This window comes from Vombatus ursinus, unplaced genomic scaffold (genome assembly GCF_900497805.2).
Source record: "Vombatus ursinus unplaced genomic scaffold, bare-nosed wombat genome assembly UNPS02014778.1, whole genome shotgun sequence".
Lineage (NCBI taxonomy): Eukaryota > Metazoa > Chordata > Mammalia > Diprotodontia > Vombatidae > Vombatus > Vombatus ursinus.
Genome location: NW_020954556.1, coordinates 28225211 through 28295292, shown reverse-complemented (window position 1 = coordinate 28295292; position 70082 = coordinate 28225211). Strand labels below are relative to the sequence as shown.

At 41.0% G+C, this 70082-nt stretch overlaps 1 protein-coding gene across 1 annotated transcript; it reads left to right on the top strand.

Annotated features, from left to right (window-relative positions):
* Window positions 1-25710: 25710 nt before the first annotated feature.
* Window positions 25711-48235, top strand: LOC114045380. The gene is made up of 10 exons (XM_027865350.1): window positions 25711-25774; window positions 26522-26558; window positions 29321-32074; window positions 33011-34714; window positions 40525-40590; window positions 41584-41684; window positions 43198-43262; window positions 43825-44012; window positions 44908-45060; window positions 47017-48235. The coding sequence occupies exons 3-10, from the start codon at window positions 29356-29358 to the stop codon at window positions 47127-47129; spliced, it is 5109 nt and encodes a 1702-aa protein (XP_027721151.1). The 5' UTR covers window positions 25711-25774; window positions 26522-26558; window positions 29321-29355; the 3' UTR covers window positions 47130-48235.
* Window positions 48236-70082: the final 21847 nt, after the last annotated feature.

Here is a 70082-nt window from a genome sequence, read left to right as displayed (position 1 = left end):
AGAAGAAGAAGAAGAAGAAGAAGAAGAAGAAATAAGACAAAGTAATTTTGTTGAGGAGGGAACATTTACAACTAGGGGAGAATGGGAAAAGGCTCATATAGGAGGCTGCACCTAAGCTGAATTTTGAGGGAAACTAGGGGGTCTTCCAAACCTTTCATTCTCACCTGCTTGCACTACTCTGGGACTCCTCTCACTTCTCCATTGTAGGAAAACCTCATCAGATCCCATTAGCCTTGGTACTCCACCTCCACTAATTACCTCAGCCTCTTTGATTATAGGGTAGAATCATAACTCCAAAACTCTCTTTAAGGAGGGAGCTTAGATCAGACACCTCATTTTTCATATGACTTCACTACTCCAGAACTTCTGAGACTTCTCTACTATATCCCTGGTATATAATCTGGTACTTTCTCCTACCCCTTCCCTAATTTTCAGCTTCCTTGTCTTCCTTCATTAAATTGTAAGTTTTCTTTTTTCCTTTCTCCCTTTCTCCTTCCCTCCCTCCCTCCTTCCTTCTTTCCTTCCTTCCTCCCTCCCTCCTTCCCTCTCTTTCTTTTATTCTTCCTTCCTTTCTTTCCATATTTGTAACCCTGGTGCCTGGCATAATTGATGGATTGATTAGCCATTCGGAACTGGTAGTACCAGTGATCAGTGGGTGTATATTTATATGTGTACATGTTCTCTCTCCTGTCCCTATAGAATGTAGGTAGGTGACTCAGTGGATAGAACACTGGGCCTGGAGTCAGAAAGACCAGAGTTTAAATATGACTTTAGACATTTACAAGCTGTGTGACCCTAGGCAAGTCACTTAACCCCTGCCTAAAACTGGAGAAGAAAATGGCAAACCACTCCAGAATCTTTGCCAAGAAAACTCCATGGACTGTTGGTCTACGGGGGGTTATAGAGTCAGACATGACTCAACAGCAATAACAAATAGAGTGTAAGCTCCTTCAGGGCAGGAACTGTTTCATTTTTGTCTTTTGTCTTTTTAGCCTTGGTACCTAACAAAGTACCTTGCACATAAGAGGAATTTAATAATTTTTTAAAATTGAATTGTGGCCTCTGGAAACTGACCAGTAGCCTGCTATCATGGTAATTTGCTAAGCCTAGGGCCACCTTCCTACAGCTCTTCCTTCATATTTTGATTTATAATTCCTTGAAAAATTAGTAGAGCTCATCTTTGGGAACATTTTAATCTTTGTGAAGAGAATCCCACCCTAAGATCATAGATATAGAGTTGAAAGGGACTTTATTGGCCAGCAAGTTCAATGCCCTCTTTTATAGGTAAGGAAACTGAGGCCCACATAAATTAAGTGACTTGTTCAGGGTCACACAGGAGGTAAGTGACTGAGCTGGGATTTCAAATCCAGGTCTTTTGACTTCAGATCTACTGTTCTATCCACAGTACCTCTAATAAAGTTTTTGTTTCCACTTGTAATTTGAGGTCAAAACGACACTTTTTCTTGAGATATCAGCTGACCATTCCCCCTAAATCTTTTTCTTCTACCAGCTAGGGCTGGTAGACACCGGGAAACAGGTTACATTTGCTGCATTGCCAGACCCACACTATAGTGAAAAAAGGGACCAAGGCAAGATTAGTGGACATTAATGCTGCCCCCTTGTGTCCTCTATTTTCTAGGCTTTCCATTGGTGGGTAGGGGAGCAACAAGAACCTCAGAAGTTCCCTTTGGGTCAGCCAGTGGCCTTCCAACTCTGCTCTCCACTTTTCTCATTTGTTAAATTGGAGAGTTGAGCCAGAAGATGTTGAAGGCTTTATCATAGGTCCCCTGAAAGCTAACCCAAGTTTAAGGTAGACCTAGCTCAGCGTCCACGCATAATCATTGGGAAGGGAGAGAGAGAATAAGCATTTATGAAGCACCTACTATATGCCAGGCATTGTGCTGAGTGATTCACTCATTTAATCCTCCAAACAACCTTGTCAGGTAATTGTTATTATGATTCTCATTTTATATTTGAGGAAACTGAGGCAGACAGAGGTTAAGGTACTTGCCCAGGGTCACACTGCTAATAAGTATTCGACACCAGATTTGAACTCCCACCTTCCTGACCCTAGTGCCAGCTCTAGTCACTATTCCACCTAGTTACACATTCCCACACCAAACCAATCAAAGGACATTAATTTAAAGCAGGAGATGTTCAACTAAACAGTATAGTAAAATACATGAAAAGGAAAAATACCCCCAAGCACATAGGTTTACTCTATCACATATGGGAGAAGGAATACTAATAGGGAAATACACATGACTAAGAAATACATAGTGGGGAACTCTTATGGAAACCTACATGGAAAGAATTTATCTGGAGAACAGATATGAGAAGATATGAATAGCAAAGGAATATCCATAGCCAGGCCAATTAAGACTCCTAGGACAATGTTTCTGCTGGAACAACTGTCTAACGCTACTCCTTACTTCCCATCAGAGCTAAAGATGTCATCTGCTAGTCTGATTATGTCATTGAGTTGGCTATTAACCAGTTTTAGCCATTGCTTAGCTACTATACCGGCTGCTGCCGTCTACTGGTTCTGAAGCGCTGTCCTCTGTGGATGCTTCCACTGGGCTGCTCTCTGCTGCCACCTGATGGTCTTCTGATGAAATGTAGCTGCTACATGGCTTCTTCTCTAAATGGGGAAGGGTCTGTCCGTCAATTCTTTTAGATCACAGACCGGGGAACTATTTTAGTTCTTTTGTGACTCAGATCTAGTCAGCCAACGAATTCTTTAGGCACTGGGTTTGTATTTTGAACTCCTTCGTTTCTGCTTGAGCTGCCATCCGCTGAACTCAGTCTACCATTTGGCTTAAGGTGTGTCAAGATATTATTAGGAGACACCCTGTTTTCCAGAGCTAAGGCCCAGCCAGCAAGCCTTGCCCTGAGCTTGGCGTAATGACAATCCTTCACGCTCACCCTCGGGATGAACACTGCTGCAGAATGGGTTGGGTAGATCTAGCGATCTTTGTTCTATTTTCCTGCCTGTAATAAAATTGCTGCCCTCCTTACGTAAGATTCTCTGAATTTCTTAATCAGTACAGGTGAACTAATGATTCATTGGTGACTAAGAGATCCCATTTGGGAGCTTGAGGGTAAATAATTTATTTCATTTCTTTCCCCATACTTTCTTTGCCCCACCTCAAATGCCCTGATCTTACTTTTTGCTTATATAAATTATTTTTTTTGGTTGGGGGCGGGGGAGTGTAGTAGGTGGGGGTGGCGGTGGAGTCTAGATCTGTAATTTCGTTGATGTTAGAAACTCCCAGTAAGGAAACTTCTTCAACCAGTGCAGATGAGCATATGTTTTGCTACTTGATTATCTCAGAGAGTTTTCTGGAAACACTCAGAAGTTAAGTGACTTGCCCAGGATCACACAGCCAATATGACTTGAACTCAAGTCTTCCTGATTCTAAGGCCAGCTCTCCATCCACCATACAGTATTGACTTTCATATAAATCCTACCTAATTCTTTAAGGCCCATTCTTCCATGAAGCCTTTACTTACCATCCTCAACCAATCCCAGTGTTCATTTTTCCTTCCTTCCTTTTGCAAAATGTATTCTATGACTTGTAGATAGACAAATATACACATTAAGATCATATATTCAAAGCTGGAAGAGACCTTAGAAGTCATCTACTCCAACTCATTCATTTTACAGATAAGAAAACTAAGGCCCAGAGAAATGAAATTATTTTCCTCTTCATTCTGGGTCCCTGGGTTCCAGATTCAATACCTTTTCTATTCCACCATGGAAAACAATCAAGTACCTAACTGCCTGTATCTCATTGGTTCAATAAACATTGAATGAGAACCTACTAAGTGTGAGTCACTGTCCTGGGCCCTTAATCCCTACACATCTTCCCTGTTCCACTTTATGCTTAGTCTTTGTTGTTGTTCAGTCATGTCTGACTCTTCGTAACCTGATTTGGGGCTTTCTTGGCAGAGATTTTCTTCTCCAGCTCATTTTACAGATGAGGAAACTGGGGCAAACAGGCATAAGTGACTTGCCCGGGGTCACACAGCTGGAAAGTGTCTGAGGCTAGATTTGAACTCAGGTCTTCCTGACTCTACGCCTGGCACTCTATCCAGTATTAAGAAGTATTATTTTCACTTGTGTGTGCCTACTCTTCCCAATACAATTATAAGCTTAAGCTTTATTAGGTATAATAATAATAATAATAATAATAATAATAGCCAGCATTCACATAGCGCTGACTATGTATCAGGCACTGTGCTAAGTACCTTACGATCATTATTTCATTTGATCCTTACAACAACTACTGTGAGAGGTAGGTATGATTATTATAATGAGGAAACTTAGGCAAACAGAGGTTAAGTGACTTGCCCAGGATTATATAGCTAGTGAGTATCTGAGGTCATATTTGAACTTGGGTCTTCCTGACTCCAGGCCCATCACTCTGTGCACTATTTATTGAAAAACCCTCGCTACGTCACCCACGGTGGCCACCTATGTTGATATTCTTTCCCATGGCCATGTTGATGCCCTTTGACAATCCTCTCTGACTGTCCTTTCATTTTATGAGTATTCCCTCACATCAACCCTCCCCCCCCAAAAAAAGCTTGCTTCCCTTTCTTTTTGTCTGTTCCTGTCTCATGCTACATTTTGTCACCTGGTGTTCTACTTCCTAGAACTTAGAGCAGTACCTGGCACATAGTAGGTATTCAATAAATGCTAATTGACTGACTCCTAGTCAGTTATTTCCTTAGAAGCATGAGCTACTAACCAAAGCTGTGACTGTCTCAGAAGCCACATTTCCATCCTGTCTTTGACTTAGGAAACATAGAACACAAGGAATGGATCCAGAATCATATCCTTAAGAGGCAGAGACCCCCTCCTTCTCTCCAACACTAGAGGCTCCTTCCCTGAACAGCATGCCCCTTGGGTTTTCTCCCTGGCAATATAAGTGATGGACAAGGGACAGTGTTTCCTTCCTCTGCCTTGGACTTTGGTATTCTGAACCTTCCTAAATCTACATTAAGACACTGACCCTGGGGCAGCTAGGTGATGCAGTGGATAGAGCACCAGCCCTGAAGTCAGAAGGAACTGAGTTCAAAGCTGGTCTCAGACCAAACACTTGATACTTACTAGCTGTGTGACCCTAGGCAAGTCACTTAACCCCAATTGCCTAAAAATAAATAAATAAAAAAAAAGACATTGACCATGATTTGCCAGAGGCCCACAGGAGCAATGGGGGCTGGCCTTGGGGTGCAACCAGGAATTCATTTTTCCATTTGTAAAATGGTACAGCTTGTTTGTCTTCAGCTGATTCAGCTGATGAAGATTAAGTTGAAACCTGGGTTAAACTATCATTTGGTTATTATTTTATGAAATTAATAGAGGTATAGCTTATAAAAAGCTGGTCTTAGAGACAAGAAGCCTTGGGTTCAAGTTCCATCTCAGATGCATACTAGCTGTGCAGCTCTGGGTCAATCGTTTAATCGCCCGGGGCTTGTCTAGTCAGCAATTCTTAAAGATTAAAGATTTCAGAGAAGGTGTCAATCAGAAGGCATATAGGGAGTTTCCTCTCCTGGGAGTTCCTTATACTAGGGAGACCACAAGTGCAGCCCTTATCCCTATCCTTTGGGATTAGAATGCTTCTCATTGGCTAGGGGCTGCTGGGGTTGGGTGTTTTAGTCAGACCTACAAAGGATCCAACATGGTGGCCACAGAGCTTATGTGAGAGGAAGAGGAGGAGCAAAGCCACATCTTTACTTGAGAAGTAACACTGGTTAATCATCTGGTTGATCTAAATTGAATTTACCAACCCCGCTTCCCTCTCTGGTCAGCTTCTGCTCCAATTCCTCTCCAAGACTGGGCCTGCAGGCCTATGGGGAGAACAACATATGTGACCAAGTCCCTGTATTTTAACCCTGGTGTGTTGACAAAGCCCTACATTCACCTCAAATAATCCAGGTCTGAAACCTGAGTCTTTTCTGCCCTTTCACAATATCTTTGTCCTCACCAGTTTGGGGAGGTGTTGTGGGTTCCAGTAAGCACCCTTTCAAATATGGAAACCTAACACCTCTTTGAGGAGTTAATCTTCTCTTAACTGTCACAGAATACTGCTGGTTGGCTGTGTACTCTAAACAAGCCTGAAAAGGTATATAAACTGAGTCTGTACACTGGGAAAGGGATACTGCTATTAGCTGCCAGTCTGTGATAATACTCTGTGATAATACACTTCTTTCCCTTTCAGTTCAGCTTTATTTTATCTCCCATCTAGGGGACCTGCTAATGTGTGAGATTCTCCCTGGGCTCTCTAGGAAATTTCCTAAGGTTGAGGAAATTTTCTAAGAGTCATCCTCACCCCCAGACCTACTGCTTTAATGCAATCTTTGTAGACCATCCCCTCATTAGAGTGGAACCCAGTAGGCTCCCTGTATCACTGAGTCCACCTGAGAAAATAGCATCACCTCAGCCTCTGTAACCACAAAGGACCACGTGTGAAGACAAGCCCACTCCCTGTACCCACCATTATTATATGAGAAAAAAACGCAATGCTCTTGTCCAACCTGACCATTTTTCCAGGTAGGTAGGGGCCATTGCTGACATTTTGGTCCGTGACTCAGTACCTCCTCATCCTCAACCACAACTGGGCCCAGAAAGGATTTTATTTATGGGAATATTCTGGGTGTGCATCCTACCTACCTTAAGGAGATTGTTCAGTCTATCAACAAGTATTTGTTTTAAGCTTACTGCGTGCCAGGCATTGGCTAGGAGGTAGGGATACAAGTAAAGAAAATGAAATGATCCTTATTCACCAGGCACATTCTACTAGAGTTGTTGTGAGAATGAGATGAGATAATATATGTAAAATATGTATAATAAATGCTAGCGTAGCAGCCTATGAGTGCTGGTGACTAATGCCTGACCCTAGTAAGTAGTAAGGAGCCACCTCATATATGCACCCACAGAGAACAGTCTGGGGGAATGACAAACTTATCCAGCTTCTCAGAGAGCTGCCTACCTCTCTACCCTTAACTCTGTCCCACTCTTGTTGATTTGCAATTTAGATGTATGGGTTTCCCAATCTGACCTTATTGTTCCACACCCCACCCTACCATCTTACTAGGAAAATTCCTCCCTTCATCTCATTCCTCACTGTTTCTGAATTATTCAAGTTCCATGTCATGGTTGGAATAAATAATTGACATAATAAAAACAAGACAGCAAACTTCAGAATCAATGAAAGTCAGCACCAACCCACCTTGCCTGTTCATTCATGCACAAGCTTTAACTTTCCAACTCCAAACCGCCTCATTCCACCTCCAAGCAGGGATGGGAAGTGAGGATCCTATTAGGGCTTAGAAGACCTATTTCTCTCTCACTGAAAAATACATGGCATGTGCCCCGTCTAGTAGGGGAGTCTAAAAAGAATAAAAAGACTACCCCTCAAAAGTAAGGAACCTGAATTCAGTTTCAAATCAAACTCTGACTGCTCCTCTGCCAACAAACAGAGAAGAATTCTTCCAGGTAGGTTCCCTTAGTGAGTTTGCATGTGATTGTATTGATGTGAATATTCCCCCAGAGAAGAGAAAGGTTGAGGAAACAGATCATTGGTTCATAGATTTCATGCTGGAGCTACTTTAAAGTCATCTAGGCCATTTAACACATGAAGAAACAAACAGAGAGATTAAGTGACTTGCCCAAGGTGACATAGGTAGGGTGCAACAGAATCCAGGATTTGACTCCAACTCCACATTGCCTCCAGCATCATCCCCTTAATATTTACTCTTTTTAAAAGAGTGTTGTTTTTTTTTTAAAAGAGTAATTTAAAATTTTCATTTTTGCAATAGCTCTCATCAAAAATCTTAGAGAGAGTGGAGCAACTGATATACTGCTCTGCTCTGCGATTTCTGCCTGGGTTTCTCCAAATACATAAATCTAAGAAAACCATTGTAAGCCCAAATATATAACAAAGAGCTATGTGATAGTCCAACTAGGAGGTTACCCTTTTGGCTTTATTGCTGCTATGAGATCCATTACTAGGGTCTCTAGAAAAGGAATACAGGAGAAAGGAGATCGGTATTAAGCCTTCTTAAAATGGTGTCAGCTTGGGAACCAAGCATAGGGGATATGAGAAATGCAAAAAGGTTACCCCCAAAAGCATTTGTCTTACTCGAAAAAGCATGATGGTTACCACTAATAGAGAGCTGGTTTTGTGCAACTTAAATTGGGGGCATTATCTATCTGGGATCTCAGAATAGTCCTTCCTATGACTATTCCTATGGACATTTACAGTTTAGCAGATCACCAATACACCATCAGGGAAGTAGGGGGATGGTGGGGAGGAATCACCAGCCATCTAGGAAAAAACTCTGATTTTTAGAAACACAATCTATGACCAATGGCGACATCTTGTGCCCTGGAATGGAAATTACACTAAGGACAAGTAGCCTTTCCTCCAGCATGGTTTCAGTGGTTTATTATTCATTATTATTATCATTGTTGCATTTTTGAAATTCCTGAAGGTCAATGGTAATGATGAATTTGGTATTTATTACATCACATATCAGAACAAGTTGTCCAGGAGATAAGGAAAGGAACCCCTTCCCTCCCCAGGTTTTAAGAATAGTCAATAATAGTTAATGAACATTTATTGAGTGCTTTCTCTATGTTGGGGCAGCTAGGTGTTGAAGTGGATCAAGTGCTGGGCCTGGAATCAGGAAGGCTCATCTTCCTGAGTTCAAATCTGCCCTCAGACAATTCCTAGCTGTGTGACCCTGGCAAGTCACTTAACCCTTTTGCCTTCAGTTTCCTCATCTGTAAAATGAGCTGGAGAAGGAAATGGCAAACCAGCAAACCACTGTAGGATCTGTGCTAAGAAAACCTCAAATGGGGTCATGAAGAGTAGGACATGACTAAAACAACTGAACAACAACTATGTATGTGCTGGGGATACAAATATCCAAAAATGACAGTTCCTAGTCTCAAGGAGCTTATAATCCAATGAGGGAAGACAAAACACAAAATGCTGAAAAGGGGAGAAGGAGAAGATACCCAAAGCAGGGACATGGTGGAGAAGCCATTCAGAGAAGTCCAAAAATACCCCTCCACATCTCAACTTTTCCCATTGCAGTTTTGATATATCGTGGTTTGGCATAAGAAATTAAATGGCAATTTCTTGGAAGTTTTAAGGAAGCCTCAGATAACATGCAAGCCAGCAGATGAAACAGAAAAAGTTTAGAGACTCAGAAATGCAAAAATAAATGTATATTATTGTATAATATTAATATATTTTATCTTTTAATACCGTAATAATTCAGACTTCTTCTTTGGTACAAAGGGAAGGCCAAAAAATTTTACACAGATTTTTCAGATTTTGGGGACACCATTCCCCTAACCTCCATGATGTGGAAGTGATAGCTGTATTTACACCCATAGTAGGAGTGAGTGTATCTTCTTATATCTCTTCTTTGGAGCCATCCTTGTTCTTTGTAATTTTGCTAATTTATTTTTAATTGTTTTGTGATTGTCGTTCTTTCCATTTACAGTGTTGTAATAATTGTGTATGCTGTTTTGTTGGCTGTGCTTGCTTCACTTTGTATTTGTTCACATAAGTCTTTCCATGCTGCTCTGTATTCGTTGTATTTATTGCTTCTTATACCACGGTAGTATTCCTTTAAATTCATGTGCTACCATTTGTCTAGCCATCGCTCGGTTGATGGGCAGCTACTTTGCTTCCAGTTCTTTGCTACCACAAATAATGCTGCTATAAGCAATTTGATATATATGGACTTTTTCTTTTTATCAATAATCCCTTAGGGGTATATGCCTAGCAGTGGAATCTCTGGTGAAAGTGTATGGACATTTTAGCCACTTTATTTGCTTATTGCATATTGCTTTCCAGAATGATTGTTCTAATTCACAGCTCAACTAAAAACGTATTAGATTGTGGCTTTAGTTCTGACAACCGTGAGTCCATCCCATGAGTTCCATAACCCATGAGTTACCAAGCAAAATCTAAGAGGCAATAATAGGAAGGAAAATGCCATTCAGAATAACTACAAAATGCACAAAATACTTGGAGATTAATCTACCAAAGCATACAAAATACCTACATAGTTTCAGTTATTAAGTACTCCTTGAAGAAATAAAGAACAACTTAAATAGCTGGAGAAGTATTCAGTGCTCATGCCTGGGTTTTGCTAATATAATAAAAATAACAAAACTATAAAAATTAATTTGTAGTCTTAATGCTGTATCAACCAAACTATCAGAGGGTTTCTTTAAGAAATAAATCAAATAATAAATTCATTTGGAAAAACAAAAGATCTCGATTAGTATTAAGGAAAATCATGAAAGATGATAGAGATAAAAAGGGAATTGCTTTTCTAGATCTCAAATCATATTATAAAACAGTAGTGAACAGAACCATTTGATATTGGTAAAATAGAGAGAGATAGAGATAGAGATAGAGAGAGAGAGAGAGAGAGGAGTAGGTTAATGAAACAAACTAGACAAGATAGAATCAGAATCAATGAAACCCAGTGCTCAATAAACCAAAAACCATAAATTACTTAGGAAAGTACTTCCTATTTGATAAGAACTACTGGGAAAACTGGAAAGCAGTCTGGCAGAAATTAAGCTTAAACTAAAATAGCTTCTGCACAAACAAAATAAATATACCTAGGATAAGAAGGTAAGTGGTCAAATGGGAAATTTCTCAGATAAGGTTTTGGTATCCAAGGTATAGATATATAGATATCAGGCCACCAAAAGCATTTCCCAATAGATAAGTGGTCTCAGAAGATATGAATAAATAGTTCAAAAGAAGTACAAACTACTAACAATCATACAAAAGAATGCTCTAAATTACTAATAAGAGAAATGCAAATCAACACAATCCTGAAGAGACATTCTATACCTAGCAGATTGGTAAAAATGACAAAAGATGTTGGAATTTCAATGTTGGAAGGGCTATGGGAAAATTAGCTCACTAGTATATTGTTGGTAGAGCTATGAATTGATAAAACAATTTAGAATTATGCAAATAAAGTGACAAAAACATCGTATCCATTGACCCAGAGTTTCCACTACTAGGCTTATCCTCCAAAGAGATGACTGATAAAAAGCAGGTCCCACATATATACCATAACATCATAAGCAGCATTTTTGTGGTAACACATAACTAGAAACAATTGATTGGGAAATGGCTAAACAACTTGTGGTGCATGAATGTAGTGGAATATTACTGCATTGCAATAAATGACCAATATGATGAATACAGAAAAACATAGGAAGTTTGCACAGTCCGATGCAGAGTGAAAAAAACAGAGCCAAGAAAACAATATATATAATGATTAAATAATGTAAATGGAAAGAATAACCACAGAACAATCAAAAAAGAATATTGCAAAATTATAAAAAGCAAGCCTAGCCCTAAAGAAAAGAAAAAGGAAAATACCCCTACTCCTTTGTAGACGTGAGGGGTCCATGAGTGTGGCACATTGCATATGTTTTCAGGATTTTAAAAAATGTGTTGATTGGTTTTCATGATTTTTTTCTCTTCTTTCTCTTTTTATTTTTCTTTAAAATATTATCTTTTATATGGAGTGGCTTTGTGAGATGGGTAGGGGAGAGATACCAGGAGAAATTCTAGTGATATTAAAAGCAAAATTTATCAATAAAAATGTATTTTTAAAAAATACTAAACACAGGCACACATCAATAGATTTCTTTTTTAATTAGTTTCCAGTTGTAATCACACAGATTGTGTCCTGGAATCTGTCTGGGGTCAGACTGTCCCATGGGGCATGCAAACATTTGTCTAGAGGTAAACATTTGTCTAGAGGTGCGTGGAAGAGCTTCACTGCACTTTACAGAATTTCAGAGTTGGAGAGAGTTTTACCAGCCACTTGTGGTGGTTGTTACAGGTTGTTTCAGGTACTAACTAGTGAGTCTCGATGGCCACTTAAATGCCTTCAGACTCTGAAATTCTATGATTCTGTAAAGTTCAGTCAGGCTCTTCATCTCACCATTGTCATTATCAACAAGTATTTATCAAGTACCTGCAATGTGCCAGGCATGTAAAGACAGCCAGATGGTGCAGTGGATAGAATGCTGAGCCTGGAGTCAGAAAGATCTGAGTTCAAATGTGAACTCATACTTACTAGCTGTGTTACCCTGGGCAAGTCACTTAACCTCTGTCTGTCACAGTTTCCTCAACTGCAAAATGGGAATAATAATAACACCTACTTGGAAAGGCTGTTGTGGGGATCAAATGAGAAAATATTTATAAATAATTTAGCACAGTGCCTGCCATGTAGTAGCATTAATAAATCATTTCATTAATATATTATTGATATGTAATTATTAATATAATTAATATAATATCACTTAATTTTAAATAAATGCTTGTTGATAATGATGATGGTCTTTTCTCAGTCATCATCATTCTCAACCTATCTTCTGCTTGACACTCTAGCCCACCCCTCCTCCTTGATACTCCTCTCAGTGTTAGGGCTAGTGACAGGACTCTCTCCTGCTTCTCCTACTCCTCTGAGTTCTCTTTCTCCATCTCTTTTGCTGGTTCATCATCATATCACACCCAATCATGGCAGGTATCCCAAGATTCTGTCTTTGGCTCGCTTCTCTTCTCCCTCCGTACTCTCTCTTGATGACTTCATCAGCTCCCATGGGTTTAATTTTTCTCTCATAGATCTACATATCCAGCCCCAGCCGCTCCCACTGAGCCTCAGCCCTGAATCACCAATTACCTTTAGGACATTTCAAAATGGATGTCCTGGAGTCATTTCAAACTGAATATGTCCAGAACAGAGCTCATTATCATTTCTTCAAAACTCTCCCCCCTTCCAAACTTGTCTCTCTCTGTCAAAGGCACAATCATTCTTCTATTCTTCCAGGCTCATAACCTGAGCATAATCCTCAACTCCTCAATTTCTCTCAGCCCATATATCCAATCAATTGTCAAATCTTGCTGTTTCTACCTGCATGCTATCTCTCACATTCAACTATACCATTTGGAAATTAAGAAATCATTAGTAACTTCAGAGGGATGAGTTTCTATTATGTGATGAGACTGAAAGCCACATTGCAAGAGGTTGAGGAATAAGTGACAGCTTTTTCATAGGGTTTGGCTGAGAAAGGGAGGAAAGATACAGAATAAAAACTTGAGAGGATAATAATGTCTAGTGAAGATTTTTTAAAGATGGGGGAGTAGGGAGAGGTTGAACATTCAAGGGAGTAGGATGGCTGGAGTCGTAATCTGCTAGAAAAGATGAATGGGGATGGGATTAAAGTGCACCTGTAGAGGGGTTGGCATTGGCAAGAAAAAGGGTCACCTCTTTGTCAGAAACTAGGGGACATGAAAAGAAAGTGAATGATGATGTCAAGGGCTTTTGAGATGAAAAGAATAGAAGGGAAAGAAAAGGGAGGGGAAGAGAATAAGCATTAATATAGCACCTACTATGTGTCACGCACTGTGCTAAGTGCTTTACAAATATTATTTCATTTGATCCTAACAAAATTCCTGCAAGGTAGGTGCTATTATGATCCTCATTTTACAGTTGCAGACACTGGGGCAAACAGAGGTTAAGTAACTTGCCCAGAGTCACACAACCAGTGGGTAACTGAGTCCCAGATTTTATCCTGGGTCTTCTCATTCCAGGCCCAGAGCTATATTTACTGAAGTACTTATACTTAGTTGCCTCGCAAAGGAACTCATATTGAATAGCTTCAATTTTCATAGTAAAGTAAAAGGTCAAGTTTTCAGGCAAAAGAGGGATTAGGAAAGTGTAGGAGAATTGAAGAGGGAAAAGATTTCCCATCTCACTCCCCATAGCTTCTGTGGGAAGTAAGATGGGAGAACATTAAGGAAGGAATCAGAGGCTAGCCTTGCTGCAGTGAAGACCCCATTAAAGTAGAATAACCTATATTTGGGTCAGCTGGGTGGTGCAGTGGATAATACCAGATCTGGAATCAAGAAGACCTGAGTTCAAATCCAGCCTCAGACACTTACTAGCTGTGACCTGCACAAGTCACTTAACCCAGTTTTCTTATCTGTAAAATGAGCTGGAGAAGGAAATGGCAAACCACTCCAGTATCTTTGCCAAGAAAACCTCACAAGGGGTCACAAAGAGTCAGACATGTTTGAAAGACAACTAAACAATAACCACAACAGACATACATTCATAGTGTACTCAGTCAACGCAGTTATGTGGCTTATTCCAGATTGCTTCAGCAGCCCAATATTAGGACTGGAGGTGGCATTGAGACTGTGATTTTGTGCAGTACAATCAGGTTCTTCCACCAGGTAAATGCTCATGTGCCCTGTGGGAGAATTGGACCCTGCGTAAACTCCAGGAGACCATCTCTGCTGGGACGTTTGTTTTTGTTGTTGTTTTTTAATCTGCACTGTAATATTTGCCTGTCAATGATCCCAGAGGAACTTACCTACTGTAATAGATGATAAGCATCATGGAATTAGCTACAGCCTAAGGATAGAGCTGACATTTAGCTCTTCACAACCTGGCTTTGTTCTTGGCATCAAACTTTACCTTTTGTAGAAAAGTGCCTGCTAGAGATTCTCCAGTTACCCAGAACTCTGGGAACACCTTAGAGGAAAGACTATTAGGTATGCTAGAATCAGGACTATGACTCCATTCCTTTTAACCAGAAAAGCCAACTTCCCATCCAAGTTCCCTTTACAGAAGGTGGCAGCTATTGCTTTTCCATGACCAGTTTTTCCTTTCTCCAAAACCCTTAAGAAGGTCCCTTCTACTTTAGTACCATCAGTAAGGGTAATCCCACCACAAGCCCTTTGCTCATATCAAATAATTGTTTGTCTTCCCCAGACCTTGTGTACCACTTGATCAAAGCTGAAAGAGACATCATTTCAGGTTCAAGAGAATTGATGACAAACTAGTTACCTCTCCAAACTAACCTGGGCTGCCCTCCGCCACCCCTTTCATTTGCCAGGTTAACAGAGTTGGCATGATCCTTCCAAGCTCAGTTTGAATTACAAATCCTCCATGAAGCCTTCCCTGATATCTCACCCCTGCCTGATGCACTATGCGAATGACCAGCTTTTTCCTTGTATTACACTTAGTTGTATTACACATCTTATATTCCCTATGGAACAGTAAGTGTCTTTGGGACAGCAACCTGTATTACTCATTTGTCTGGCTCACGATGCCCAGCATAGATATAGGTAGATCATAGATAATAGACATGCTGTTGCAGAGATATGAAATATGGGAGAGAACAAGAGAATAAGTACTTATTAAGCCCCTACTGTGTTCTAGGCACTGTGCTGAGCACTTTACAAATATAGTCTCATTTGATCCTCTCAGTAGCCCTTTGTTTGTTTGTTTGTTTGTTTTTTTATTTATTTATAGCCCCACTCCCCAACATTACCTGTTGCCATTTGTCATTTTTGCCAATTTGCAGGGTGTGAGGTGAAACCTATGGGTTGTTTTGATTTGTGTTTCTCTTATTATTAGTGATTTGGAGCATTTCTTCCTGTGGTTGTGAATTCTTTGCAGTTTTGAGAATTGTTTGTTCATATCCTTTGACCATTTATCTGTTAGGGAATGGCTATTAGTTATATATATAATTGTCCCAAACCCTTATTATATACCTATAGCTATATATAAAATTGTTACTAACCTGATCAGAGAAATTTGATACTAAGATTTATTTTTTGTTTGACCACTTCCCTTCTCATCCTAGATGCATTCATATTTTCTGTGCAGAAACTTTCCAGTTTCAAATTATCAAAGTTTTCTATTTCATCTTTTGTAATTATCTCTATCTCTTGTTTGTTGAAGAATACAACTCCTAGTCATAGAAAGACATACAGTCTGTTTCTCTTCTAATTTTTTGAGTATGATCTTTAACATTAAGGTCACATATCCATTTAGAATGCATTATGGAGTGTGGTATAAATATCAGTCTAAGTCTAATTTCTGCCAGACTGCTTTCCAGTTTTCTCAGTAGTTTTTCCTTAATCAAATAGGGAGTTTTTCCCTAGGAAGTTCATGTTTTCTACTTTATCAAACACTGGGTTACATTAGGAGCTCTATTGTTTCTGAATCTCCCTTGTCTATTCTGTTCCATTGATCTCTCCCTATTCTTTATGGTTTTGATGACTTCTACTTCATAATAGAGTTTGAGGTCTGGCAGTTCTATTCCCCTTGTCTCAGGGCAGTTTTATGCTATTAAAAGAGCCCCTATTGATGGTGCTCACAGCTTGAATGCCTCTTGCTCAGCCTCTGTGGTTGTCTACAATAGATAGGACTTAGGTTGTAGAAACCTTTCAGAGACTCATAGTAATGTATAGGCAGCTCTGCCAGGACAGCCTGTCCAAGGGCCTGTAGGATGGTCATGGAGGATTCCAGGGCAGTCCCATAAATAAAAGCAACCCATAAATATGATAGTTACAGAAATACATGAAGGCAGAGAGAAGTTTGAATAGGGTTAAACTGGGAGATCCTTCTAGAAGAAGTGAGTCAAACTGTGATTTCTGTGAAAGAGACCTTGAACGCCTAGTCCACCACTCCTTCCTCCATTTAATTAAGGAAACTGAGGTCTGGAGAGATTCAGGACTTTCCCAAGGTCACGTGGCTAGTTAGGACAACATCTTTAGCTCAATGTGTCATCCACTACATCACAGTACTTTGAAAGTGTTCAGGTGGCTTCTGTAATCTTCCTAATTGTATGCTCAGTGGTAGAAAATTTCTTTGAATCCATTCACTCAAAGGACACTTTATTTTATTTGCTTCTCTTTCAACTACGGGACAGCCCATGTCTTTCAACAGCTACTGCCATTTATAGAATTGTCTATAAACCTGAAGCCTTGTATCCCTTTGTTCTGTCCAAGCTTTTCATTGTTGTCAATCCCTCCCTTACCTCACGTTGTCTCCTGACGGGCTCCATTGATCTTCTCCTCCTGTAGCAAGCCCAGATACGTTACCCTCCAATGTCTAAATTGTCCTAAAAACTCTCTTCTTAAACCTCTTCATTATCCCCTCAGTGCCTTGTTTAATGTCACCTCAGACATAGAGGAAAGAGATCATGGAGATCATAAAGGGTAGGAAAGTGAAAAGAAAGCCAGTGTAAGTGAGAATCTGGCTTACCTGCTTTTGTATAGCAATAAAGGAGTACCCACATGAGGTTGGATATGTTCCATCCAAACCAGGGTTCCATAACCAAGAGAGGCCATAAGGAACAATGCGGGCAAGGGTATGGCTATCATCTCTGATGTCAAAACTAAAGATTAATTATATTCAACTTTGTAATCATGCATGGCTTGATTATTCATAAATTTATCCAAATCCTTTTGAATGCAATTAGAGTTCCTGCCTATTTAGTTTCTTAGGATAATACATTATATGCATTTATTACCTTCTACTGATGTTAAAAAAAGATGGATTTTTGTTTTAGCAAAAAACTTGGAATCATTAAAAGAACTGCAGTTTCCCAAAGGCAATTCAACCCATTCTACTCCTCCTGTCTACTGTTAGGCCCAGCTCATTGTCCACTGTCTGTCCAAGATATGAGTATTGATGGAACAGCGCAACGGACCATTTATTTACCTGCATATGATGGTTTGAACAATAAGGATTTTATATTTTTTTCCCCTTAATTTCTATATGGATACTTAGGTTTAATTCTCTTAAGTGGTTATAGATGTCATTTACGGGGCTCTGCAATCAGTAATATTAATAATATCTAGCATTTATATAGCACTTTAAGGTTTGCAAAGTACTTTATAAATATCTCATTTTATTCTCACAATATTCTTGGTAGATAGGTGCTATTACCCATTTTACAGATAGGAAAACTGAGGCAGGCAGGTTCAGCGACTTGTGCAGAGACACACAGTTAATGAATCCAGATTTGAGCTCAGGTCTCCAAGTCCAGTATTCTGCCCGCTCACTGTACCACCTGGCTGCCTCTGGTACAAAGTCATCCGCAAACAGTAGCATAAGGAAGACCACCACCAAATGGTCATAGTATGTGACTCAGTCATGGAACTGAGTCTGAGTCCTTGAAAAAGTACCTTTGTGAGTTGTGCACAGAAAAGGAGGCCCGTGGTAGGGGCAAGTAAGCAGTGATGCATTACTAACGAAGAATTGCATAAGAGAAGAAGAAAAAGGACACGATCAGACAATTGCATGGCCAGAAGAAGATGTAGGCTAGTCAGATAGCAAGAGACAGGGGTAATAGATGCTTCCTCGGGTTTCGCTGGTATTCATACAACATCAGGCGGTCAAGAGGGAGACCCCCAGCTTGTGGAGGAGAGGATAGGAAGGTGTGGATGAGTTGCAGTCATTTCTGTTGGAAGTAGTACCCACACTGATAAAGTTCCTCATAGATCCATCTGTGCGTTAGGCATCGCCTTCTTCTTGTTATTGTTGTTTGAGTTGTTTTTGAGTTATGTCCAACTCTTCATGATCTCAGGCGGAGTTTTTTTTGGGGCAAAGATACTGGAGTGGTTTGCCATTTCCTTCTCCAGCTCATTTTACAGATGAGGAAATTGAGGCAGACAGAGTTAAGTGACTTGCCCAGGGTCACATAGTTAGTAAGTGACTGAGGCCAGATTTGAACTTAGGAAGATGAGTCTTCTGACTCTATCCCCTGTGCCACCTAGCTGCCCATTTCCTTCTATATGAATAACAAAAAAAAACCTTATTTTTTTTTTAACTAAATTTACCTAATGAAGTTTCAAAAGGGTCCCCTTACCCTAATATTATTTCAGGAATTGGTAATCAAGTCTGTGTCCACTTTATCCAGGCATGTAGGTGGCACATAGCAGATAGAGCACTGGGTCTGTAGTTCAAATATAGCCTGAGACATTTACTAACTATATGACCCTGAAAAAGTCACTTAAAACTCTTCTCCGCCTCAGTTTCCCCATCTGCAAAATGGAGATAATAATTGTACTTACCTCTAAGAGTTGTTGACAGGATTAAAAAAAGAGAGACAGCTAGGTGGAACAGTGAGTAAGAGTACCAGACGTGGAATCAGGAAGATCTAAGTTCAAATCCTGCCTCTAACACTAACTATGTGACCCTGAGCAAATCACTTAACCTCTCAGTGACTTGAGCAACTTTCTAAGATTATAGGTTGCAGAGAAGGTACTGACCTGCATTGGTAGAGGATGTTTCCTCTCCCAAGAGTGCCCTATATTAATAAATTCATAGGTCCAGTCCTACTCAGCAGAGGTGGATAGAATAGTAGAGGCAGGTGGCACAGTGGATAGAATGTTGGACCTGGAGTCAGGAATCCTCGAGTTCAGATTTGACCTCAGACACTTACTAGCTTCATCACCCCTGGGCAAGTCATTTAACATACCTCAGACTCAGTTTACTCATCTGTAAAATAGGGATAATAATAGCATCTAGGGTTGTTTTGAGAATCAAATCAGAAAACATTTGCAAAATGTTTTGCAAACTTACAAGCCTATGTAGATGCTAGATGTTATTATTACCTCTGTGACTCTCTTAAGGAAGCCCAAGATTGAATTAGCTTTTTTTTTTTTGGCTGCCATATCATATCATTCTGTTGATGCATATTGTAAGCAATTCACTAAAACCTCCAGATCTTTTTCAAACAAAAATCTTTCTAACCATGTCTTCGCTATCTTGTACTTGTAAAGTCAATTTTTTGGACTCAAGTGTAAGAGTTCCTATTCATTCCTATTAAATTTCATCTTGTTCGGTTTGACCCAGTGTTCCTCCAACACTGTCAAAAATCTTTTCAGGGGGCAGCTAGGTGGCACAATGGATAGAGCACCAGCCTTGGATTCAGGAGGACCTGATTTCAAATCTGGCCTCAGACATATAACACTTACTAGCTGGGCAAGTCACTTAACCCCATTGCCTAGCCAAAACAAAACAAAAAAACCCCAAAAAACAAACAAAAAAATCTTTTCAGATCCTAGCTCTGTCCCCCAGTGCATTAGCTAACTCTTGCATCTTTGTATCATCCCTCTTGACATTTTACTTGGCAGGTCCTTCTTTAATTCTATTATATCTTTAATGAGATATTGGCAAACAGAACTACAAACTATTCCAACCTCGGAATATAAATGCATAGTATCATATAAGGATGAAGATGCTTTTATTTTTTTTTTTAAGCTGGAGCTCCCCCTCCCCCACCAGTATTTTCCTTCCCTTTATTCGCTGATAAGGGCCAGATGTTGTTGACTATTTTCTACCCATTGAGCAGAACTAGTGTCAGACAACCCAGTCAGGAGAAGCAATGTGGTGTTGAGTGAGAGGATCTGAGTTCAAATCCTAGCTTGACTACTTATCACCCAAGCAACCACAGGCTCATCCTCATTTCTCAAGTGAAGGAGTTGAATTATATGATCCTTAAACTTCCTTCCATGTCCAGATGAGAAAGTCACTTCTCTTGGTTATACTTTAATTGCGGACTCCTTCCCTGACCTTCTAAGCTTTGGACCGGGATAGAATTAACTATTTTTTAAAAATAATTTAAATTTTATTTCCAGGTCTGAATTCTATGTCTCTCATGCGATCATCCCCCCTTTGAGAAAACAAAACCCATTACAAACAAAACCAATTCCTTCCTTGTCCATGTAGGATTAACTCTTAATCGAGATTTGGAAGGCTTGGCAAGAAAAACTACCTTTAAGGAGAAGAAAAGGATGCCTGAGAATCAGGGCTCTGGAACTCACCCCCTCCAATTTTCAGTACTTTCTGCTTAATGTAAAGCCCTAAAGTTAGATCTGACATAGTTTTCCTTGTGTAGGATGAAAGTTTTAAAACTGCTGTGTAGACCATATTACCAATGGTAGATGCTTACCATCTATTGAATTTGGATTGAATTTGTACCTTATGCTAATACAAAAAGAAGATAACTTTGATTTCCATCAACTCTTTGTGTTTGGGAACATCCTCTATCAACTCGGATCACAAATATCTATGATCTAGAAAAGTTCTGTGTTAGATATAAGTAGAGGTAAAGAAACCATTTGGGCCCAGTTTAAATTCAATTTCCTCATACTTCCTAGCCATATAACTATCTAAATCACTTTATAAAATGTTGTTGAGTCATTTTCAGTCATGTCCAACTCTTTGTGACCCCATTTGGGGTTTTCTTGGCAAAGATTCTAGAGTGGTTTGCCATTTCCTTCTCTAGCTCATTTTACAGTTGAGGAAACTGAGGCAAACAGGGTTAAGTGACTTGCCAGGGTCACACAGCTAGGAATTGTCTGAGGGCAGATTTGAACTCAAGAAAACAAGTCTTCCTGACTCCAGGCCCATCTCCCTATATGCTTCACCACCTAGCTAGCTGCCTTTGTAAGACTTAAAGTATCATAAATCTTCAGGTGGTACATTTGTTGTTACTGTTCTTGTTGTTATTATTGGTTTTTAGGCAGTGGTATGCTGGTAAATGTTTAACAACCAGCTCTTTGAAGTCACTCAACACACTTTTAAGCATAATCTGCATTATTAACATTTTCACTTTTATGATAAGTCTAGACAGTCCAAGAAACAAGCCCTAATTGGAGCATTTGCTATTCGTTGAGGTATGAATGTGCACACTGAAAATTTAACTACCAACTACAGCACATCCCTGAATTTTTAGAGGAAATAGAGAATCCTGGATGGAATGTTGGACTTGGAGTTATAAACACCTAGGTCCAGTTCCTGCATCTGAAATTTACTAGTATTATGTGTCTGGGCCAACCTCTGCCTGTAGGTAAGAAACATCTGGAAGGGGTATAAAGAGAAAGCTCTGTCAAACTTGACCCCTTCTTGTGGAATTATTGCTACCCAGTCCCAGGTCTTGCCTCTCCAGCCAGTTTGTAACTCTTGGTTCTTGTATCCTAGAATTTAACATGGTGTCTGGCAAGTCAGAAGCCCTCAATTACTGCTTGCTGACCAAGTGAAGCTGCTAACTCCCTCTGGCTCTTCAGCTAAACAACCCACAGTCCTGGTTATCTTTCTTAGCTTCTTTTCAGGTAGATTCTGCTTCCTTAGCTGTGTAGCCTCCTGGCTGTTCCGCACACAAGACACTCCATCTCTTGATTCCAGGCATTTACCTGCCTGGAGGGCTGTTCCTCCTCAACTCTGCCAACTGACTTCCCTGGCTTCCTTTAAGTCCCAACTAAAATGCCATCTTTCATAGGACACCTTCCCCAACCCCTCTAAACTTCAGTTCCTTCCTTCTGTTAGTCATTTCTTACTTATGCTATACAGAGCTTGCTTATGTATTTTTGTTTGCATGTTTTCTCTCCCCCCCCCACCTTTAAATTGTGAGCTCCTTAAGGGCAGGGACTGTGTTTTGCCTTTTTTATATTTCCAGCACTTAGCACAAGGCATGGCACATAGTAGGCACTTAATAAATGTATATTGATTCATTGCAAAAACTCCCCTAATGTCTCCTTCTCTACCTGCCCCACCCCCAGCTGTCCCAACTGGGAAGGCTTTGGTCAACTGACTTGACCCTTCTCAGCCTGTGGGTCCCAGGTCAAGGTCGGTGGAATGGAATAGCAGTAGCCACTACAGTACAGAGTACGGAAGCCGAGCTTCTCCCAAAACATGAGCAGACAGGTTGAAGTTTGTGTCTTTGGCTGCTACTTAGCATTTCAGAGCTCTCAAACCCGCAGTGCTCAGCTCCTAGGCAATGGGTCTGGGGAGAAGTAATTAATTCTGGTCGTGTCTGCCAGGATGGAGTGATTATGAGAACATGTCTGGAATTCCCCAGTTGTATAAAAATCCTGGCAGTACTTGGGCCATCAATCATAGCTGTCATAGACTGAAAGAAGCTATCTGGGTGGTTCTGGAATGGGGGAGGGGGATGTTTCTTTTCTTACAGGTGAGAGGGATTCCCTGGCAAAGACATTGAGTGTTACGGAGGGAGTAAGTATGCAGGCATTGTCCTAGGTCCTCATGGCTACCCTTTGATAAGGACTGAAATCAGCACTGATGCTTCCTCCCTATACAAAGTGTAAAAGTTTCCCTGGATACCCACCGGATGTTTGTTCAAGGATTGATGATGTCTCTCTAGCAGGTGTTTAGACATTCCTATTAGCATCACATCTGAGGACTATTGATTGAGTCCTTGCTAGTCATGCCCCTGAGCTAAGGCCCTGAACTGGACTTTTAAAATGGAAAGCAAGACAGCACGAGTACCAGAGCTCAGATGGCCAGAGAAGAACTGGTCAGACACAGACAGACTCCTGAAGCTTGCACAGCCCTTCAAGGAGCCACATCCACCGGAAGGATGACAAGGTTGCCTCATCTCCTGGGGCCATTCAGTTCCTAAGGAGACTACAAAAGGGTTGCACAAACTTCTCTCCAGGAAACTGGAGTCTGTCTGTGTCTGACCTGTTGTTGTTGTTGTTTTAGTAATCTGGCCTATGCCAGCTCTAGTTCTCTCCATTTATTTTTACGTGTCTTTTCTCATCTTTTGAAAATTCTAATCCAAGGACATAACTCAAATCATAACTCCATCAGTCATCCTCAAATGGATAGGAAGAAATTGTCTATGCTAGAACCAAGTCCTCATCTGTGGGTGGCAATGAGGACCCAGGACAATGCCTGGACACCCTGTCATACTTACACTCTCAGGGTGAAAAGAGAAGTAAAAGCAATGAAGGACAGCATAGCACAGTGGAATGAACACTAGATTCATAGTCATAGGGTTCAAATCCCAGCTCTATCAGATGTGACCTTAGGCAAGCCACTACCTCTCAGCCTTGGCTCCCTCCTCATCCATAAAATGAGAGATTTAGATTTAGAGCTATAGGGGATCTCAGAGGTCATCCAGACTAACCCCCTCATTTTACAGAAGGAAGAACTGGAACTTGAACCCAGAACCAGGGTGCCACACTCTTTTTGCTGCATCACAATCTAAGGTCTCTACCAGCTCCAAATCTATGGCCCTATAAATGATCTCTGAGGTCCCTTCTAGATTAAAGACTATGTGTCTTTGGCAATGGCTTTTTAGCTCCTCCTGGACATCTCTTTGCCATGCCACCTACTCTCTGGCCATTGTCCTCAATCCTGTCCTCCTCCCCCATTTTGGACTATGTCCCTATGTCTCCCAGCTCTGACAGGTGAACTTTTGTCTTATGTGGTCTGGAACCAGGCCCTCACACCACTTCCTTGGCCATATTCATGCCATCCCCCCATCCCCTTCCCTTCCAGCTTCCTTTTATATGCTGTATTTATATCCCCAGCAATTACCACAGTGCCTGGCACATAGTTAGGTGCTGAATACATCTTTATGTATCTAGTTGTCTAACTAGATTGCTCTTGTATTGGGATTATGAAAGATTCAGAAAGAGTGCTCATCCTTGGGAAATACTCTAGAGATTACTCCACTAGCATCCAAATGTCAGCTTCAGAGAAGAAATATATGGAGAGATCTTTCTATCCTCTCAGGCTCTAAGTGTCCCCTGGCTAGAGAAGCTAGTGATAGGCTAAATGGAAATGAGTGTAGCAACCAAAAGTGATTTTTAAATGGGTAACAGATCCACGAGAGCTCTGGATGGGACTGGAGCAGAGTGGACAGGTGGGGATGGGAGTGGATTTCTCACTCCAGTAAGCAATAGTCATTAGGAAAGTGAGTTGCCACTTATCTCTGAGTGTAGAGGTGAGTGTATTAGAGACTTACATTAGTCTCTAAGTATACAAGAGACTTAGACTATGTACTAGTCTCTCACATAGGCAGTGGTCATTAGGGAAACTGAGTTATTTGAGGTTAATTGCTTAAGTTTGGTTAAAGTATCCACTCGGGGCTTTCTCTATTCCAGATGAAAGAAGACAAGAATAGGAATAATGAAGATCGTATATGATAGATATAGATATGTGTGTGTGTGATAAATAATGGAACATTACATTTAACATATTTGGGTGGGCATATGTAGGTGATATATGTTTGTGTGTATGTGAACATGTGTACCTGTCTATGTATGTATAAATATAGAAGTTTTCTATGGGCTAGAAAGTGTGATTTCAAGGGCACAGGAAGTTCCCTTTATCTAAAAAAAAATCTTTCACTTTACTTACATTCCTTTTGACCGGAGATAAAGTCTTTATTCCTCAAATGAGAAGTGAAATTTAAAACACAAATAGACGTAGAAGAAGAACCTGTTGACTTGATTGATAAACCAATCAGTCCGAGAGAACTCTAACTCACTCTTGTTGGTTTCTCTCTCCCTCCCTTCTTTCCCCTTCCCACTTCACTCAAGGAAGAAATAATCAGGAATGGATAAAAAAAAAATCCAGAAAAGGGGATGGAGATAGGCAGCACTGGGGAGTCACTGGTTCTACTCCAGAGAAGTTTCAAGGCTTTCCTAGCACTTATTTTGTCCACAGCTCGGGATATAGGAAAATCTCTGAGAAGAATTATAACAGCCCCATTCCCCATCCCCTTTTGTCTACAAGGCCCCGTGCTAGGTTGTGTTGTTGTGGTTAATTAGCCCAAGAGGTAACAGGTGAAGGGATAAGCTTATCAATTAATTACCCTCCCCCTTCACCTCCCTACCCAGTGTTAAGGCAAATCCAAAACCTGCTTGGTAGAGAGAGGGTGGTTATTGGTAAAGGGAAGTGTGACTGGTTGAGATCTGGGCTCCCAGGGGAAGTAATGCATGGAATTGTCAGGATGCTGCCTTTCCTCCTCAGGGCCCATCTTTTCTTCCTCTGCCTTTCTCACTTGCTGAGTGGAGGGTTATCTCCTAGAGGAGCTGGCCCAGGCTCGTGCTCTGGGCTGTCTCATGGTTCCCCTACAGATGATAAGGTGAGTCTTCAAGGGGGTGGTTGCAAAGCTATTTGGTGGAGATCTAGTTATGAAGGGGAAGTCGGGGACTGGGAGAGTCCCATCTGTATTGAGTGTAGGGATAAACACAAAGGGTTGAAGGAACTGGGGTGGTTTATTCTGGAAAAGAAAAGACTGGGGTGGGGATGAGGGGAGAAATGTGACAGTTGTGTTCAAGTATTTGAAGAACTGTCTTGTGGAAGAATGATTAGACTTTTTCTGCTTGGCCTCAGAGGGTAGAACTGGGAGCAATGAGTGGGAATTACAAAGTGTGGACATATAAAAAAAACTCCTCAACAATTAGAACTATCCTCAAGTGGAATGGGCTGCTTTGGGAAACAGTGGGCTCCCTCAGTAAAGTACTTGAGCAAAAGTTAGATGATTGATTACCTGTCAGATGGGTGACAGTGGGAGGGGTGGGGGTCCCCTTTTAAGCAAGGGTTGAACTAGATGGGCACTGAGGTCGATTCCAACTTTAAAACTTGGTAGCTGTGTTAACCTCCATCCTCTTAGAATGGTAGCAAAGATCTAGTCTTAAAGCCTTAACTGAAAACACTTTTAAATGGTCCCCAAAATGTCAAGGCAAGGAGCAGAGGGGAAGAATGAAGGCAGGAAGGCTGCAGATTGAGAGGTGTCCCAGATTAGTGTTTTCATCATGGGTTTGGGAATAGCCCGTGGTATAACTACTTCTTCCACTGATAGCTCCCCCTCCCCCTTTCTTTCCTGCAGGCAAGAGAGCTTCAGGATCTCCAGCATGCTGGGCCTAGTAAGTATGGTTCTCTTAGACTGGGGTTTCTTAAACTGGGATCTATGGATCAATTTTAGGGGGAATCTGTGAATCTGGGTGGGAAAAATACATCTTTATTTCAATATATTTGGTTTTCTTTGTAATCCTGCCTATTTTCTTTTGGCTCTGATAGTGAGCACTTGTAATCCTACCTATTTTCTTTTGGCTCTGATAGTGAGCACTTCACTTATCTTGCCTGATCTCAGGACCACCATGTCATTTCTAGACCTCCCCCTGCCATGGTGCCATGGTTCCCCTCCTCTTCCAACTCTTGCTCTAAGAACAGCCATCAGCTCAGCAGTCCCACTCCTGCTAAGTATATGGCAATCAATTGCCCCAATACAACTACAGTTGCCATTCCCACCTTTCTGCATTAAAGTGTAATCAGCAGAAGCTGTCTTGCTTGTTTCTACTTGTATCCCCAGCATTTAGCACAGATCCTGGAATATAGTAAGTGCTTAATAAATATATTTTTATTCATAAATGCTAAAAAAAAAAGTTCTGGTAAGGGTCCATGACACACAAAAAGGATAAAGAATCCCTGCCTTAGATTTCTTCTCCAGTTGAGCAACCCCTGGGGAGCAGGTGATTTTTAGGGGATTGATTTGTTGTTAAAGAACCATATTTGTAACTTCTAAGAACTTTGAAACAAAGGCTTCCTTCTGGAAAACATATGTCCAGTAGGGGAGAAGCTACTTGCCAACCCTGACTACATTTCATTTCAGTCAAATGTTTAAGTGCATGGGAAGATCTGAAGGTGAAGGACATGGGTTAGAATTCTGGCTCTGCTACACATTACCTGCATGACCTTAGGCAAGTCATTTCTGGGCCTCAGTTACCTCATCTGTAAAATGAAGAGGCTCAAGTAGATTCCCACTCTAAAACCAAGATCCTGATGTGCTCTGTCTTCTAGAGGAGACAGAAGAATAGAGGATCGGATCCTTACCCCTCTGCCCCATATCAAGAGGGCGAAAGGCCAATCCATAGACTTGGTTCAGGGCTGGCTCCTGTCCAAAAGTTCATTCATCGTTACTGTAAAGGTGGGCTGTTCCCTGTGAAAGATGGAAGGGTCCATTGTCATCATTGGCTGACATCTACAGAAGTCAGTTACCCAGGAGACATTGTATAGCCATGTGTATACACACACACACACACACACACACACACACACACACACACGATACTTTTGAAGTCATAGCTGGTTTTCTATGTGTTTTTGTTGGACGTGTGAGAATAACCAGTGTGGAAACTCTCTCTGCAATTAAAGATTGGCATCTGCTCTGCAATCTAGTCAGATTTGTCTAATCAGACAAATGTGCCTGAGGCTCTGAAAGGTTGATTGACTTGTCCAAGGTCACACAGAACCCAATTTTCTTAACTCTTCTGCAGCTCTTCTCTAATACTGCCTCCCTTTTCACATAGGGAATGGGTATAAGCAATGCAAGGTAGAATTATGAATGGCTAAGTTTGAAACTCATACTAAGCTGTCTTCCTTTTGTATTAGCATATGGTAGCTTACAAATTCAATCTAAATTCAACAAACTGATGATAAACCTCTAACATAGGTAATATGATCTACACAGCTGTCTTAAAACTTTTGTCCTACACAAGGAAAATGAACACAAATCTGTATCAAATCTAACTTTGGGGCTTCACAATGAACAGAAAGGACTGAAAATTGGAGGTGGCGAGTTTCAAAGTCCTGATTTTCCTGCTTGTTATCCATACATCAGTCATTCGTAGACATATGAGATCATGGGATTTTATCGCCTGCTCCTTCCATGGATTTTGTCTTTCTTGAGATTTAGACAGTAAAAAGATATCAGTCTACATTGCATTTGGGAAATGGTACAGTGATTTTAATTGACCTAATGCTTTTCTCTGAAATAAAGGCTCATTTGGAAATATTCTTTCAGTGATATATAGCAATAAATAATTGAATACGACAATCTCCAAAAGATTAAAATTGAGTATTGCCCAAACGATGAGAGGCCTCCCACAAAGGGCAACTGCTGCTTTGCTTTACTTCAGGAAACCATGTTTTAGGAAGGACATTTATAAACTGGAGAAGAGAAAACTTGGCTCACGAGGAGGGGAGGACATGATGACAATCTTTCTTCTAGTATTCAAAGGGTCTTCATGGGGAAAAGATTGGACTTGTTCTGTTTGGCCCCAAAAGACGAGACCAGGAGCAATGAATGAGTCACAGAGAGATAGGTTTAGGTTTGATATAAGGAAAACGTCTAACAATGGACTACATTGAGAGGCAATAAATCCCTGGCCATGGTAGGTTATCAAGCAAGGTTTGATGACTACTTATTAAGGATGTTGCAGAGTCTTGTTTATGTATGGGTTTAGAGATGCTCTTTTGGTCATTTGGTAAGGGTTTCATTCAATGTTCACTTATTCTGTTACCTCTTTGTCTTCTTGATTTCTTATTTCTCTGCTGGGCCACACATGAAATGATCATAGGCTTGTAGATTTAGAGCTTAAAGGGCCCTTCAAAGTCATCTAGTCCAGCCAGCACCCTTATTTTATAGATGAAGAAACTGAGGCTGAGAGAAATGGTGACAGGTGATAAGTGCCAGAAGTGGAATTTTTTTACCCAGATGCTTTAACTGTAATTTCAGGGCTCTTTACAATGTACCAAACTGCCTTCCAATGTAAGAGCTTGTTCATTTGGAACATTAACATCTAAATGTTTCTTCTCATTAATTTTATCCTACCTCTTTCCCTTGCAGAGAGGAGATTATCTTGGACTGAAATTTATGTCCCTATGAGATGCTGTCATGCCATCTTGAAGAACAAAATGGGGGAATTTTCCATCCCAGTCATTCGGAACCGCCGTTTTAAGAACATCTGGTGTAACTGGACCATCTGGGCAGGCCCCAGAAACCACGTTATCATCTATGTCCAAGGGTTTAGGGGAAGCAAGGACTGTGAAGAAAACCCAGATAAAATTATATTTCAAGGGGTCGCCTCTGTTATAGAAAGCGCCGTAGCCTATGCTTGTCGGAACAAGAGAGTGCATGTCTATGCAACTCAGGCCTTGGCTGTGAATGTGGCATTGCTGTTGAAGAACTATGCCTGGAGTCATCGATACAAACACTTTAGAGGGAAATATTATATCTTCAGAGATCCCAGGGCAAAAGATTCAGAGACAGAGGACCCAACCTGTCAAGTGCCTTTTCAAAAGCCTTCCCACAAGCTTCCCTACAGTAGTACTGGACCAAAGGTTGAACCACCTGTTGTGATGTCTCAAGGGGGTGTAGAGATGACCTCTCCTGAACTAATGCCATCAAAAACTCTTCAACCAGAGAGATTTTCCACACAGGGAAGAGAGAAGGTTGAGTTTTCTGAGACCTCTTTGTCCTACTCTGAGAGGCTATCTGATAAATCCCATGCTCTTGGCATCATGGTTACAAAAACACTAAGTGTAGGTGACATAAGCCTTGGGGATGGATTGTTTTCCAAAACTCTAGGGGAAACTGCAGCCCTTGATACTAGATGGTTGGAAATTATAGAGGAAAAGAGCATTCTTTCCCCTGGATCTACTATGGATGGCTCAGCAGTTGACATAGAAATCCTTTATGGAAATACCCCTTACTTTGTGGGTCCTGAGCAATCAACTATAATGGAAGATTGGTCCATAAATATCAAACCAGTAAGAGCAGATAATCAAACCAACTACTTAATTCCTACTTCAGAGGAAGTGCCAATAAACATTAAGCCAACCCCCATAAGCCATTCAGTTTTTATTATTCTCTCAGGTTCAGAATTCCTCGAAAAGACTGACTGCTCTAAAAATGAGAAGATCCAGATAAGCCCTTCCCAGGTATGGAGCAGTCTGCCTGGAAGTGAACGGCAACCTTTTCTGCAGACTGAAGTCCTGGCTCATGAAGCAGTGCCTTTATCCACTGATTCTATGGGGAATCACATGTCTGGTATCTTCTTGGCCAGTGAAACTCAGTTGCCCCTCGAAGGTTCCCTGCACTTGATCCCTGTGGTTCCAACGGTTCATACAGCTGTGGATTTTTCTCTTCAGTCTTTTAAAGTTGGTGACTTACTGGCTGACCCACATTCAGGAGCTGTCATTTCCCTTGAAACCATACAAACTCCTAGTGGTGGTGGAATGATTTGGTTGAACTCTCAAGAAATCCTCAGTGAAGCAGGGTTCACCCTGATAGTGGCATCTCCTGATGGAATAGGATTAGTCCCTGAACCGTCTTCAACCATCTCCATTAGATCCACAGTGGTCAGAGCTGAGTTGCTTCTCCAGACAGCCAGATCACTTCCAGGGCCAGTAGAGACAGAAAGCTTGGCCAGCAGTGTGACCTCTGAAGAGGGCCCCAGTAGGCATGAAGTGAGTCTTTCTGAAACAGATTTTAAGTTTGTACTTGGTCAAGAGAGGTCTCCCCCCTTTACCACTTACCAAGAAAGTCTATTTGATGCTGAGGTGACCCCAACTTCTCCTCAAGTGGCTATGTCTGAAATTGTTCCTGAGTGGGCTCTCCAAAATATTCCAGCACCCATTCCCTCAGCCTACCACAATGAACAAGTGGCAACTGAGCAGTCTTTGGAGATCACTTTGGCCTTAACCTCAGAAGCCATGCTAAAAACCAAGTGGCCTTCTGTGACCCCAGTTAAGACTAGAGCTGAGATAGACTCCGTGCTTATTGTTCAAAGTATAACCACACCTTTTGCTTCAGTGAATCATGAAGAGAGCATGGTGGGTACTATGTTCTTTGTTGAGATCCCCTCGAGCCACCATTCAGACTTCTCTAAGAGCAACATGGAGGATCATGTCTTCAATCCAGCAGCAGTATCTCTTGCCTTCCTGCCCACTCCTACTCTGAGCATAAATGAAGGTGAGCTTACTATTAGCAGTCCCTTAAGTCACTGCTGGGGTGATATAGGGGAAGTGTTTACAAGCATGGGAAAAACTGAACCTCTTGCCTTTTTCACTTCGAGGAATGTGGATCTTACTACCTCTGTGTCAAGTCCTAGAAGTCTTACAATTGGCTTAGAGAATCTCTTAGACCTGTTACAAGGTGAACACTTTATTGAAAAAGAAACACAGAGTGTCTCTCAACTAGTTCCTAAGGGCAAGCTTTCACAAGGTAGGGATGCTTCTTCAGAAAGTGAAATTCCCATAGTAACTAAGACTTATTATAAAATGACTCCCCTGTCAACTCTGCAATGGGCCCTTAGCAGGACCATGACTCTATCTTGGGAGCTTGATGAAATGCAGAATATTCAGCCCTCAAAGAAGGATGCTACGCTGAATGAAAGCAACTCTTGGAAATTCTCCAACTCCCTTGGAAGGGACCAGAAAGTCACCAAATTCGACGGTACATCTTTGCTCCCTAGTGTTCCAACAGTGTCCTTGGGTAGGCAGGATCAAACTGGGGACCTTTTTGCAGTCTCTTCATCCCTGCCTCTCTGGTATGAGGATGTAAACCCTTTGGAGGCCAAAAGGCTTCAAGACTCCTCTGGTAAGCCTTTGATTTTGTTTTTGTCTTGTGTCCAGTTAAACTTGGTCATTCTTCTAACCCTACAGAAAGGAGTTTCAACAAGCAACCCTTTTTAAGATAGCTAAGCCCTTGTAGTGTTCAAACTGAGCACCTTGTATAAGACTCTAGATAGTAAAGAGAAAAGATACCAACCAGGTTTCCATATTCCTTAGCATTTCTGCTTTAACCTTCCAGCTGAATCAGGGGTTCTTCACCTAGATTTCGTGGACCTTTTGGCTCACAGATAGATTTCAGAGAGTTTGTAAACTTGTATAGGAAAAAAGTTACATCTTTGTTTTTACTGACCTCTGATTAAAATTTAGCATTTCTTCAATTAGCTAAAAATGTTATTCTGAGGTGTACCTATGCTATAATGTGTTAACAAATGGAACACACACACAGATTTAAAAAACTCAAATCTCAGTGGTCTTTGGTATCAGATGGCACTTATGTTTGGTATAGATTTTGAACTGAGCCCAATGGTGCTTTACAGACTTCCAATTTTCCTCAAGACTAATCATGTGGGAAGACAGTGAGGTTGATCTTTAAAAATGTGGAGCCCAGGTTGTGAGTCCTAGAAACAAATGGAATGAGATGTGAGTGGTTGAGAGAAATAGAGAATTTGTATTTACTGGAAGAGACAGAGATAAGGAGGACAGAAAATGATGCTGAGTCAGGGGAGGAATTTTTTTTAGGAGAATCTCATTGTCCCAATTTGACTCCAAGGCTCCCAATTGGAGTACTATGCTATGATGCTCCAAAGGTTGACCAAGAGCTGTCTGCTGTAAGAAGTCATGTAGATCCCCTCATTTCAAGTCAATGGACCCAAATGTAACTTTGAGAGTCTTATTATATTAAGATATCTTCACTGACTTAACTTTTTGGTTTTCACCTTACTCCCTCCCCCAACCCCCACAGAGGTGCTCACCTCAACCAGTATGGTGGTCTGTATCCCCATAAGAAGGTGCCATGTGGTTTTGAAAGATACCTTTGGAACTTTTTCATTGCCAAAGAACCTAAACAGTCATTGGCCAAACAGCTGTTGTAACTGGACTATCTGGGCAGGGTCCAAGAAACACATTGTTGTTTACATCAAAGGATTTGAGGGGCCTGAGAACTGTGACCAAAACCAGGACAAAATCATTTTTCAAGGGGTCTCATCAAGTGTGGAAAGGAAAACCTTCTATGCATGTAGAAGGCAAGGTACTTTGATTTTTGCTACTCAAGCCGTGGCTGTCCATATAGTGTTTCTCTTTGTGAGGTCTTATCCTAGACACATCCCATCTTTTGAAGGCCAGTATTTTATCTTCACAGACCCGGAGAGACAAGTCCCTCCTAAACCTGCCATTGATTCTTCCTTAGCAACTTCCCAGAGACTCAGAAAGAGGATTCTAAGTAGCATGGGTTCTCATCCTGAGCTAGTAACAAAGCTGAAGCCTGGGAGCTTTCCAAACCTGAACACTATCTATGTGGGTCTGGGGAACAAAAGCCAAATGGTGACTGAGACATTGATGCCAAAGAACGAGGGGCTAAAGGAGGGAGAAGGAAAGGCTCTTGAATGGACGTATCTACATAGCCTCCTTCCTCTGATTCCTGCTAAAGGGCCATCGATAAGGAACAAAAACTCACCACCCAACTTGCTTAGGCAGGAGCTCAGCAGGCCAACAGAGACTATAAAAAATTCAGCTGGAAGGGACTCTGTGGTGTCATTCAGGATGTCATCAATCCCAGTTACTTCCTATGGGAACAAACCAGGAAATAAAGCTTCTCAAGATAGCTTGCCTGTGGACTCATTGATCATTCACCCTCATTGGCTTTCCAAGACTTTCCCCTTGACAGAGCGGCTTCCGAAACCCGTAGGCATTTCTGACTGGCTTCTTCCCTCTGCCAGTGTTCCAGAACAGAGACTTCCTTGGATTGCAGCTAAAAAAGAAAAGCTCGCATGGCAAGAGCACCTTGTTATTACTAAACCTTCCCACCTTTATTCATCCTTGACTGCTCAGAGTATAAGGAAATTCCAGGATGCTGTGCGTAATCATGATCATCTCCACCAGAGTTTCAGCCATGTGATGCTGGTTAAAGGAAAGAATTTTCTAGAAATAAGGCCTGGAGTTGATAAGTCTGTCACCAGTCCTTCAAATATCCCTAAAAAAGAACTATTCTCAAATCTCCTGTTCAATGAAGAACAGGTAGCACCAGAATGCAAAGAGAGAGGTGGAGAAACCTTCCCAACAAGGAATGAGGCGAGCAGGGGAGACAGCTTGGATCCAGCTCTGTCTAGCACTTTGGGAAATATCAGACCTCTCAATGAGGAGCATCTAGATCTGGAAAGCCCTAGGGGAGTGACAACCTCCAATGGATTTGTGTGGGATTCTCTATCTCCCGGCAGCCTGACTGAGCTCTCCCCTTCCTTGAAGACCCCTGGCACTGCCCAGAGCTTCCTCAGAGAAGTCACAGGTGCTGTCCATCCGAGCACTGGTGCTGCCCACTCGAGTGCTCCAACGTCTAACTTCAAAGCCAAGGATGATTTGCAGGCCAAAGCCATGGTGTCTTTAATCTCTGGTCAAGTGTGGAAGAACATGACTGCTGATGGAGTCTTGGTTTTAACCCCAGGATATGCTGGTAGGGTGAATATACTATGTGTCAACTTACTTTTATTTGGGGGACAGAGAGGTGGGACAATTGATTATTGAGAACACAAGTTCTTGGAGGTATAGGTAAGTGTCTATAGAACTTTTAAACCTAGTAGTTTGTTCGCATCATCCTTCCGTCTGCAGAATGTTCAGGCCCAACCACAGGCAGAACTCACTCTACAATGTGTCTTGGGGGTTGTTCTTTCTTTTAGAAATCTCCTCATCTGTTCTACATACAGAGATCCTATAATACATCAAGTCATGCTTTTTGCCTCCTGGTCCTTCCTTCATCAACATTTATCTATTTTCTGCCCCCTTTCCCTTAGGGCACCTTCTCTGCTTTCCAGATAAACTGATAAAGTAAAACAAAGTGGTTTTGGCACTCTGTTACTTTGCTCCCCCTTACCACCCTCAGGGAAAACTTATGTGTTAACACGCACCTTCTGGATAGAAGCCATAGCCCAATGGAGCCCAGCCATATCTGGACAACTTTGCCCTGATCAATGTTGTTTTTACAACTTTTATGACATTAAGACATTTATAACCAAACTCCACCACAGAGCTCGATCCCCTACTATCACGCTGGTAGCCTGAGATCAGCCCAACTCCACTTAGCCTGCTTTCATCTTCCATCTAACTCCTGAGACATGCTTGCCTCCAGCTTACTTCTTTTCCCATGGGACTAGTTTCTCCCCGAATCAGTTTCACCTGATATTGTGCTTTTGGAGAACCAAGATGTTCAGAGTATCCCCAGGGGTGTTCTGGAATTAGCTCATACTGGGCTTGTCATTCTTATTGTTGTCCAGTCACGTCCAACTCTATGTGACCCTGTGGACTTCTGTTTTCTTGGAAAAGATACTGGAGTGGTTTGCCATTTCCTCTTCTAGTGTGTCCCCATTTTACAGATGGGGAACTGAGGCAAATAGAGGTTAAGTGACTTGCCCAAGGTCACACAGCTGGTAAGTGTCTGAGACTGGATTTGAGCTCAGGTCTTCCTGACTCCAGGCCAATGTTCTATCCATTGTACCACCTAGCTGCTACTGGCTGGTGTTGTTGGGTCATTTTCAGTCATGTCTGACTTTTTATGATCTCATTTGGGGTTTTATTGGCAAAGATATTAGAGTGATTTGCAATTTCCTTTTCCAGCTCATTTGACAGATGAGGAAACTGAGGCAAACAGGGTGAAGTGACTTGCCCAGGGTCACACAGCCAGATTTGAACTTAGGGAGATGTCTTCCAGACTCCAGGTCCAGTGCTCTATCCATTGGGCTACCTAGCTAGAGAGCCAATCATTAAATTTTCATTGTGAGCATTTATGCCTCTGACATCAGCAAATGCTGCATTCAAGGCTTGAGTTAATGTTTTATTAATTGTCTTGACTTAGGAAAGTGATGGAGAAATTTTCAGTAATTCAGATTAAACTGAAAAGTGTGTTCTGAGTACTTTTTTTTTGTTTTTTGGCAGAGAGTCAGATGTTAAACATTTCCCAACACACCCCTGATATCTATAACTGTATTTTAGCTATTGTAGAAAGCTAGTGGGAGAGAGTTTTAAAGGAATAGTTTCTCAGATTGTACCATAGACATAGGACCTGATCTCATGCTTTTGTATTTATCTTCTAAGCCCTTTAAAAAAGTACCGGATTTAACATCCTGCCTGTCTAAAATTGGACACTTGTCCCACAAACCCATACTTTGTAGGGAATGGATTAAGAACAGGAAGAGAATGGTGGGACAGCAGATAACTTACTTTGGAAGCTTCATTTTTAAATTGAACCTTATGAATGTGGAGGAGAAGGACCTTGCCTTTCTCTGATTAACAAATGAGAAAGAGAACTCGGTAAGCCTCCTTGATTACTCCTAGAAGCAACATGGTTATCCTATACCAGTTGGGCTTGCTGTGTGGGTGTTATTTTCCCACACCTCACATGGCAGGAGAACTGAATTACAGGAACTTGGTAACTTTTTAAATAAGTAATGACTATTCATGGCCTGGCTGGCCTGGGAACCATGACTAACTTTGGCTAAAGAGCAGCTGTTCTGATGAGAAACTGTTTATGGGATTTTGTATATGCACAACCCTACTATATAGCTCAGCAGGCTGGGACCAGTTATACCAAATTAATAAAGGTTTCTCCTCACTTCTGATGTGATTAATAGTAGGGCTGTGCCGAAAACTTCTACCACCACCACCACCCTTCCCACACTCCCACATTCTTCCTGGGCAGGGTTAATGACTAGCAGTTGTGGTAATGTTAGCAGCCTATTGCTCCCCTCCCTCCTACCCACTCCAGGTTTAATTGTATTTATTACTTTTTCATACTCCCCCTCCGATAGTGGTAGTTTTTAGCAGAGATCAAGTGCTGGGATTGCACCATACCTTTGGCAGAGTGGGAATGTAATAGGTCTCTCTCTAGAAATTGTCATGTTCTTGGGGTCCCATTGGGCAGTGGCTCTGAGCTGGAGCCTATATAGCTCTGAAAGCTTTCATTTTTTTTCTACAATAAATTAAGGAAATAGGTCAAGGGCCTGTGATTTCATTGGCCCTGGAGCTTGCTTCCTCTTACAGCTGCAAATCCAAGCACATAAATAAATTAGATCAGCTTTAGGAAGGTTCAGAGAGGTTAATTGACTTAACCTTGATTACACAGCTATTTAGGGTCAGAGGCAGAATTTGAACCTAGCTCTTCTAGTCTCCAAGTTGAGCACGTCATCCGCCTAGCCATGCTGCCTTTTCTCTTACAATAAACCTAATTAAAATCCAATTGGATATTTGAGTGGCAGGGAAAGAAATTGGTGATTACATTAGGTGGGTCACGGAGTGTGCTGGAGCCAGTTGGAAGATGCCATTATTAAATATTCAGGTTGAGTATTTGCACCTTTAAAAATCAGAAAACATTACAAATCATGGCTTGATTTATTGCTCATTGTCTAGATATTTGAAAGCAATGGAGAAGATGTTTATAATACAGATTTAACCTTGTGCTGTGCTTCTTTCTTTCTTTCTTTATTTTGTGGAGAACTGGTTCTTAAACATTTACCAGCATGCTGCTGGTCTAGAGGCAGGGGTCTATGAAACTATTTTAATTAGAAAGTAATTTCTATTAGAAATTAGAACTCTAATTTCAATTAGAAAGTTATTGGTTTGCTTTGTAATTTAATGTATTGTATGCATTTAAAAGCATTATTCTGAGAAGAGGTGCTTGATACAAGAGAAGTTAAGACTCCCTGGTCTAGGAAGAAAAGGGGGGAAAAAAAAGGTTAGAAGGGATTTTAAGTACAAGGTAGGAGATACGACTAGACAGAAGTCTATCTGAAATAGACCTGGGATCTCAGTGAGCTGAAAGCTCAGTACAAGAATAATGAGGTAAGGCATCCATCTCCCTCCATTCTCCTTCCTCTCCCCAAGAACCTTTAGTAGATTTCAGACTGTGTTGAGGGCCGTGATATCCAAAACTAGGGAAGCAATAGTCCCCCTCTCCTCTGTACTATTCAGACTGCATTTGAGGTATCTGGCTCCATTTTGGACAACACTGTCTAGGGAAGGATATTGACAAGTCAAATATTACTTAGAGAATGATGACCAGGCTAGGGAAGATCCTTGAAATCATTCCATAATGAGAAGAATCAGTTGAAGGAACTGGTACATTTAGCCAAAAGAGAAAACTTGGAGGAAACATGATTGTTGTCTTCAGTTATTTGAAGGGCTGTTTCATGGAAAAGGAATTAGTCTTGTTCTACTTGGCCCCAGAGGGCAGAACTAAGGAGCAGTAAGTAGATGTTTCAAAGAGACACATTTGGCATTGATGTAAGGAAAAATGTCTTAGTGATTAGAGCTCTCTAAAAGTAGAGGGGGCTGCCTGAGAGGTAGTTATTTGGTATGCTGTCATATTCTTGTTCAGGCATGGATTAGATTGGATGGCCCCTAAAGGGCCCTTCCAACTCTGTGACTCTTTAACAAAGTAATACTTTGTACCTGATATCTTCGGAGATAAAGTAAACTATGAACGGGCCTTGCAGGGCCATCTTATTCAAACTCTGTAGCTTTGAGACCTTGACTCCTGGTTTTCATCTTTCAGTGGCTTGGATGGGCCATGAGGGTCCTTGATTTTCTATCCTTGCCTGAAGTTCCAGTTGCCTTCACTATCCACTTTACTACTTTCTCAAGGGTCTTTATCTAATAACTCTGAACTCGGTCAATTATGTATATGATGGGAAAAGCTAAAGGCTTCTAAGAATTGCAACTTACTCTATAACCTTGAGCAAATCATTAACCCATCTAATTCCCAGTCTTTATGAACAAAATGGAGGCAATGGTTGCCTCATAGGGAAGTAAGCAAATCAAATGATATGTTTTGGATGGCTAGGTGACCCTGGACTCAGAAAGAAAGAATAGGAAGTTAGAAAGAATAGATAGAAAGAATAAGTTTCAAATCCTGTTTCAGATACTGTCTGTGTCTGTGCTGTTGGGTATCATATGCCTTCAGCTTCCTCATCTGTAAAATGGGGATGTTAACAGCATCTACTTCCCAAGGTCGTTGTGAGGATCCAATGAGAAATCAAGTACTTTTCAAGTCTTAAATTGGTACATAAGTGTTAGGTGCTGCTGCTAGTGCTCCATGTAAAAATGCTTCAAGGGGCAGCTAGGTGGATAGAGCACTGGCCCTGGATTCAGAAGGACCTGAGTTCAAATCCAGCCTCAGACACATAACACTTACTAGCTATGTGACCCTGGGCAAGTCACTTAACCCCATTGCCTAGCCAAAAAAATTTTTTTTTCAACAAAAAAAGAAAAAAAATGCTTTGAATTGGCTCTAGCAATCCTTTTTTAAAGGGACTGCCATAAATAAGCCTAGCACTATACTGGGTAACTGGCAAAAACCTTTAGGTAAGAGAGCAAGTCTCAGGGTCTTATTCTAGTGAGGGAATATAGCACTAGGGAATAAAATGTCATTAATGAAGTCCTGAATTTAGAGTCAGAAGACCTGAGTTTAAATAGTGGCACTGCTATAACTTGGTCATACAACATGAGCAAATCATTTAACCTCACTGGGCCTCGGTTTCCCATCTGATAAGATGAAGGAGTTGCGTAGAGATCCTAACGGTCCTTTCAGCTCTGAATCTATAGTATGGGAATGACGATATCTCATGAAGCAGTTTGGTGCTAAGGTGGATAGTGCCTTGGAATCCTAACTCTCTCACTCACTAACTGTGTGACCCCCAAGCAAATCACTTAGCTTCCTTCTGCCTCAGCATCCTCATCTGTAAAATTTCAATAATTAATAATAAACCCTATTTCAGGGATCAAATGGGATTATATCTATATATATACATACATATATCCTATTATATATATATATAATCCTATTATATATATGATCCCACATATGTAATATTTTATAAAACTTCAAATACCATATAAATGTTAGCTGTTATCATGACTGCATATAGAGGTCCAAATAAAGTATTATGTGAAGTCTAAAGGGAGAAAGGTTATATGTAGGGTTTTCCTGCCAAACGTATGATACAAATGTGTGTTGTTAGTATACAGTTATGTTTGAAAAGGAAATTCAATGTATTCCTTAGCTAGGGGGCTGCTGAGGGGATTGGTAGAGGGGAGTGAGAACTATGTAGGAATTATTCCCAGCAGGCATAAAGTATCCTTCATCCTAATGTGTGATTAATGGGAAACAGGTGTGCTAAGCCCTGTCTGCTTGTAGAACAAGAATATAAAACTATTATTACTCCTGTTGTTCATTCTTACCTCTTTTTTACTCTCTATCCTTGTCACTCAATGTAGATGCAGAAGCAACCTCCCCATCTTTTGGAAATGAGTCTGTCTTAGAGTTCCAACATTATCCAGGAGGTAAGATTTCAAAGGCAAGAAGGACACTTCTGTGATATTGAGGGTCTGATTGGGACTGAAACTCCACACTCACTTGTTATACTGTGGCCCAGTCAGTGAAAAAAGTTGCTGTTGGCCTATCTATGGCATAAAGCAGTCTTAACTGGGGCAGGGTGATTGGGCCACAGTGGCTTTGAAATTTAAAGGATACCAACAAATCTGCATTATTAAGACTTTCTTAAGTCTAGGCAATCAACAAAACAAAAAAGCAAGCTTTGATTTCTCCCATTGCTAATTCTGACATGTAAATGCTTGCACTGAAATTCTAACAATTCAAAAGCAAAAGGGTTAGACACCTCTGATAACAACACTTGTGTTTCCTTAGCAGAAATATCTGAATTTAGCACCTCGTTATCAGGAATAGCTATTTAATATAGGAAGCTTCCAGCTTCTCCCCCCACCTCCACTCCCCCACCATGGTAGCATAGCAAGTGTGTTCTTGTCCAAGCCTGCCTTGCTCTTCCCACCTACTTAACCACCCCCCAGACAGCAGCCTCTGGTGCCCTGGAGTTTCTGTGTCCCTGCCATGGAACAGTAGACTATATTCTCTCCCAATTAAAGTGAGTTCATGTCCTAAGGCCTCTCTCCTTCACCCCACCTCACCTTGTTTGGGGTTCCAGAAAGTTGGTTACTGCTCTGGTATAAAGTAATCTTAAACTGGTTATTCTAGAAGATTAATCACATGAGAACTCTCCATGGTAACATACCACAAACTTCTAAAATCTAAGTTCTCTATAATTTCTTAGTGGATCATGCCTTATTTTTCTGACTTAGATTAAATAACCATAGATGTAAAGTCATCAGTTCCCCCAGGGTCATAACCCAAAGTGTTTTCTTAATGTGAAGTCTGCATCTAATCACAGGTTCCTCTAAAGGGCTTGGGGCTGGGATGGGGATGAGGGTGGGGGTGGGAATTAGGACTGAGACATTTTTGGTATATTTTATGTCTGGCAGATATCCTATATGAAGTAATTGTTGAAATGGAATGCCCGGTAGAGACCCCATACAATACCTCTGAAGTGGAGAAAGTCTTGGCAGACTCACTTAAGCAAGAGGTAAGATGGCTAAGGATGGGGCTGATAGCAGAAAATCTGATTATTAAGTAAACCTTCCAATGCTTGTTAAATTACCATGTAAGCATCTACCTAGTGTTTTTTTTAATTGTTCAGTTGTTTCAGTCATATCCTACTCTTTGTTGACTCCATGTGGGGTTTTCTTGGCAAAGAAACTGTAGTGGTTTGTCATTTTCTTCTCCAGCTCATTTTACTGATGAGGAAACGGATGCAAAAAGACTTTAGTGACTTGCTCAAGATCACTCAACTAGTAATTGTCTGAGGCTGGATTTGAACTCGGGTCTTCCTGACTCCAGGCACTGTACTCTATCCACTGTGCCACCTAGCTGCCCTGGCTACCTATATTGTGAGCGCGCGCGCGCGCGCGTGTGTGTGTGTGTGTGTGTGTGTGTGTATATCCTTGTGTGGGAAGAAGAAGCTAAGTGCCATCAAACCATTTTGAGGACTCCCAGCATATGACTTAGGCACTAGCAAAAGGCCTGCAAACAGTCTTCTGACTGCCTGGTTATGGCCCCAACTCTATCCTTTAGTCTAGAAGCCGCTTCCACTAAGGGAGGTTACAGACTGGAGGCTGCCAGAACAAGTGGTAAGTATACAGTACTGCGCTGCCGTGGGTCAGACAATAATCATAGCTAGAATTTGTACAGGGATTTCAGTTTTGCGAGACACTTTGCTATGAAGATCAAATGAGATAATATTTACAATCTGGAAGGTAGGGGCTATTATTCTCCCCATTTTACAGTTGAGGCAGACAACAGCTAAGTGATTTACCCATGGTCACACATTTACTAAGTAGCTGAGGCTGAATTTGAACCTATGTCTTCCAGACTCCAGGCCTACGGTTCTATCCACTATGCCACCTTCCTACCTCAGTAGGAGAGTTGGCAAAACAGATATATTATTTGTTTAAAAACAGATAAAGAATAGGTTAGAGATTTTAGGGGAAAGAGCTTGAAAATGTATTTCCTTTTTCTTTTTAAGAAGGAAATTCTGATATAAATATTTCAAATGTGATATAAATCTACTAATGTATTATGAAAAATTGAGATTTGTGTTGCTCTTTCATGGCAAAGCTTTGAATCATCAAATTACCAAGATTTTAGGTGAAAGCATGTTAATTAAAATTATTTAGATAACTGCTTAGAATCTCCAATAACTATCATAGCCTCTGAAACTGGTTGACTTAATGACCACCTTTTTGAAGAGGCAACATTATCCCAACAAGATTAACCAGCCATATTTTTTAAAAAAACAATAGTAATGGAGTCAAGTAGCCACTTTTATCCCTTTAAGGATGCTAGGAAAAGAGACTACTTAGTGATAAAAGCATAGAGATATGACCATTGCACCCTGGGATCTTTGAATATGGCCTCTAAAAGTGGCTACTTTTGGTAGATATGTCCCTTTTTACTCTAGAATAAGCAGCTGTGGGAAAGAGCAAGGTTTTGGGTAAGGATGGATTCATTAAAAGCACATCTCTGGCCCCTCTTTTCAGATTGGGGAAAATCTAGGCCACTTTTCACCTGAAGCAGATGAATTCAAACTAACTAGAATTAAAAGGTAAGTGTAGGGTACTGGATCTCCAACTTTGTTAGTCATGGATTTATTCAAGATGGTATTACCATAATGATTTTCCTCTTTGGAAAAAAAATAAATGAGGTGTTATTTGCTGCTGTAATGCATGATTATTGTTTACCTGCTATAAAAGTGAACTCATAAAAACCAGCTCTGAAAACTGGACAGGATCAGGCAGGAGCTAAGTTTCTGATAACTTTTCCCCCTCCTTGTGGGTGTTAGAGAGGAAGGGCTGAGAATAAATTAAATGAGCCTGAGGCAAGGAGATATGCTACTACTAATGTCCTGGGTAGAGTATATTAACTTCTTTCCTGGCATTCCAATACGAATGATAAAAAATAAAGTTACTAACATAAAAACCATAGAATTTAATGTACTTTTCCATGTTGCTTACTAGAAAAATAGAGTTAAATCTAAAACAGCCAGGAAAATAGATTCCCAAAAACATCATACATGTATTGAATTAATTTTTTGTTTGTTTTCCCTTTATCATAAAACTTTATTCTCTAACTAGAGGGTTTTTTTTCTTCCTCCATAATACTTGTAGAAAAGATACCTCAAATGTCATGTTCGTTTTCTGGCTGCATCTGAGATCTAGAGGGAGAACTATGTCAGACGCTCTGATGTCCCAATTAGGAGCATCTGAGAGCAGTGTACTGCATCCTCAATTAAGAATTCTCATCAGAGACACAGTAGAAGCTCTTCAACTTCAGCTGAAATCTATCTCCATTCACGGTATAGGCCTGTTGGGTACCAGTAACAGTTTAATCTTCTTTAAAAAATAGAATTGTGTTGGTATCTTTTGTTTTTTACGTTGACTAGATTTCTTCTGTGTTCCTCACTCCCAGAGAGCCATCCACTGATCAATACATAAAAAAATCTGGTATATGCAGTATTTCATATCTGTGCCCACTCTGCAGGCTCTGCAGAGGATGGGGGGGAGAGGGGACGGTGACAGTTTAACCTTTTTCGTCTTTCTTTTTATTTATTTTGATTTATCAACAATCACTTCCATAAGCTTTTGAGTTTTCAGATTTTTCTCCACCTCCCTCCCCAATCTGATATAGGCTCTACATATACATTCCTATTAAACATATTTTCACATTAGTCATTGTTGTAAGGAAGAATTAGAACCAATAGAAGGAACCACAAGAAAGAGGAAACAAAACTCAACAGAAGAAAAAGAATAGCAAATAGTATGCTTCGATATGCATTCAAACTCCATGGTTCTTTCTTTGGATGTGGATAGCCTTTTCCATCATGAGGCCTTTGGAGATGTCTTAGATCCTTGCATTGCTGATAAGAGCTAAGTCTATCAAAGTTAGTCATCGAACAACGTGGCCGTTACTGTGTACAGCGTTCTTCTGGTTCTGCTGACTTCATTTGACATGTGACGGTTTAATCTTAATGGTGTTTCTTAGAGTTCGCATGATCTAACATCAGGTGCTTTGTCACAAATGGGCAGATTCCCTTGGCATCAGGCTATAATGCATCCCTGAATAGCAGATGATTCCCTGTACCCCTTTTCATCCCTTTAACTGTTGGAGGGGGGTGATAAAGTACATCTAGACCACTAGACAGATTACCAGCTGTCTTCTGGTGTTATTTGACACTAATCTTTTTCTCTTAGATGTGAATGAATGTGAAATTGGCCTAGAACAATGTGGTGAAGGGGCTGAATGCTTCAATGGAGTTGGTACTTACATATGTCATTGCAAAGAAGACTATGAGGCTCGTTCCTCCATGCAGATCGGTACTCTGTGTGTCCATATCCCGCGCTCAGGTATTGTAGAGTCGGTGCCTTTTATGGTGCATACTATTTCTATGGAAACCAAAGAGACCCCAACATAAATTAGTTGTAAGTCCTAAGATCATGATTTTAGAGCTGGAAGGGACCTTGGAACACCTAGTCACAGTTTCATTTTATCTATAGTTAATTTTTTTAAAATTTGTCAATCAACAAGCATTTATTAAGTACTTAACTATGTGGTGGGCATAATAATAATTTTTTTTTATATTACTGGTACTTCTCCACCATAGAAACCTCCTTTATAACATAACTAAACAAAATAAGTCTTTATCGTGACTGATAAAGATGGAATCATGCTTTACAGCAAGTCCTCTGAGTTCAAGGTTGGTCCTTGCATTAATCAGAGTTCTGAAGACTTTCAATGTTTTCCTTTATTGTAGTCACTGAAGTATTTACAGATGAGGGAACTGAGTCCCAGAAAGGCAAACTTCTCTAAGGTCATAATAGATAGTAAACGGCAGAGTCGGTATTGGACCCACATTTTCTGGCTCCCAAGGTCCCAATCCCCAGTGTTGCTGCTTATCATGAAAGTACTTTGTTATATAAATGCTGACAAATCTGTTTCATTTCTCTTTTGTTTGTTCTACTTCTGGCTTTATCCTTAAGTGCTTATGGGATCATAGTTGGTTCTGAGGCAGGCTTTCTATAAATTCTTTCTCCGCCATACTGCACTGTTTAGGGAGACAACAATGCCAGTAATTTTCCATCATTCCCCTCCATTTTGAAAATTGAGTTTATGGTTTTCACATAGCTCTGATGTTATAGCTGGAGCAGCACAGGCCAGAGGGAACTCTGAGTTATTAATAAGCAACTTTCTCTGAATTTCTCTGAAGTATGGTAATTACGGACCAAATAACTACCTGACTCAGTCTAAGTTGGAATATTTTACAAGCTAATGATTGGTTTAATTAGTATAGCCATGCCTTTTATCTGCCATGTTGCCTATGAGAGATTTCATTCTATCCATCCCAATGAGATCTCTAACTTAGAAACCCAGATTTGGAGTATGTCCATAGGGAATGATAATCTTAATGTTAATGAGAGTTCATGAAAGCATCTGTTAACTTGAGCATTAGGCTGTTCACCACCTGCTATACATCTCTCTACAAAGGATTATCATTTTAGCCCTTGATAACTAGACACATCCTCTCCAAATATGAACTATCAAAGTTAATGTTGGATGGCATCCCTCAGGTAGAAACGTAATCTAGTCATCCAAGAAATTTTAAGGTGCCATACATAAGCAAACATCGAAAGCAGAATCTTGAGTCAATTAATCAAAAAGTACATATTAAGTGTCTAGTATTTAAGTTAGGAACTACATGTGCAAAGATATAAAAGAAATAGTTGCTCCCTCCAGAAGTCTCTATTCTAGAGGGACAGACAGGGCAGCTGAGCTCTAGCAGTCACCTAGGTTAAGGTTTAATAAGTTGTTTCAGATGTCATTAGGAAGATAAAGGGAAGACCAGATTTCTTGGTGAGTGAGGTAATAGTTTTCACTTGTTATTGACCATTGTGGTTTAGGCTCTGAATCAGAAACCGTGCTGAATGGCTTACCTGGATCTCATGTTACTGTGTGGCCCTGGCCAAAAGCCATCTTGAAAAAGACCATTTCATCACTTCTAGAAGCCAGGGATTAGCCCCTACCTTTTGTCTTTTTGCTTTGACTTTTAGGAAGAAGCCAGTAATCAGCTAACCTCGGGGTCTTAGCTCAGGAAAATGAAACCTTATTCTCTAATTCCCTCCTTAACTAAGATCTGAGGCCTGGAAAACTCTCAAGTATGTGACTAAAATCACTTCAGCTATTTCTCCTGCCTGTTGAATTGTGTACGACACACATCCGAGGAATGACCCCCCCTCCCCTGTTAAAAATGTACTTTGAAATCAAAATTAGGTAAGACAAAACAATAATTTTCTTCTCTCTTTCAGGAGTTGGATTTTCTTTCAATTATCTGGATCTTCTCATCACTGTTGCTGTCTTTGCCACCGTCCTCCTCATGCTGATAATAGGTTTTGTGTGGCTGGCAACCAGAACAACCTGAGAAAAGAGGGATTTTTGCCTTCAGCAGACAATGTCCCTGGAGGGTTTGTCTACATTACCACTGACCCAAACCAAATCTCACCCTAACTTGAGGAAGTTCAGTAAATGCTCCCTCTATAATCCGTATCAGCCTAAGCTTCCAGCCAGAATCATAGATAGCTCCCTGGAACAAATACCTTACAAAGACTCCCATGTGTGTATGGAACAGTCTGAATGTCTCAAATAATGATTTAAGGAATATTTATCTGTTGTCCCTCTGATGTCCTGTTGAGTCAGATGAAGGAGGAGGTGACTTTTCTGTCAATGATCATGGGTGACCAATTTTTCTCTGGGACAACAAAAAGACACTGCACATTTTAGGGTGGATGGGGTGGGGGCGGTGTCCTTCCAGTAACTTAAAAGGAAAGAATTTCTGATTGTAATTCAGTTTGTCTTTCTTGTTCTTTCCTACCTGAATTATACTTCTTGGATCTAGATTCCAGCCTCTGTAGGTGAAGGAATTCACGTTTGTGTCTTAGCATCAAGACTTTTACACTAATTCCTGTAATGAGCAGAAGCACAAAGCTAATGACCTGGAAATTTTTGTGCCATCTGACTGAGGTCTGCAGGAAGCACCTAGGGATCCAGGAAATGGAGGGGACACACCATACCTATTTCCAAAGCTGATGAATGAGTCCTGTGACTTTTAAGGATGCCCAAGTTAAAGTGCTGTTAATTTAGCATAGTTTGGAAATTCCCATTTGACCATAGTGTATTTTTATATGAAGAATTAAACTCCAGCCCCCTCCTCCCCTCACCCTGCTCTGGGGATGGGGAAGGAGAAAAGCCATGATACTCAAAAATAATTCTCTTCTTGTACCTACCATCTGTTTTTTGTGAAGTTAGAAATATGTGTATTGTATTTGTAGAAAGACTCTTAATTCTCTTAGTCTACTGCTGAGATGCTTTCTTGTTTTAAATTCCCTCTCAAGATCATTTTCCATAGCTAAGCACTGTACTGTTAATTGGTTTTGTTTGTTTTTTTTACCAATACTATGGCTACCTGTTCAGAGAAATTGCTTTGTCTGATATGATAGTTTACTTGTAAGCTGACCTCCAAATAAAATAAAATAGCCTTTTTTTGGAAAAAAAAAGTTTGTTTTTTTTTTTCTCTAAAACTATACAACCCAGTCACATCCGTCATCAGGTTGCAATGTAGGCACCAGGAATATTTGTGCAAGCTGCCGAGAGGGCAAATAAAGAGGATAACCTATAATCTAAGGGGCATCATAAGCACTTAAGGCATACAGAAGAAGACCTGCTCTAAACCCATCCTGGCTCTGGGCGAGCTTACATTGCTAGTTGTTTCTCTCTTTTATAAAGCAAGGGTGAAAGTGAGTGATCCTGGTTGTGTCCAATGGGGAGTTTCACAGAAAATCAAAGTTATCTGGAGCCCTTGAGGATGGGAAGAATTTAGATTTTTATCCCCCAGGGCAGGGGAGAAGGGGGGAAGAAGAGGGTTGAAGAGAAAACGTGAGCAACACTAATGTATGCTTCTAGAAACACAAGAAGAAACGGGAGTCCACTCCTCATTGCCCGGCTCCAGCTGTGTTAATGTGCACAAGATTTTTAAAAATACAAAGCAGAAGAGGCAAATAACTGATTTTTGAGATACTCTTCTTTCCCTCTCCTCCTCTTTCTCCTCTTCTGTATGTTAGATACCTCCTAAGTTTCACCCTTCTGAAGAAATCACTCCAGTAGCCAGGCTGAAAGAACCCTTAAAGTGTCAATCATTGATGGCTCTTCTGACCAGATGGGCACGCTACCCACAGCTGGAACATAATATCAAGTGTGGCATCAGAAGAGGAAACTGAGGAGCCTTGGGTCAAGACGGGAGAGTTGGTTGCTGTGACAGGCATTTGTCATGCTGTTTGTTCTTCATTCTCGAAGAGGACCATGACATGAGGGAGGTGATGACATGAGGGAGGTGATGCCGTGACATGCAAATGAATTGAATTGAAGTGAGGGAGGGCTGTGCAAAGTCACCAGCCTCACTTTCTCCTCTGGAGCCATTTGAGTCCAGTGGCCAAATATAGATCAGGACCACTGGAGATGACCCAGGATGCAGTGGGGGACCTTGGCCTTTTCAAGCTGAGGTCTTTGACAGGTCAGTTATATGGTCAGTTGTAGGAAGCTGACAGAAGACGGCTCTATTCCCCTGGGGGATGGAGGGGGCTTACAGGTGCACAGGTGAGCTCTCTAAAGCACTCAGTGTAACCAGTCATGGCCTGTGAAGGGCAGTGTTGCGGGGCGGGTGAGTGGCATGGAAAATTATCCCACTGTCATTAACCATACTACTTACCGGGATTTAATTTCTCTAAGTCTTTGAAACCTTGTCAGGAGTAGTCTTCCTCCATTAAACATTCAAATGTCAAGCCTCATCAGTGCCTTGGTTGACATCTAGGAAAAAAAGTGCTAGTCCAGAGAAGAGGGACATTGATGGAGAGATGTGGGGGGAGGAAACGAGAGACAAACTTTGCCAGTGGGGTGGACCCTTCTGTTGTTGAAGGGTTCAGGTGGACAGCCAAACTTTCTATCATTAAAGAATTCTAATGTAGAAACTAGCGCCTGACAAGCCAAGAAGGGAAGTTTAGATCTGCTAATCCTATGATGAGGAGGCCACAGGCCAGGGACAATTTTTCACTCATCACCTCAGGAAGTGCACTTCTTTTCTTTTCCTTCTGTCTCGCTGCTCTCCCATTCACCTCTGCTCTTCTTCTAACCCACAATTGGCAACCTGCGGTCTGAGGACTTGGTTTTTAAATGTTTGTGAAACTTTATTTCAGTATAATTGATTTCCTTTGTGATCCCATGTATTTTATTTTACAAGCTTAAAACCATTGTTCTGAGAAGAGATCCATAGGCGTTGCTGGACTGCCAAAGTGGTGTGTGGCACGAAAGAGGGTGAGAACTCCTGTGGAATTTGAGAGTTGGAAGGGGATTTAGAGCCCAGCTAATCCAGCGCCTTCATTTTACAAATGAGGAAACAGGCCTTGGGCTTGTGACTTGTCCAAGCCATGTCTACAACATGGCCCAAACAGGACAAAAATCCAAGTCTTCTCTCTCCCAGCCCAGGGCTGCTTCAATACCCTTGACTACTTTTATGGCTAGTTGGGCACCTGTCATGATCTGAATCAGGATCCAGTTCCTTTGGGGCTTCCAGGGGTTGGCTGTACATGACTTTAGCTCTACCTGCCTGCTGTCTGCCCCTACTTAGCCAGGGCTTAGTCCTTGAATATTCCTTTCTTTTTTTTTTTTTTTTGCTTTTTAGTAAGGCAATCAAGGTTCAGTGACTTGCCCAGGGTCACACAGCTAGTAAGGGTCAAGTATCTGAGGCTGCATTTGAACTCAGGTCCTCCTGACTCCAAGGCCAGAGCTCTATCCACTGGGACACCTAGCTGTTCCCTTGAATATTCTTATTGGCCTCCTTTTTAGGAATTTAAATCATCACATCCATCAGGAAACAATCCCCTCCCTCAAACTACTGGAGGCAACTTTTCTGTGTAGTGGATAGAGCTCTGGACCTGGAGTTAGGCAGTCCTGAGTTCAAACTCAGCCTCAGATACTTACTGGCTGTGTGACCTTGGACAAATCACTTAACCCTGTTTGCCTTAGTTTCCTCGTCTGTCAAATGAGCTGGAGGAAGAAATGGCAAACCACTCTAGTATCTCTGCCAAGAAAACCCCAAACCCCAAAAGCCTTGAAGAATCAGACACAATTGAAAATGACTCAACAATAAATGTTTATTAGGTATGTGACACTTATTAGATATGTGACCCTGGGCAAGCAGATAAGTCATTTAACCTCTGCCTTAGTTTCCTTAATTTTAAAATGAGGATAAAAGGGCATCTATCTACTTCTCAGGGCTGTGGTAAGGATCAGATGAGATAGTATTTTTAAAGCACTTTGCACAATGGCCAGCACATCGTAGATGCTTAATAAATACTTCCCCTTCCTCCCTCTCCCCTTCCCTCCTTCCTTCCCTCCTTCGCTCTCCAAATCCACACTTCTTGCTGCTATGCAAGCACTGCAACCTTCCAGGAGGCCAGCAGGGGTCAGCACCCCCCACACAAAGAGCCGCTGACCTGTTGCTTGGTTCGGCAATTGGGATTCTCCTAGCCCCGCTGTTTTCCCACCTGCATCCGATTCTGCCCCGGCTTGGGCTTCATCACTAGAGCTCCCCGTTGCTTTGTTTATTGAAGAAGAGCCCAGAATTTCCGCTTCTAACCTCAGCAGCTCAATTTTCTCATTTCTCTCTAACCTCCATAGGTCAGTTTTTTTCCATCCACCCAGCAGGAAAAGCAACCCTAGCCAGCCCTATTTAAAACACGTGGAAACAGAGGCTCAGGGGAATGAGCCAACACAGATGAGCTCCCCTGGAGTATTTGAAGGGGACCATAGGATGGTGCCTTGGAAGCTGGGATGGACCTTGGGGACCATCTAGTCCAGCCCCCTCATTTTACATGATAGGAAACTGAGTCAAAGAAATTAAATGACTTGTCCAACAAAGGTTACATATTAAGTGGTAGAACTGAGATTCAAGCCAGGACCTCTGGCTCCAGATACTGTATTCTTTCCACTAGAAGCCATAGAGATTTCTTGTTTGGGTAAAGGTTGAATCAGGAGTTCTTAACTTTTGTTGTATCTTGGACCCCTCAGGCAGTCTGGTAAAGCCTGTAGACTGCTCAGAAAAAAATTTTAAATGCATAAAATAAAATGCATAGTACATAACAGAAAACCACTATATTGAAATAAAGATATATTTTCCCCATCCAAGTTCATAGACCCCCTGAAATGTATGCATGGACCCCTTGAGGGTCTGTGGACCTCATGTTATCCCCCAGACTAGATGGACTCAGGTTCCTTTTAATTTTGTGATTGTCTGAAAAGGAAGTGGTTGGTGCTTTGGGGTGAAAGAAAAGAGACAGCCAGGGGTATAGAGTCAAATGAATCCCTTCATAGCAAGGAACTCACAGAAAGAGGCAGGGAGGGGCCCCTCCCCTCCATTATGGAACCGCCTTTAAGATGACCAAAGAAATAGGGATGGGCTGAGGAGGGAAAGGGTTTTCTGAAGTCTTTGCTCTGGAGCCTGGATCTTTAAAATCTGTATGTAGGGACAGTGACTCAGTATCCCATCGCTTTCGTAAAGTGCTTGGCACATACTAAGCATTTAATAAATGCCCTACCTACCATCTGTCTGTCTGCTTCTCTCTCTCTCTCTCTCTCTCTCTCTCTCTCTCTCTCTATGTGAATGTGACTTTTGTCTGAAGATGTAGGTGTCTCAGGTACCTGACAACACATTGAGTCTGAGTATGGAGGGTCAAATTCTAAGCATTTGTGTGGGTGAAGATTAATCAGTAATCTACTGGTTTCTGATCTATTTGATTACATCCTTCCTGTTCTGTTGAAGGGAGGTTGGCATGTTGATGGCAAGTGCTAAGTGAGTCTACTAGAATAGGCACAGTTTGAGTTTGTGGGAAACCCCTTTGCCACTTTCCCATAACCTCAACATCTCATAACTTCAAGACATCTCCTTTTGTCCTGAAAGTCGGGTATCAGAAATATGTCTACTGCTCCTATCACTGGATGACCTTGGACAAGTCATATGATCCCTATGTCACCCTCTTGCAATCTTCCTTTCCTCATCTGTCAAATGAGAGACTGGAGGGGAAAGGGATTGTTGCATTAGATCAAAGGGACTCTTACATTTTTTAAAATTGAGCACCGCTTATTGTTTTTATTATGTGGCTCCTTAGTGATATTTTCTTTACATTAGAGGCTCAAGCCACAGCCACTTTCCAGTCCTAAAATTTTAGGAACCTATGAACCTAGGGATGGGGTTTCTTCCAACAGAAGTCCCTGGAGACTGTGGGGCCATCTGTCCCTCTCAATTTCCTGGGAGAACTATTGCCAAAGGGCCTGTGGGGATTTGGAACCCACTAACCACTTTGGGTGACTTCCCATTTCTTTGCTCCAGGGAAAGTCCCCATTTTGGCCTCTGTCTTTCGGCACTAATTGATGATTTGCTTTTCTTCTCCTATTTTGTTAGCAATTTGTTCTATCTTGTTTGGTTGCGTGACCTCCCGTAAATTAATTAATATTTTATTCCTTCCATGGGCAAGCCCTTTGGTGGAAATTCAGCAATTCCTTTTTGTTGGTACAGTCAGGGTGTGGCAGTGCTGAGTCACAGATGGCTGAAGGTTGTGAGGTGGCTCTCTGAGCTTCAAAAGCATTAGGGGCCAAATGTTCGCAGATCATGCACTCTCAAGAGGGCCAGATGGTGGTGGCCTTGAGCTGTTTTCCCCACTATTGCGTACATGCAGGTGCCTGCCTCCTCAGTATTTGGTTGGCAGCTAGATAGCTTAGTGGGTAGGGTCCTGAGCCTGGGATCAGAAAAACTTCAGTTCAAGTCCAGTCTTAGACACTTGCTGTATGACACTGGGCAAGTCACTTAACCTCTGTTTGCCTCAGTTTTCTCAGCTGTAAAATGGGGGTAATAATAGCACCTATTTCTCAGGGTTATTGTGAAGATAAAATGAGATAATAACTCTAAAGCACTTAGCAGAGTGCCTGGCACATAGTAAGCACTATATACACGTTAGCTGTTATTATTATTATTTTTTAAGTTTCTAGACTCTTTGTAGATTAGAGAGTATCAGTTATGGAAACATGTACCTTTACTGATTCAGAATATATATCCTTAGGAGATACTATACCCCTCAGTGCCTTCAGCATAATGTTGCATGTGATACAAATGAGCCTAGAACATCAGTTCTAGGGGAGCTCTGTATCTGCTAGCTTAAAGAGAATTACAAGGGGTAAAGAGGACAAATTGCTGAGTCTGGAGTCTGGAGACTTGGTTTGAATTCCAGCTATGTCCCTTCTAGCTGTGTGACATCAGGCAAGTAACTTAAGTTTTCTGAGGCTCAGTTTTCTCATCTGTAACACAAAGGGGCTAGTCTAGGACTAATTCTGTAATCCATGATCCTAAAAGGTTACAGAGCCCAATCTAGAATAACCAGGACGGAAGAGGAGCTGCCACCCATGTAGTGATGACTGGTGTGGCTCTTTCTTTCCTTGCCTTTATGAAAGTTTCCCTTCACTTCACTCCTGGCTCAGCTCAGTTGGCAGCATCGGCCCGGGTCCCGGGGCTCCACGTGACCCAGCTGAGGCAGTGCCAGCATAACCACCTACTTGGTTTGCTCTTTAAAGAGGCTGTTGTTGGGATGTGAGCCCACAGGCCAAGAGAAGGCTGTTTGTACTTCATTGGGCTTATGGGGATCAGGGGAGGATTCGTCAGCACATTGCAGGATCTGCCCACGCTACTGAATGTGCTGATTGATGCTCTTGGGGGAAAAAAACCATGGCAGATCTTAACAAGAGAAAAAATTACAGACCTAGACCACAGACCTAGAGCCTCCACTTGGCACTTGACCTAAGTCAAGTCAAGGGAAAAGTTACATTTATTGTTTGAAAATGTTAGCTTTTATGATTTCTCCCCTGATTTGGGATGAGTTATCTTGGTAGCCTCTATTTTAGCATATCAAGTCATCCACTTGGTGGGATGTATGTCTGTTTGTGTGACAGTGAGAGACAATCTATTGACAGTAAATGTAGATTCCTCACTGTGTGCAGAGCACAGTATGAGGAGAAAGAATCAGAGGCTTTGGCAGCTAGCTAAGTAACACACTAGATAGAAAGCTGGGCCTGAAGTCAGGGAGATCTTGAGTTAAAATCCAGCCTCATAAACTTATGACCTGTTTGACCCCAGGCAAGTAATTCATCCTCTGTCTGCCTCAGTTTCCTCCACTCAAATGAAATGATATTTGTAAATCACTTAGCAAAGTGCCTGGCACATAGTAGGCACTTAATGAATGTTCATTCCTTTTCCCTTCCCTTTCCTACAGACTAACTGGTTAGACAAGACATACAAAGATATACAATTTTTGAAAATACCTAAAAAATCATAATATCCACAAGCACAAATTAATATAGAGTACACTCAACCTCTAATTACTGAGAGGTCAGAGTAAAGGAGTCAAGAGGGTTGGGGAGAAGTCAATTAGGGAAGGCAGAGATGGAGAGATTTTGAGCACAGTTTTGCCAGGGGTGAGGGTTGTCCTCAGAGCAGAACTTAAAGGTAGATCAATCTATACTGCATCTTTGATAGCATCTCAATGGGGTTGTTTCAGATGGGTACCATTCTTTCTTTTTTTAAGTTACGTGATATGGCAGTCTCTTTCCACTCTTGACTGCATTTTAGAGAAACTGAACTAAACAGCACTTATATGTTTCCAATGGAACCTAGGACATATTTTAATATTATTTTGGAATAGAAGATTATGATAAAGCATGTTACCCACCCTTTAATATCAAGGTGAAGGACTACAAATGCATGAGACCTATTTTTTGACGTGGCCAATGGAGGAATTTGTTTTGTTTAAATATACATTTAGTATATAAATACATATTGCGAGGGCTTTGTTTTTGTTTGTTTGTTTGTTTGTTTTTTCTTTTTCTTTTTCCAAAGTGGGGGAAGGGAGGGAGAGAAAATAGATTTTTCTTGAATGAAAAATAAAATTTAATTTAAAATTATTTTGGAATAACGGATTTGAATATTCTTTTGCATGCAATTTTTTGTTATTTGATATAATTCATTTAACAAACATTTATTGAGTGACTTACATACAAGGCACTGTGCTAACTATAGGGGCTACAAAGCTAAGTGAATCAGTCTTTAAATAGAAGTAACATAGTTGGACTGTGTCATTCTCTCTGAGGAAGATGGCAAAATAACCATAGTCCACATTTATAAAGACCTTTTCTTACAACTCTGTGAAGTAAGTGTTGTTGTCATGCTCATTTTACAGATGAGAAAACTGAGTGAGAGAGCTTTGGCAATATAGTGACAGAACCAGAAAATGAACCCAGGTCTTCTCATCACAAAATCAGTATTCCTTCCACTGCACCACACAATGTGATGACCTTAATGTGGATGGATTGAAGTATATTACTCCTAAGACCATCTCACATGAGCTTCACTCAGAGACCTTGCTCAGGCCCAGATCCCACCTATTGATAGCAAAGTCAGGCTATAGACTAATTAGCAAGAAATCACTCTCCCTACCTTCCACTCACACTTTCTAAATACAGTTTAATTCTGCTTAATACTCTTAATTATTTCCACAAAAACAGGACACGTGGAATAATATTACAGGAGACAGATAGTTTCAGGGGAAGATGATAGGTATCCCACTCAAACCTGTAATCACATCCTTTCTCAGTGAGGTGGTCAGTGGGCCTTCCCAAACCCTCCATAAGAAAATACAGCCAGTTTCAAATAATGGTGTACCAGATTAAAGTCCTTATTAGCGCCCTACAGAGAGATAGAAGGAGAGAGGCTTGAGAAGAGATACTAAACCTCTGGAAACTAAAACCAATCTTCTTCTCCCGTCTCTCCTAGTCATCTCAAATCAAGTCAATGAGTATTTATTAAGCATCTACTATGTACCGGGCACTGTGCTAAGTTCTGGAGCTGCAACGAAAGGCAAAAACAGTACTTGAGGGAGCTTACATTCTAAGGAGGGAGACAACACATGGCCAGCATTTATGAAATGCTTTAAGGTTTGCAAAGTGCTTTTACAAATATTTCATTTGCTCTTTAGAACAACCCTGGGATATGGGTGTTATTAGCCTACTTTTACAGATGAGGAAACTGAGGCAGAGGTTAAGTGATTTGCGCAGGGTCATGCAGCTAGTTAATATTAGAAGCAGAATGAATGAATGAACGAAACCAAAAGAGAATGAGGCAGAGGAAATAGTGGAAGCTGACAGGCCTTTTTATTAATGCCTCCAAAGCTAATCAGAGAGCCTCTCCTTCACATAGTGGCTAGCCCACCAGAACCAGACATGAAATGTCCTCCCATGCCTCACAGTCTCACCAAAGCATTCCTTTATATGGCATCATGATTTTCCCAGAAGCAAGCTCCCAATTTTCCTCCACATGGACAGGTTATATCAGCCAAGTGATTTGATAGGATCTGGCATGTGTGCAGGAATCTCTGCCCCCCCGCCCCCCATTACATTTGTTCTCAAAGAAGAGGAAGTACCAGTCATCCAATTAAATGGGGATTTTAAAATTTTATGAGAAAGATGGATATTAGATCTGGCCCACAGGGGAAGCCAAATCTCATAGTAGTATTCCAGATTCTGTGGCACCCTGGCCATTCCAATAATGAGCATGGACTGTGTAACTTCCTGGTGTTGGGAAAAGCCTAGATAGAAGGTAGTAAATAATGAATTTAGAAGTATTTACTAGGCATTGTTTTGGATGCTGTGAGGGGTGGTAGAGGTGGGCCTAACTCTGGCACCCTGTTAGTTTTGATATTGGGTCAAAATGAAGCACTTACAGGTCATTGAGCAGTTAACAAAAGGAGATTTACTTAACCCCAACATAGTAAATATATATAAACACATTGGCACCTAGCTTCTATAGAGGTCCTCCTTGTTTCCATATGGAAATGCATCTATTCAGCAGAGAGATGCTGACTTGTGTGGTCTTCAAGTATCAACCAAGTTGGAGGGGCCCAACTCCAGATCAGTGGAAACTTTTGTGCCCCTGGGTGACAAGGAGGCCACTCAACACAGCCAGAGACCACCAGGAAAGTACATCAAGGGAGGCATAACTTGAGCATTGCCCCATCCCCATGCCATTGGAGTCCTTTCTTTGTCACCTATTTTTCTAACCCATTTCTGGGGTAGAGAAAGAGGAAAACCTGGCAGATATTCACTCTTATCTCAGGAGGATGCAAAGAAATACATTTTTGGCACTCAGGAAGCTTACAGTCTAGTTGTGGAGGCAAAACTAACACATATTAAACATCTTAGGGCCTTAAGGGTCCCACAAGAGGCCAGAGAAGGGGTAAATTGGTCACGGTTGGCTAGAGAAGGACTATGGCAGAGGTGAGGCTTGAAGGATGGGTGGGCTTAGAAGGAGCAGAGGAGAGAAGGAGGCATTCCAGGCAGGAAAAGCAGCAGGAGCAAAGAAACCAACCTGGGAATGAGCTGGCGTATGTGGGAAACAGTGAGTCATCCATTATGTTTTTTGCTTTGAGGACTCTTGCCAGTCAAACCATTTGGCTTTTGAGTTCCTCTCTCAGTACTGCTGACTACAGAAAGCTTGGGAGCCCACCTGGCAGGAAGACTACTAGATCCATTAAGACATTTTTTTTTGTCTCACAGCAGACCGATAACCCAGCCACTGGGATGCGGTTGGAAGACTCTGACTGAAATGTTCAGGGATGGGTCTTAGAGCCGGCAGCAGGTCTCTTTTTTCCCGGCTGCTACATGGAGTTTCCGCCTGAGTCATTAGGTACTTTGAGTGCCTGTAAGTATGCATCATAGTCCAGATATTTTTCATGTGGCAAAAGAGAGAAGAATTCTTCTAAACCAAAGTCTTGCTTGTTTGTGCTAGTTCTTCCCTGACCTAGAAATCAGTCTTTGATTCTGGGATTCACACTGTACTTTAAATGTCTTGTGTATATATGGCTTTTAGGATCACAAATCTAAAGCGAGAAAAGACATCAAAGGACATATAGTCCAACCCTTTTATTTTTGCAGATAGAGAAACTGAGGCTCAAGGAAGTAAATATTTCAAAGTCACATAGCTAGTAAGTGTCTGAGGCTAGATTTAAACTCAGATTCTCCAAATCTAGAGCCCCAGGTGCTGCACTGTACCACCTTTGAGGCAGCTAGGTCAATGAATAGAGTGCTGGGCCTGGAATCGGGAAGACCTGTGTTCAAATCCAGCCTCAGACACTAGCTGTGCTATTCTAGGCAAGTCGCTTAACCTCTGTTTGCCTCAGTTCCCTCAACTATAAAAATGAGGATAATAACAGCACCCACCTCTCAAGCTTATTGTGAGGACCAAAAGAGATAATGTTTGTAAAGGGCTTAGGGCAGTGCCTGGCACATTGTAGGTGCCATCCAAATGCCCTTCTACCACATAGTACAAGGCAATATGTGATAGATTAGAATTTAGAACTCTTTTACGGAACAAGAAGTATCTATAAGGGTGTCATTTTATTGTTCAGCCATTTTTGCTAAAGATGATAAATGATAAAGAAAAATCATTCAGGATTATATCCATGGTTTTCTATAAGTCTTAGAAAACCATGGATATAATCCTGAATGATTTTTCTTGAAAGAGACCTCAGGTCCCTGAAGGGCCCAGTTAGAGTTCATAAATCTTATAGACACGTAATAATTAAAAATCTAGTTTCCATCAAAAAAGTAGGCAATAATGCAGGGCCACATTTGGAATATTTGGCATCTCTACCTAACCTGATGTCATAATGGCCCACATTTATTTCACTGCTAAAGACTCTAGACCCAACATAATTACTAATGTGCCATTGAAGAAATATAACCAAACTTTAAAGAACTATGACATTGACCTTGGTTGGTGTCCTCACTATCAGTTTATAGTCCTCTTTATGTTTACTACTATTCTATCAAAACCTGATGAGAGGTTATTGCTGCTGATCATTGTACCATTTGCACAAATGACGAATTCACCAGTGACTGAAATCCAAGGCAAGATGATTTTGCTCTTCTGTCTGTCCCAGAACTATATACCCAAGGTTATAGTGGTTCCATTAGCATGATTATTTTTGGTTTCATCAGAATGCTGTTGTAATGGGAATAGTGAATTATATTATATTATGCAAGGCATGGAGATAGAGATGAAAGTACTTGGAAATCAATCAACAAATGTTTATTGGCCCTTACTATTGCCAGACACTTACTACTTCCATCCCTGCAAGAAAAAAAAGAGTAGTGAATTTTTTTCAAATTTTAACTCATTAAAGACCTTCTGGAGTTGTAATCTCCCATAGAGACAAAGACTAGAAATCTCACTTCATAGAAACACGGAGAGAAGTGAGAAATTACAGTGATCTACATTGAGTGAATATGTAGTTGATGTGGGTACTATTTTAGGCTTTGTAGAAAATTTTTTTATAAAGCAGGATATTTGGAGAAACAAGACTAACACAGAGGCAGTAATCAGCATACAATACAAGGTTACTTATAACTAAGTGCCAAAATGGGTGGTATAGTGGGAAATATGGTTAGGCAGATAGTATGGGGCCAGATTGTGGAGAACTCTGAACACCATGCTTTAGAAAGCCTAAAGATGTCAAAGGAAAAGTGCAGACCACAGAAACAAATTTCTCGCATAAGCTGAAGTTTATCTGAAGAAGAGAAAAGTATTGTGAGTCCTGGGGTTTCTTGTTCAGGAAGAACAACTCCAACACAGCCCGTTTTTCAGTTTTGCTACTTTGGGGTGTGATGGACATGGTGCAGAGGTGAAAGGCAAGATGTTCAAAGTGAAAATAGCCCCATATTCTTACTTTACTGAAGCCACATTGCTTTGAGTAGTTCAGGCATGCACATATTTCTTTTTCCAAAAACTCGTTCTGCAAACCTGTCATTTCTATCCCTGCCTACCCCTAAGCTGATTTTGCTTCCAGAACAAACAACTCTGTGTCTCCCCTCTCTTCCACAAAAGCACTAGCATACTAATCCTTATTCTAAGTATCAGCAGCCAAATCCTCCTTGCCTTAGAATTTGATGGAGGTAAGCTTTAAAAAATTAAAAGGAGTCTAGACTTAGATATTTACCATTTCAGCTACATTTTTAAACAGTCAGCACTGTGCTTTTGAAGCCAGAATGTAGCACCTTTGTCCACTTGCTTTCCTTTTTAAAATAGATTTTTATTGATAACTTATTGTCATATCATCTAGATTTCCTGTATACACCTCCCCCTTCCTTTCCGAAAGAGCTCTCCCTTATAACAAATAATTTTTTAAAAAAATAAATAAAAACAGGAAGAAAGGAAGAAAAATTTACCCAAACCTATCAATATTCTGGGTGGGGGAAGGACCCTGACATTATATGGAATGTTTTGTACTTGTAGATCCTCTATACCCCACTCTACAAAACAGAAGGTCAGGTGTCTTCCCAAATCTCTGGGGCTAAGCTTGTTTTTTATAATTTTGCAACATCCATTTTTCACTTCCTTTAACTCTCAACTAAAATCCCATTTTTTTTTACTAGAAGTTTTTCCCAACCCCTCTTAATTCTAGTGCCTTCCTTCTCAATTATTTTCTCTTATCCTGTACATAGCTTGCTTTGTATATATTTGCTTGCATGTTATCTCCACCCCCCATTAGATTGTAAGCTTCTTGAGGGCAGGGGACTGTCTTTTGCTTATTTTTGCATCCCACAGTGCCTGGCATATAGTAAGTGCTTAATAAATGTTTATCAATGGATTGATTTTTGGTTGTTATTCTTTCAATTTACATTGTTGTGGTCTTTCCAGGCTTCTCTGTATTTACAATTTGTTTAAGTCATTCTCCAACTGATGCTTCACACTTAATTTTCAAGGATGGGTTGTCATGTCTGGAGTCTCCTTACAGCTACACAAGGTATGACAGGGGACAGCCCCAAGATGTTGTGCCATCCCAATCCCCAAAAGCAGAGGTGCTGCTGCTGCTTGGCAGTGAGGAAAGAGTTGAGGATGGTGGGGCCAGTTCTTTTCCATAGCTATTTTGATGGAATGAAACACCAAAACAGAAATAAAAGGAGAGGGGGCCAGAAGAGGGCAAGGGTGCAGGGAAGCGTGCCTAGTATCATCTTTGGCACACAGTGGGTACTTAGTAAATATTTGGGAAAGGGAGCTGATGATCAGCTAAGTGCCGCTTCCCTTTTAAATAGTGGCTGATCTTTCAAGCCATTACCGAATCTGGGAACCAACCATGACAAAGAAGTCCTTTCCTATCTGCTTCCAGCCTGCCTGGCTTTGTTCCGAGCCCACCAGTGCATACATAGGCATCCCTCTGAGCCTGCAGCTCCCCAGCATTCTTGGTTTTCCCATTTGTCATCTCCGAGAGGGAAATTAACAGTTTTGCCAGACCGTGTATAAACAGGAAAGCAAGCTGTTAGCAGGAGCCTCTTGGCCTGGCTGCCAAGCCCAGAACACTGCCTTTCCTTCCCCAGAGCTTGTTGGTTGTGAGGAGGAAGGAGAGAAGAATGGGCTCTGTCTGGGGTACCAGCGTTGTTCCCTCCCATGAGCACTCTAACCTCGATAAGGGTTACAGCCAATGGACAGCTGGGTCTGCAGCTGGTTTTTTGTTTGTTTGTTTGTTTGTTTTTTGTGAAGGGTTGTTTTTTTTTTTTTTTTGGCCACTGATTAAATTGGGAACAAAGCAACAGCAGAGTCCTGGCTCTAACACCGAGGCTGCTGAACATTAGAGAACAATTAATTAGCCTGTTACGGAATGTGGGGGTGGGGGTGGGGGTGGGGGAAGCGCTTAGCAGGTGGGAGGGAAGGAGGGTGGACAATGGAATTGTCTACATAAACCCGTCAAGCACATGTCTGTTCTTTACAGATTGAGAAAGGGGAAAAGCTCTATGAGCAGCCTCCATCCATGCAGTACCCGGGGTGCAACCTGGCTGTCAGCAGCATTGGCAATCTGATTCTCTCAGGGCTCTTTACAAAGGAAGGTGGAAAAGAGGAGGAGAGGCCTTTTACTGGGCTAAGGGATCTGCTTGTTGTTCTTCCCATTGAAACGCAACCTTCTTGAGGGTAGGGGCTATATTTGCCCTTTTTTGTATGCGCAGTGCTCAGCTCAGGGCTTGGCACACCGTGAGTCCATGCTTAGTAAATGCTTGCTGACTTTCAGGAAGGAGCTGGGAACCTGGAGTCAGATGACTAGGTTCAAATCACATGAATGTTCCAGGCCTCAGTTCCCTCATCAGGAAAACAAGGGGGCATTAAATTAGATGCCCTCTAAGATTTCCTCTAGCTCTAACTCTATCTATAGAAGTTCTATGTGTGATATACTATCCTAGCTAACGGACGATATGATGTTGTTGCAGACAACACCACAGTTCTACTCATGTGACTCAGAACTCACAGGACTCCTTTTAAGCGTGGCCTCAGAGGTGACTCTGGGTCAGTTGCCTGACTTTCCACAGAAAGCAACTGAGATAAAAAGAAAGGAAGATCAAGACCTAACCCTGGGCCAAACTGTGAAACGTAACCAAAGTTGGGTTTCTGAGGCCCTTTCCACTCTTCCTTCTGTGAATGTCTCCTAGAGGAGAGAGGCTCTCTGTAGAGAGCGTCCTTGTTCCCTTGGAAGTTGGGTTACCTTTGAGGTCCCTTCCCAAGTCTGGCATTCTGACTCTGCTTCCCGATGACCATATTCCTCCCTTCAATCCACCCCTACATGTGCCCAGGACACTTAGTTACCGTTAGGATGCCCATAACATCTTCCTCCATCCCATCTACGTTGTCTCACCCAGGATTATTCTCCCTAGTTAGTGCCATAGGCCCCAAAATTACTTCTATCTGCCCATTCAAACTCTTACATTCAGTTTGACTGATCTTAGCTCTGCTATTAGGAAAAAAGACCCAAGTAAAGAAATTCACACAAAGGTCAAATCCAGGAAATATCTTAGTTCTCTAGTTTGTTGTTCTTTTCTTTTAAGAGGATATTTATAGGCTCAAAGAAATACATTTCTAATGGTAGAATTTCAGTGATAGAAAAGACCCACAAGAGAGATATTTTAGGGCAGGGGTTTCCCTATGTGGAAAGAGCAATGAGGTAGATGCTTAGATATGAGTGCCAGGTAATTTCTCTTTTCTCTGGGTTATTATGGAAACACACTTGATGCCTTCTGAAAGCCACCCTCCGCCCCCATTTCCCCAAATCTTCAGATCACATACCTTGTTATATTTCAAAGCAGATGGTAATAGATTGTTTTCTTGGCAAAGAGCATCACTGATGATGCCTCATCTATTAAGCAGGGAAGAGAGCATAAAATAAAAATAATGATTAACATTTATGTAGGGTTTTAAGTTTTGAAAAGCACTTCAAAAATGTTACCTCATTTCATCCTCAAAATCACCCTGAGATAGAGGTGTTATTATTACCCCCATTTTACAGATGAGAAAGTTGAGACAAAGTTTAAGTTACTTGCCCACGGTCAAACAGCTAGTAAGTGTCTGTGGCCAGATTTGAACTCAGATATTCCTGACTCTATCTACTACACCACTCAGCTGTACCCAGCATATGTCACTGTAGCTCAGAATTCTCATTTCTTCTAATATGGAGAAAGTAGCAGTGAAGATATCTAGATATCTCACTCAGTGCAACCGCTATAATGGTTGCAATGAATTTCCCCCAATTGCTTCTCTTTTAATCTTAGTTTTATTCAATTTGGGCGAAAACTTTTAAATTTTATGTAATCAAAATTATCTATTTTTTCTTCTGTGGTCCTCTATATTCCTTGTTTGATCATGAACTTTTCTCCTATCCATAAATCTCATAACTAATTTTCCCCATATTTCTCTAATTTTTTATGATGTAATTTTTTATATTTAGATCATGTACCCATTTGGAGTTTATCTTTGTGCAAGGTGTGAGGTATTGATCGAAATCTAACTTCTTCCATACTGTTGTCCAGTTAACCAAGTAGTTTTTTTTTTTTGTTTTTTTTTTTTATCAAATGTTGGGTTCTTGTCGCAGTAGCTTGGGTCTTTGTGTGTAACAAGTTTCTCTGATAAAGGTCTCATTTCCAAGAAGGGAACATAAGGAACTGATTCAAATGTTTTGGGAAACAAGCCATTCTCCAATTGAAAAATAGTCTAAGGATATGAACAGACAATTCTTAAAAGAAGAAACCCAGTCTACCTAAGGCTGTATGAAAAAAAAGTTCCAAATCACTACTAATTAGAGAAATGCAAATTAAAGTAGTTCTGAGATTCGTATACTCATCAAAATGGCAAAGATGATAAGAGAAGAAAATCATATATGCTGGAGGGGCTGTGGGAAAACAGGCACATTGATATGCTGTTGATAAACCGTTCTATTCTGGAGAACTATTTGGAATTGTAAACAAAAAGTTACTAAACAGTTCATGCCCTTCAACCCAGCTATACCACTGCTAGGCCTATACCTGAAACAGTTTAAAGAAAGAAGAAGAGATCATTTATGTACAACAATATTTATAGCAGCTCTTTTTGTGGTGGCAAAAAACTGGAAACCAAGAAGCCCAACAATTGAGGAATGGCTGCATAGGTTGTGGTATATGAGTGTGATGGAGTACTATTGTTCTGTAAGAAATGAGGAAATAGATTATTTCGCAAATAGAGATAGACTTAGATGAAGTGATACAGAATAAAGTGGGCAGAACCAGAACAATTTGTACTATACCATCAGTCTTATAAAAATGAACAGTTTCGAGGACTTTATATATGAACTGATGAAGAATGAAATAATCGGAGCCAGAAGAACAATTTATACAGTAACAATAACACCATAAATACAAACAATTTTGAAAGCTATAAGAACTAAGATTAATATGACTATTCATGTTTCCAGAGGACATACGATGAAACAAACATATTATTCATTACAGAGACGCATGGATTCAGGGTGTGGAATGAGACATCAAGATTTTTGTATGCAGTCATTGAAGGAATTTGTTTTGTTTGGCTATGCATATTTGTGTAACCCTTGGCTAAAAGGGCCATTTACATGGCACTGTCTTGGAGATAGATTACTCAGTGCTCCAAACCTGAGTGAGGGACTAGCAGAGTTGTTGGGAAATGGAGAGAAGAGAGATATGGGCACTTCTGGCTTCCAGTTTCAAGAGAGAAGACAGGCCGTTCCAACCTCTCTTCACGTCCCTGAAAGGAAGGAAAGACTCTGAGGGGAGAAGCTGAATTCAGAGAAGCTAGCAATCTCTACCATGTCTTGATCCTCAGCTTACCACACTAGAGACTTGGAGGAATTTCCCCTTGGCTGAGATCTGGGATTTGCTCTCTTGGTTGAACCTCAGCTACCTTGCTCCTAATGGGTAAGCTCCTTCACTCTGTATTATCTGGCATATATTTTCCTATGTATAATTCCTCTGATTTTTGTTTTGCCATCAACTTGGATAAATGGAGTTATTTGCTATATGTATCCATTGTGGAGCTGGCATCTGGTGGGAAAGGCGTCAAGCCTTGGATAAATAGCTAGGGACACTTCTTTCTCATTTAGTGATAGTGATCAGGAGTGTAACTTGAACCTAAAACTTATTTCCCCTATTCTAATAATATTTAAGGAAGCAGATAGATATAATTGTAGCCCAGAACCTCTCTCCATGAGGAGAGCTGAGTAGATCGCCTGTGGCCTCAAACTCCTGCTTTCCTTCCTAGCAGGAATAAAAGTAAGGGTGGAGGGAGAAGACTATTTATTCTTGCCTCCCTGGGAGCCATATCTAGACAGACCCATGTGGACACACATAACCTACATGGGCAAAACACAAAACAGAACCCACATACATACCTTACATTTGTTATAGGAAATTTGTTTTTTTTTTCTCCCCCATGGAGTAGGACATAGATGGAAAGAAAATAGATGTCTATTAATTATCAATTTTTTTTAATTTTTAGTTTATTAATTTTTTAATAGAGAGATGTGAGGGGGTGGTACAGATGTGAAATGTTACATGTATTTTCATCTGAGGTCACTTTTATTAGTTTTACTTAAATGTTTTACCTTATTACAGGAGACCCCATGAAGTGGAAGTAATCTGTAAATGTTTATAATATAAGAACAAAATATATTGACAAAATTTTTTAAATCAATGAGACACATGACAAGATTTACAGCATGCCACACTTATACCAACACCCAAATAAAGCATACTTCTATAAAGAAACTTTGTATTTTTATTTTTTTTTAATTATTCATGGTTAGTTTTTAATGGTATGGGGTAGGTCATGTCATCAGTTAACAAGCATTTATTAAGCACTTACTGTGTCTCAGACACATTGCTAATCCCTGAGAATATTAAATATAAGCAGAAATGGAAGACAACACATAAAAGGAAGCTAGAAGGGGGAGGAGAAACAAAGGTACCCAGTCTAGGGGCATAGTAAAGGAAGTTCTGGAGAAGCATGAGACATGATTGGCCTGTGTAAATAGAGACTCTGTGAAGATCCATCCAATCAGAGGGAGAAGTACGTGGCTGGCACAGAGATGTCAAACATTTTGCCTAAATGCTGCAGGCAACATTCCCCAGTGTAGCCAGAATGAGATTAAAATGCAATTGCAAAATATTTAATAAAATAAACAAAAATGCAATAAAACATAGCTAATGTTGATAAGTGATTTTTCTAAGTCAATATGTGGTACTTAAGAATCGGTTTTTTAATAGTCCCCATTTCTATTTGAGTTTGATACCCCTGGCTAATGGAGCAAGTGCTGGTCTTGGGAGTCAGGAAGGACTGGATTCAGATCCTACCTCAAACTGTTTATTAGGTGTGTGGTCAGAGGTAAGTCCCCTCACCTCTCTAAGCCTCACTTTCTTCATTTATGAAATGGGAAGAATAATAACTGGAGCACATACCTCACAAGGTTGTTATGAGGCTCAAATGAAAGCATTTTACAATTTTTTAGAAGCTCTGTCAGTCATTACTAATGATGTACCTGGCACAGGGTAAGCACTTTTAATAAATGCTTGTTGATTGATTTATTGATTGATGCCTACTCTCAGGTTCTGAGGCCAAATTGTGAAGCAAGGACATCCTCTTGACATCCTCTTTTCATTCCTTGCATTCTTTCTCTCACTTCTCCCTATAGACTGACCTAAGATCTGACAGATTCGAAGATCAGTAAAGTGCTCCCACTTCTTTTCTAAGAAAAAAATTGATGAAGGAAATCCAGCCCTATTCCCCATAGAAAGCTGCCTCTTCGTTCTAGGCTGCCTGACCCATTGAGGACTGGTCTTTCCTGAGAACTCTTATACTGGCTAAAGCTGAGTGAGGGAGGAGTGAATTATTTTGTCCCTGTTCCAAACATCTAGAAGGTTAACTGGGTGTCACTTATTAACTGGGTGTCAGACAGCTAATATTGTGACCTTGGGCATAACATAAGCCTCCCTCAGAGTCTCAGTTTCCTTATTTGTAAGATGAAGTAGTTGAACTAAATGTCTTTAGGTCCTTCCCAATTGTAAATCTATGCTCTTATGTTCCTATGATAGCAAAGTAGGTAAGCTCCTAACTCATCCTTTGAAAATTGCTGGTCTGTGGGAAAGTCTCATTGTGGAGGACTGAAGGATTGAGTGGGAAGGTCACTCCAGCTCCTGAGTCATTTCTTTTAAGGTTGCAGCCTGAAATGTATCCTCATTACTCTCACCCCCTCTAAACTAGGGGGCAAAGTTGTCTGAAAGAGAAGGGCTCAGAGGGCACAGTGAGAATCACAGGTGGAATACATTGCCACCTAGATGATGTGAATTGAAGCCGCAAGTAGTTATACTGGCCTCAAAATAATTGAGCTACCTGTGTTTCTACCACTATAGCTTCATTCCTTTGACTAAAAGGCTTTCTTTAATAGTGTTTGCATTACAATACAAACATTTCTGGGAAACCTTAACCCCACTAATACTTTAATTATCAACTAATAACTTGGGTGACAATACACTGGGTTTGAATGTTTGTTACTGAGTTAAGAATTTCTCTCTAGTCCACCAGTTTGATAGCTTTCATTAAATCTCTGTCTCTGTTTCAGTCTCTCTGTCTCTGTCTCTCCCTTTCTCTGTCTTTCTTTGCTGTCTCTGTCTGACTATCTCCAGCAAAATTGTGACTTAATTTAATGAGGTTCATTTTTTCCAGGAATTCTATTGGCCAGTGCCTAGAAGATCACAGGAGTATTGGTGTTCAGATTTGGGTTGGGGGTAGGGAGCGAGAGTAGGGGGCAGGGATAAGAGCGGGCTTGGTAACAGCAGCTTCTCTAAGATTTGAGGATAGTACAAAGGATCACTCCTTTGCTCTCAGAGTATGCTCATTCTCATCTGCAACCAAAAGCATCTTGAGAAGGCACGGACATTTTTCAGGACATTCTATTCTCAATGAAGTGATTCCTCCTCAGAGACAGCAGGTCAGTCATAGGGGACAGACCGGGGCAAGAAGAAAAAGGAAAGTCCTGGCTCCACTCTCACTCCTTGTAGAGAGCACCCCACCATTCCAAAGTTCCTCAGACACCAATGAATCTATCAACTAACACATGTTAATTGAGCATTTAATGTAATGTAGGCATTGTGAGAGTTCTCAGAAACCCAAAGAATCATCTTGCCCTCAGGTACAGTCCAGTTGAGGAGATAAAGCAAAAGTATATAACATAATAATTAACAATATAGGGCTGTGAATAATGAGGTCCAGATGAATGTAACAGATAATAAATGATGTGGGTGCTTAGAGGAAAAAGAGAAACTCTTGTTAGTTTGGGTGTTCAGAGAAAACATCATGAAGGAAATGGGATTTCAGCAGGGCCTTAAAGGATGGATAGGATTTGGATAGGCAGAGGTAGTAGAAGTATTATAAAATGTAAACAGTATGAAAAAAATTACACAAGGGGAGAAGTACCGAGCAAGTAAACATAGGGTCAGTGAAGAGAAAAAAATCTGACTGGAGTAAAATGTGAATGGGAGAAGTAGGAGGCAAAATTTGAAAGGTAGATTAGGATCAGGTAAGTGAGGTGAATGCCATAATGAGGCATTCCCTAAAACAGAGAAGATCCAAAGAAAATCCTTTTAGGTACTCCTAACTGTGGCTATAATAGAAAATGTTCATAAGGCATTAAAGGTGGAGAAAAGTATGTTTCTTTAGGTTTATCTTTCTGACGGTCTGTGAGGGTATAAGTGATTTCCTTTTTTGTTGTTTTGCATGCTGTAAGATTGTCAGGAAGGGGCATCCCTGGTTCTGCTTGGACCCTAGGAAGTGATTCTCCTCTCCTCTCTTCTCTTCTCTTCTCTTCTCTTCTCTTCTCTTCTCTTCTCTTCTCTTCTCTTCTCTTCTCTT

Bases quoted from the DNA above. Each gene is read 5' to 3' on its own strand.
- LOC114045380 (XM_027865350.1), top strand. From the start codon at position 29,356: ATGAGATGCTGTCATGCCATCTTGAAGAACAAAATGGGGGAATTTTCC. The intron at 34,715-40,524 runs GTAGGGTGAATA...CACTCAATGTAG, and splicing joins TTTAACCCCAGGATATGCTG to ATGCAGAAGCAACCTCCCCA. The intron at 43,263-43,824 runs GTAAGTGTAGGG...TAATACTTGTAG, and splicing joins AAACTAACTAGAATTAAAAG to AAAAGATACCTCAAATGTCA.